Source organism: Lactuca sativa, chromosome 1 (genome assembly GCF_002870075.4).
Source record: "Lactuca sativa cultivar Salinas chromosome 1, Lsat_Salinas_v11, whole genome shotgun sequence".
Lineage (NCBI taxonomy): Eukaryota > Viridiplantae > Streptophyta > Magnoliopsida > Asterales > Asteraceae > Lactuca > Lactuca sativa.
Window position 1 is genome coordinate 41246068 of NC_056623.2, and position 72089 is coordinate 41318156.

General features: G+C 36.2%; 5 protein-coding genes and 1 long non-coding RNA gene across 10 annotated transcripts; 3 read left to right on the top strand and 3 right to left on the bottom strand.

Annotated features, from left to right (window-relative positions):
* The first annotated feature begins 9063 nt into the window (after positions 1 to 9063).
* Positions 9064 to 9924, top strand: LOC111909577 (late embryogenesis abundant protein Dc3). Its single transcript, XM_023905366.3, has one exon. The coding sequence runs from the start codon at positions 9155 to 9157 to the stop codon at positions 9662 to 9664; it is 510 nt and encodes a 169-aa protein (XP_023761134.1). The 5' UTR covers positions 9064 to 9154; the 3' UTR covers positions 9665 to 9924.
* A 1686-nt stretch (positions 9925 to 11610) lies between these two features.
* On the top strand, positions 11611 to 14365 carry LOC128133162 (uncharacterized). The gene is made up of 2 exons (XR_008231340.1): positions 11611 to 11926; positions 14006 to 14365. It is a non-coding gene; the product is annotated as an uncharacterized LOC128133162 (long non-coding RNA).
* An 8141-nt stretch (positions 14366 to 22506) lies between these two features.
* On the bottom strand, positions 22507 to 26489 carry LOC111909561 (uncharacterized). 2 transcript variants are annotated; one of them, XM_023905360.3, is made up of 12 exons: positions 26217 to 26489; positions 25801 to 25905; positions 25577 to 25692; positions 25310 to 25461; positions 25146 to 25234; positions 24567 to 25059; positions 24401 to 24469; positions 24071 to 24297; positions 23895 to 23977; positions 23256 to 23367; positions 23061 to 23135; positions 22507 to 22978 (listed from the first exon to the last, which is right to left on the bottom strand). In XM_023905360.3, the coding sequence occupies exons 1-12, from the start codon at positions 26304 to 26306 to the stop codon at positions 22784 to 22786; spliced, it is 1806 nt and encodes a 601-aa protein (XP_023761128.1). In that variant the 5' UTR covers positions 26307 to 26489; the 3' UTR covers positions 22507 to 22783. The 2 variants fall into 2 exon arrangements, with proteins under 2 accessions (XP_023761128.1, XP_023761125.1); XM_023905357.3 differs by having other exon boundaries at positions 25310 to 25464; positions 26217 to 26488.
* Positions 26490 to 28372: 1883 nt separating this feature from the next.
* On the bottom strand, positions 28373 to 31784 carry LOC111909550 (periodic tryptophan protein 2). The gene is made up of 7 exons (XM_023905350.3): positions 30557 to 31784; positions 30227 to 30478; positions 30062 to 30154; positions 29617 to 29988; positions 29188 to 29532; positions 28842 to 29069; positions 28373 to 28731 (listed from the first exon to the last, which is right to left on the bottom strand). The coding sequence occupies exons 1-7, from the start codon at positions 31721 to 31723 to the stop codon at positions 28561 to 28563; spliced, it is 2628 nt and encodes an 875-aa protein (XP_023761118.1). The 5' UTR covers positions 31724 to 31784; the 3' UTR covers positions 28373 to 28560.
* A 3144-nt stretch (positions 31785 to 34928) lies between these two features.
* LOC111910576 (L10-interacting MYB domain-containing protein-like) lies at positions 34929 to 35642 on the top strand. The gene is made up of 2 exons (XM_023906408.2): positions 34929 to 35225; positions 35301 to 35642. Exons 1-2 carry the CDS (start codon positions 34929 to 34931, stop codon positions 35640 to 35642), a joined length of 639 nt encoding a protein of 212 aa, XP_023762176.2.
* Positions 35643 to 38790: 3148 nt separating this feature from the next.
* Positions 38791 to 43511, bottom strand: LOC111909527 (uncharacterized). Of its 4 annotated transcripts, none has more exons than XM_023905342.3 (10): positions 43166 to 43511; positions 42378 to 42494; positions 42144 to 42258; positions 40757 to 40793; positions 40611 to 40680; positions 40430 to 40534; positions 39868 to 40018; positions 39554 to 39636; positions 39335 to 39428; positions 38791 to 39152 (listed from the first exon to the last, which is right to left on the bottom strand). In XM_023905342.3, the coding sequence occupies exons 2-10, from the start codon at positions 42409 to 42411 to the stop codon at positions 39080 to 39082; spliced, it is 762 nt and encodes a 253-aa protein (XP_023761110.1). In that variant the 5' UTR covers positions 42412 to 42494; positions 43166 to 43511; the 3' UTR covers positions 38791 to 39079. The 4 variants fall into 4 exon arrangements, with proteins under 4 accessions (XP_023761110.1, XP_023761107.1, XP_042756202.1 ...); XM_023905339.3 differs by having other exon boundaries at positions 42378 to 42559; XM_042900268.2 differs by having other exon boundaries at positions 42378 to 42964.
* Between the last annotated feature and the right edge of the window lie 28578 nt (positions 43512 to 72089).

Consider the following 72089-nt stretch of genomic DNA (forward strand, 5'->3'; position numbering starts at 1 on the left):
GTCGAGTCCATCTTCATCCGAAGAACACTTATGCTGCGACTCGCCGAGTTGTATGAACAACTCGCCGAGTCTGTTCTTGATCTAAGGAGATTGCCTTGAACTCGCCGAGTCGGGGCATTGACTCGCCGAGTACCTCCATAGATGAGTTAAGCTTCCGACTCACTGAGTCACACCCCGTGACTCACTGCTCACTCGACACTACGAAAAGGGGACAAACTCGGAGACTCGCAAATAGACTCGCCGAGTCATATGAACGACTCGCCGAGTCGTTGCCATGCACCCACTAAAAACGAAGATTTGCTCGATTCCAGTCCATGCCATTCATAGATCTGGACTTCTAGGACACGAATCACACGTAAAGTTTCCAACTTTACGTGTGGATATTCACCAATATGGATTTTAGGGATCAAAATGTCTCAAAAGGGTAGATCTAGGGCTATCAAGCAACATGGGGCCCTAAAGCTAACAGATCTGAGCTCCTGGAGCTCAATCTTGCCTAGATCCAGAGGTCAAACATCTTATTACGACATATAATGCACATACAAGCTTGGGGATTTGACCAAGAAAGACCCAAATGAAGTATTAAGCATAGAATCATGGGGAAAACGGGTTATACCTCAAAGGAACTGCTGGAAGAACACAATAATGCCTGGATGGCTTCCCTTCTTCTGGATCTACTTCCTTCCTCCTTCCAAATCTTCAAAAAAAACACACACAATAGCCTCAAACTCTCAAGGAACAGCTTAGAACGAGGGATACAGGACTCTAAGGGTGAATGGGGGTTGGCTTGGGGCTGATAAGTCCTTTAAATAGGGTGCAAACCCCTGAAACTTAGGGTTTCATCCAACAGCTATGACTCGCCGAGTCCAGGATATGGACTCGCCGAGTCGCCAACTTAAACGTGTCCCGGGTCCCGCGTCTACTCGGCGAGTCGGACCTATGACTCGCCGAGTCCAATGCTAAAAGAAAGGAAATACTCAAATAACATTTACGTACCAGGAACCGGGTGCTACAAATCTCCCCTACTTATTTTAGACTTCGTCCTCGAAGTCTGTTGCTCGATCCTGAAACAGCTCGGGATAATGCTCCATCATCTCGTCCACCGGCTCCCAAGTCCATTCCAAACCCTTGCGGTGCTGCCATTGCACCTTCACTAGCTCCACCTTCTTGTTCCTCAAATCCTTCGACTTCCTGTCGAGGATTGCGACTGGGCGCTCAATGTAATTCAGGCTGTCATCAACCTGAATATCCTCCAAAGGTACTACTACAGAATAGTCCACTAGGCACTTTCGCAACTGAGAAACATGGAAAGTGCTGTGGATCTGGCTGAGCTCGGCTGGCAGATCCAGCCTATACGCTACCTTGCCCACCCGGGCTACGACCCTGAACGGTCCGATGAATCGCGGGCCCAACTTGCCCCGCTTCCTGAATCGAATGACGCCTTTCTAGGGCGACACTTTCAGGAGAACCATATCCCCGACTTGGAACTCCAAATCGGATCGACGCTTGTCGGCATAACTTTTCTGCCGACTCTGAGCAGTCTGAAGCCTGCTCCGGACCTGCTGGATCCTCTCAGTCGTCTTGAGCACCACTTCGGTGCTCCCCATGATCCTCTGGCCAACTTCACCCCAGCATATCGGGGTCCTACACCTCCGTCCGTACAACATCTCGAAGGGAGGGCGGTCGATACTCGCGTGATAGCTGTTGTTGTAGGAGAACTCGGCCAGGGGAAGATAGGTATCCCAGCTACCACCGAAGTCTAGCACGCACGCCCGCAGCATATCCTCTAGAGTCTGGATGGTCCGCTCGCTCTGGCCATCTGTTTGTGGGTGAAAGGCGGTGCTAAAATGCAGACGAGTGCCCAACTCGTCATGGAATCTCTTCCAAAATCTGGAAGTAAAACGCACATCCCTGTCCGAGATCACCGATACTGGCACCCTATGCCGTGCCACAATCTCCCTGATATAGATTTCGGCCAATTTCTCGGCCGATATGCTCTCCTGAATCGGAATAAAGTGAGCACTCTTGGTCAATCTATCCACGATGACCCAAATCGAATCCACTCCACGGGCGGTCCTGGGAAGCTTCGTGATAAAATCCATCGTGATATCTTCCCATTTCCACAGTGGAATATCCAACGGCTGCATCTTGCCATGCGGTCTCTGATGTTCGGCCTTGACCTTCCTGCAGGTCAAACATCGCTCGACATACCATGCCACATCCCGCTTCATGCAGGGCCACCAATAGTCTAGACGAAGATCCCTATACATCTTCGTTGCCCCGGGATGAATAGAGAATCGGGACTTGTGCGCCTCCTCCATCAAAATCTGGCGCACGCCTCCGTGATACGGCACCCACACCCTACGGTGTAGTGTCAAAAGTCCTCGACTATCATAATCAAAGGAGGAAACCTGACCCACCACGCGCTCGCTCTTCCGATGCTCCTCCTTGATAGCCTCCTGCTGAGCCTCCCGAATCTGCTCCAACAGGGGAGTCACCACGGTCATCCTCAAACAAACGTCCCTGATAGGCGCCGCCTTGCGGCTAAGCGCATCGGCCACCACATTGGCCTTCCCCGGGTGGTAAAGGATCTCACAATCATAATCCTTCACCACGTCCAACCATCGACGCTGCCTCATGTTCAGATTCGGCTGATCCATGAGGTACCTCAAACTCTTGTGGTCCGTGTAGATGGTACATCGAACCCCGTAGAGGTAATGCCGCCAAATCTTGAGGGCCAAGACCACCGCCCCCAACTCCAAATCGTGCGTCGGGTAGTTCGCCTCGTGAGGCTTGAGCTACCTCGAAGCGTAGGCAATGACATGCCCCCTTTGCATCAGTACCGCGCCCAACCCAGAAATGGATGCATCACAATAAACCACAAAATCCTCTACGCCCTCTGGCAGGGCTAAGATCGGCGCCTCACACAATCTCTGTCTCAATGTCTCAAATGCAGCCTGCTGCTCGGGTCCCCACCGAAAAACCACGGCTTTCTTCGTCAGCTGCGTCAGGGGTACGACTATCTTGGAGAAATCCTGGATAAATCTCCGATAGTAGCCTGCCAATCCCAGGAAACTCCGAATCTCAGATGGAGACTTCGGAACCTCCCATCTCATCACAGCCTCGACCTTGGCCGGATTGACCAGAATCCCATTCTGGTTGACGAGGTGTCCAAGAAATTGCACCTCGCGCAACCAAAACTCACACTTGGAGAACTTGGCATACAAGCTCTCCCTCCTCAGGGTCTCTAACACCTCTCGCAGATGCTCCTCATGTTCCTCCCGGGTCTTGGAATAAACCAAGATGTCATCGATAAAGACTATCACAGAACGATCCAGCATCGGTCTGCACACGCGGTTCATGAGGTCCATGAACGCGGCAGGAGCATTGGTGAGCCCAAACGGCATCACCACGAACTCATAATGGCCATAGCGCGTCCGAAACGCGGTCTTCTACATATCCTCCTCCCTGACCCTCATCTGATAATAACCCGAACGCAAATCAATCTTGGAGAAACAAGATGCTCCCTGAAGCTGGTCAAAGAGGTCATCAATCCTCGGAAGCGGGTAATGGTTCTTCACCGTTACCTTGTTCAGCTCCCGATAATCTATACACATCCAATGCGACCCGTCCTTTTTCTTCACAAACAGAATCGGGGCTCCCCAGGGTGAACTGCTCGGACGAATAAATCCCTTGTCCAGCAGCTCCTGCAGCTGCGTAGCCAACTCCTGCATCTCGGGAGGAGCCAACCGATACGGCGCCTTGGCTATCGGAGCCGCGCCAGGAACAAGGTCAATCCTGAACTCCACCTGTCGCTCCGGAGGTATCCCAGGAAGCTCCTCTGGGAAAACATCTGCAAAGTCTCGGACCACCGGAACCTCGCTCACTGTCGCCGTACCCGCCTCCCGGGTATCCATCACATACGCGACATATCCTGCACATCCCTGCTGAAGGTAGCGCCTAGCCCTCGCAGCTGAACATACAGTGGGTCCACACTGAGGCCTCTCTCCATGAATCACTAACTCTCCCCCGCTTGGGGTCCTGACCCGCACTAGCTGCTGCGTGCAATCTATCACCGCCCCATTAGGGCTCAGCCAATCCATGCCTATAATCACCTTGTTCCCACGCAACGGAATGGGAACCAAATCTACCAAGTAGCGCTCCTCAAACAAACGCAACACGCAATCTCGAAATACCATCGATGCTCGCACCGATCGTTCGTCAGCAATCTCCACCTCCAAAGGGCAATCTAACTCGCCCGATGACTCATGAAACTTCTTGCTAAGCGCAAGGGAAACGAATGATCGGGATGCACCCGAATCAAATAACACCTGGACTGGGAGGCCGTTCACATGGAACGATCCCGTCACCACATCGGGTGCGGCGCGTGCCTCCTCGGTAGTCAGCTGGAATGCTCGGCTCTTCACCACTGGAGCCTCTGCCTTGCCCTGCCGGCCATCCGCGATCCGCAGAGTCGCTGGAGCTGGCACCTTCACCGGCGCTGAAACTATCAACTGGGGGCAATTGGCCTTCTTGTGGCCCCTCTGGTTGCAGTGAAAACACAACAACTCTGATGTCTGAATAACTGCTGCCAGGGCAATGCAATCCCTGCTGATGTGCCCAGACTTGCCGCACTTGTAGCAGCCTGATGATCCCATCCTACATGCCCCCTCGTGCGCCTTGCCGCATTTCCTGCAGCGTCCCCGTCCCTGTTGGCCTTTCGTCCCCGCATCAAATCCCTTGGGCTTCTTCCCCGAAGCCCCTCCTGCCTGACCCTCCTCTAGTTTCCGTTTCCGGATGTGCTCCAAATCTATCTCCCTTTCCCTTGCCCTGGCAATCATGGAGTCCAGGGTAGGGCAAGCCGAAAAGCTAACATGCTCCCGGATGTCAGCTCGTAGCATATCATGATAACGAGTCCTCCTCATGTCCTCGTCACCAGCATACTGGGGCACCAACAAAGCCCTCTCCCCGAACTTGGCGGTGATCTCCGTCACAGTCTCCGTCGTCTGCCTCATGTCTAGAAACTCCCTGGCCAGCTGCTGAAGCTCGACAGCCGGCGCAAACTCTGCCCTGAACCTGGTCACAAAGTCCGACCAGGTCATCACCTCGATAGCTGAGGCTCCCAACGAGTCACCCACTGACTCCCACCAATCCCGGGCTCGGTCCCGTAAACATCCTGCTGCATACCTCACCTTCGACCCCTCGGGGCAGAAGCTAGTCAACTGGGCAGACTCGATGTCTGCAATCCATCGCCTGGCAGCAATGGGGTCTTTCACCCCATGGAAATCTGGCGCACCACTTCCCCTGAAGTCCTTGAAGGACAGCGTGCGAGATCCTGACTGGCTAGATGCCATGTCACTCCTGAATGCCCGAAGGCGATCCTCCATCAACTCCATGATCCCTTCCTTGATCGACCCAAAGATAATGGGAGTCGACTCAAGGATACCCCTAGTGATCTCTGACGCGATGAACTCGCGTAGTCCCTCATCAATCGGCTCGGAACCTGATCCCGAACCTGACCCCTCTCCTGAACCGCCATCAACCGGCCTCGATCGAAGTACCACCATTCTGCAATACATCACAACAATCATTAGTGATACTGATACTTCCTGAGGGATCACAACTACTTACAAGTTCTCTGGTCTTATCTTGGCCTTCCTTGGTTCGGGTACGGATCCTCTGCTTTCAGTAGTACGGGCGCATACTACCTTCCACATCTATCCGTACCTTCTTCAAGGAATGCCTCGACTCCACCAGATCCCTTTCACTACTGCTGATCACTGCTATACTCATCCTAGGCTTGCCCTAGGGAAATCTCTAATTCCACTCTAACCAGTCCTCAGCTGCTGCAGGCCTCCTTGTAATGCCAATTAGCCATTACCCGAATACCGTCACATGTGACGAGGCTCAGATAATCCTTCGAGTACCCGACTTGTCCCTACCACGGTTGGACTCAAACAAGAGCTGTGCAGTAGGATCAAATCCGGCACTCTAAGATTATTCAACCCTGATCACATGTGACGTGACGTATTCGCCTAATGGCTAACTCCTATTATTCAGAGTCCCACGTAGCATGAAGCAAGCAGCATTCAGATAAGGGTAACAATCTCAATGAACTCCATCTACTTTCAGGAACTGAGCTAGCATAAAGTGCTAAGCCCATACTACCAGGCATAACCTAATCAGGCTATCCTACTTACTGTCTACTCAATAACTAGCATGCAAGTTCTCATACAACTGAAACACACTGAGCAGGCACATAAGGCATCACTCCTAGATCCTTAGTCCTATTCTAGCATGATGTTCTACAAAAGCTGATAAACATAACATAAACTTGTATGGGTACTTTGGGGATACTTACTTGAGCTCGGCCGGTCGCGCACATCACACACTTCGTTCTTTCTCAAAACTCTTTTCTCAATTTTAGAAAACATTTTTCCTTTAGAAAATCTTTTAATCCCTCGATTTGAGTTCAGACACTCCCGAGGGTGTGTCCGAATCCCTCAAATCAGGGCTCTGATACCAACTTGTAACGACCCAATTTTCACGACCAAAAATTTTGTTTTAAAAACATTACTTTAGAAAATATTAATAACTGAAAACATTGTTTGATCAAATCATAACACAAAGTGAACCATGTCTAAAAGCCAATTCATACATTCAGTCAAAATATCAGAGTACAAATCCCAGCGAAGCTCGTAAATGCAGAAACTGGAGAGTGTGTGTGTGTGACATGCTGCTACCGCGCCGGCTCCTTTCCCCTAGCTAAGGAGGTACCTGAAACCAAAACTAAAAACTGTAAGCACAAAGCTTAGTGAGTTCCCCCATCGTACCACATACCAAATAATCTCATAACATACATATAACGTCAGGCATATCTGGGTGCCCGACCTTCCCCTTCGGCCCTCTCGACCGGACATTGCCTAGCATATCTGGGTGCTGGCCTCCCCTTCGGTCCTTTCGACCGGATACTGCCTAGCATATCTGGGTGCTGGCCTCCCCTTCGGTCCTACCGACCGGATACTGCCTAGCATATCTGGGTGCTGGCCTCCCCTTCGGTCCTACCGACCGGATACTTCGGGGACTATCTCCCCTCTAATGTCACTAACACATAGCATCATAACATACTAGCACATAACATAACGCAGGCAATAACTAGATGAATATCACAGAGACAAACATCTACGAATAACTCCTACTGGTGGGCCGGCATTGTGGTCGTAGACCCACCGCTACTGGAAGGTAACTCACCTCGAAGTAGCTGCTGATCTGATCGGGAGCTGACTGCCTACTGTTGCTGCTGCTGCTCCGGAAATCCTCCGGCTGCAATTCTCACAACATACTCAATCAAACACTGCTCACTGACCCTTGGGTAAAATGACCATTTTACCCCTGGCCATGCCCTAAGCCAAAGTCAGAGTCAACTTTCAGTTGACCCGACTCGCCGAGTTGGCTTTCCAACTCGCCGAGTCCCTACCCAAACGACTGCCCTGAATCCCGATCCTACCCGTCGAGTTAGGCGACGACTCGACGGGTTCACCTTCTTAACCAATATTCAAGTCCTTCATCCTACTCGCCGAGTTGTATGAACAACTCGTCGAGTTCATCTTCATCCGATGAACACTTATGCTAAGACTCGCCGAGTTGTATGAACAACTCGTCGAGTCCATCTTCATCTGAAGAACACTTATGCTGCGACTCGCCGAGTTGTATGAACAACTCGCCGAGTCTGTTCTTGATCTAAGGAGATTGCCTTGAACCTTGATCAATCTAACTAACTAGTGGAGAATCCACTAATATCCTTATACATGTCGTCGGAGTAGCAGATCCAGTTGACTTGCGGCTCAGAGCGTCTGCAACCACGTTCGCTTTACCCGGGTGGTAAAGGATCTCACAGTCGTAATCCTTGACAACATCCAGCCACCTGCGTTGTCTCATGTTTAGGTTCGGCTGATCCATGATGTGTCTCAGGCCCTTATGGTCCGTGTATATGGTACAACGGACCCCATAGAGATAGTGTTTCCAAATCTTGAGAGTGAATACCACCGCAGCCAACTCTAGATCATGTGTAGGGTATCTCGTCTCGTGCGGCTTCAACTGTCGCGACGCGTAGGCTATCGCACGTCCTCTCTGCATGAGTACCGCTCCTAGTCCCGTGATGGATGCATCACAAAATGTTACAAAATCCTTAACCTCCTCCAGGAGAGTCAAGACTGGAGTCTTGCAAAGTCGTTGTCTGAGGGTCTCGAATACCATCTGGTGCTCAGGGCCCCACCGGAAATTGCAAAAAGATGAGACATCGATGAGGCCTAACCGTTAAAAAATAAAAATGATTCCCATAAAAAAAAGTTTCTACCGGATAGATTTTTTAAGTTTCAAGATTTTTCGGTTCTAAATCATGTTACAATTTATTTAAAAAAAATACACCTTATATCTTATAAAGTATATGTCAATTATCTAAAAATTTATTTTGAATTATGTATGTTTAACAGGGACGGTTTTACTTGGTGTCCCGGTGTGGCACCGACAACACCTAATTTTCCCGTACGCAATGGAAAACATTACGATTTTTTTGGTTTTTTGCCTATTTTTCATGCACCGGCAACACCTCTTCAACCGCGGCAACACCTACTGTGTATTTCTGCGTCCGTCCATGATGTTTAATCAAACTTGCCAAAATAAACTCATCCTAATAAAACGATTTTTTTGTAGTTTTAAAAGTTACTGCGTAATACAATAAACGTACTCATTTTCTTTACATCTCTAAGTTATATATAAATTTTCTTAAACATAAACATTATTAGGCATATAATATCACTTTATTCACATATATAGTTAGAGTAAGAAAAAAAAAACGTACTGAAGATACGCATGCAAAAGAATATTTAACTTTTTTATTAATTGCGAGAAAAGATGAGACATGAGGAGGCTAATCGTTAAAAAATAAAAATGATTTAAGAGGGCACGTAACCATGACACGCGTCGAATGCTAAATACACGTGTCACGCACTCAACTCACATGCATCTCTATATAAACCGACTGTTCTCCTGCTTACTAAATCATCTTTGAATTACACAAATTCTCACAATCTCACAGAAAAAAAAAACACACACACTCAAAAGTTTTCCGATCAACCGAAAACTCACTTCAAGAATGGCGTCTCACGATCAGCAGTACAGAGCCGGCGAAGTCAAAGGCCGAACCGAGGAGAAGACCGGTCAGATGATGGGGACAATGAGGGACAAGGCGCAGCAAGGGAAAGACAAGACGTCCGACACGGCGGGAGCCGCCTGGAACCGGACCAAAGAGTCCACAGACCAGACCGGAAGCTACGTGTCAGATAAGGCCGGAGCTGCGAGGGACAAAGCGTCGGAAATGGGTCAAGCCACCAAGGACAAGGCGTCGCAGATTGGTCAAGCCACCAAGGACAAAGCCTCGGATACAGCACAGTGGACTAAAGAAACTGCTGAGAGTGGAAAAGAGAAGACCGGAGGGGTGATGCAGAGGACTGGAGAGCAGGTGAAGAATATGGCTCAAGGTGCTGCGGATGCTGTGAAGAGTACTCTTGGATTCGGGGAGAATGAAGGTGGTGATAAGCACACCACTGGCACTACCGGTGGCCTTGATACTACCACCACCACCACCCGGAGGACCAACTACTAGACGTTGAATGGTGGTGGTGTGATATTATATTGCGTTTTTAGTTGTTTCGAGGGATGGTTTTTATTGTTCCCTTTCGTTTGTTTGTTTTTTTTTTTTTTAATGTTAGGTTGGTGGGTGTATGTATAGAGAATACTGGTGTGATCATATACGTATGTCTTACCACCTTGGTGTCCTCATAGTTCTCGATACTTCACATCGCAAATAAAGTGGGGATTTTCTATAAATGGCTTTTGATTTTCTATAAAATTTTCCTCTTTTTATCTTGGCATTGCACCCAAAAAACTGTAGAGTATTTCAGAACATGTGTTCAAAGTAATTTTGCGTCTCTTATGATATGGTCATACAAAAATTAATAGGGCTAAAATGGTCTTGCTAAATGGTGAGGGAGGTTGAAGGCGGATGGCAATGTTCTTCACTTCTTCGGTTCAAATGCGAGGGCCATTCATGTGGATGGGAAGCCTATTGCCAAAAACGATTATGAAGGTTTGGCTTAAGATCTTGAATATTAATTTCGATTTTGAAAAAGCTTGGGATCCCTCTTGATGCGGTTGGCTTGGTTGGGGGACAATTTTATTTTGGCTATACTAAAAAGTTTCTTTTTTACTATTTAGTCCTTGCATTTTCTTTTCTGTCACTTTTTTCCTTTAGTTTGCAAAAGGATATTTTATACTCTCTATTTTTCAAAATTACACTTTTACCCCCTTCAACCTTGAAAAACGTCCTAAGTTATCATTTCCACCCCTTTCATTTATTAATTTTCATTTTTATAAACTCCCGTCTTGTTTTTTTTATAGTTACTACCCCTCAACTTTAAAAAATATAGTTTTCATCCCCTGGCCTATACGTAATCTAATTTTCCTATCCACGTGTTACGTCTCAGACTTCTGTGTTTTGGCAATTTAAGTCCTCCTGTCTCTATACATGGCTGTGGTACCTGACTTTTGTTGTTTAACGACTAACTTCTTCTGAACTTTTTGCTATTGAAATGGTTATTATACTTAATCTATTATTGTCGCCGCATCGCTACTAAAATCCTAATTAATGTTTTAAAAGCCACTTGTTTAGTCTAACAGTCATCCCAATTTACCCAATTTAACTGGACCCAATTTAATTGGCAGGCCGGTCCAGACGGTGGGCAACTCAGGCGACTGTCCAGGGCCCACGATTCTTGGGGGCCCAAAATTTATGGGCTATATAGTGTATATATATATAAAAAAATTATTACCAAAATGATTTTTAGGGTCTGAAGTTGGTTCAAACTCAAACTAGCTCAAAAGATAAACAATTTGGCTTGCTTCTTATTGTTAATTGAATGTGTTTATAGTCAATAATAAATAGTTTTTTTTTGAATCTTTATTATATTTATCTTTTAGGGATCCTTTTTTCTTTTTTCCCGGGCCCCATATACATTTGGCCCGGCCCTGTTAATTGGATGTGACTTTTGTTGTTTAACGACTTAAGTTCTTCTTAACTTATTGCTACTGAAATGGTTATTATACTTAAATCCATTATTGGCCGCAACGCGCAAGGAGTAAAATCTTAGTTAATGTTTTTAAAAAACCACTTGTTTAGTTTAACAGACGATATGGTTTTTGGTTTTTAGAATTTATAAGTTCTTTATATATATATATATATATATATATATATATATATATATATATATATATATATATATATATATATATATATATATATATATATATATATATATATATATATATATATATATATATATATATATATATATATATATATATATATATATATAGAGAGAGAGAGAGAGAGAGAGAGAGAGAGAGTTAGGTTCATATAAAAATGATAACTATTGTGTGAACGTGTGGCTCAATCTAGACCAATCATTTGATAAAGGGTATAATAGTAACTCTGGTTTTATTTAATTATGGTAAACTAATTGATTACGTAACAATCCAGCTATTATCTTCATATCTTGTACCACTCGTTCCTCACCCCCAATTAACTTTCACCAAGCGTCAACAACCCTTTTTCCATAAAGACATAAAACAGAAACGATGTCTGATCTACTTTTCCATTACCGGTGACTTCATAATCGGGCGTCCGTTCGTCATGGTCGGTTGCCGGCTCAATTTTTGGCCGCTCCGCCATTGTCCATCGACGACAATCTCCGACCGCTCTATTATGATCAAAGATCGACACACTCTGATCTCTGCACCATTCTTATGGCAGCAGACACAAACATATGTACTAATCAGTTCAATTGGTTGTGTTATTATTGATTTATTGGTATGATAATTTTGATTTATGATTTCTTGGTATCTTATTTTATGATTTTTTTTTGCTGGTGTTTCTACGTGTTTATGTGACGATCACCTCATTTTTCAGTGTTTCTTCATCCCTTGATAGTAGGGGTGAGCATTTGGATCGGCCCGGACCGAACCGGACCGGACCGGTTATGGAGAATTTTGTGGACCATGGACCGGACCGGATGAGTCGTGTCCGTGTCCGTGTCCGTGTCCGGGTCCAAGTTTTCCGGTTTTTGGACCCGTTTGGACCGGTACAACTTTAATTGCATAGAGTATAATAAGTAATCTACATTGATGTATAATATTATAACTTGCAAAATTAATATGTTTCCGTTTCATGCCTAACTAATCTATACATTGATGTATAATATTATAACTTGCAATTTGCAAAAATTAATTTTACAAATAAAAGCAACTAACATATAAATCAAGTTCACCAACAAAAGTTAAATAATTTTAAGACAAACATACAAAAGTATTACCGTAACAACAAAAATCATAGTTTAAACTTTAAAATCAATCAAACTAACAAATTTCATAAACTCATAATCTAATCTTTCATTGGCCTCTTCCCCATATCATTGTCATCCATATGTAACATATTTAAAGCTTGTGCAATCTCTACATAAACACAAATGAAAATGTTGTTAGTATTTAATAAAAAGTAATAATTGTATAAAAAAAGAATAAAGATTGTAATTTTTTTACCCAAAGTTATATCATCATCGTTCAAGATGTCACCAACGTTGTCAACTATCGGATTTGTAAACTTTATCACCCAATCTTGGGTGCATAAAAAAGCTTCAACTATCAATGTCGATAAACTAGTTTGATACTCACTTACAACTGTACCACAAGTGCTAAACGCGGACTCGGAATTATAGTATAAAATAATACTAAAAAGCTGAAATATTTCAGCTTTGATAGTTCTACTTTGAAGGATTGTAACTCAATGAATATAATACCAAAATAAACAAAATTATAGTCTAAATTCATCTACAAATTGTAAACTAAATGTTGGAAAAAACCGTAGGTCAATCCGACTTAAAACGAATGAGTTATGGGTGTTTAAAAAACGTCACAGATTATAAAATCTTGCTAAAAAGCTGAATTTTTTCAACTTTGATAGCTCTACTTTAAAGGATTGTAGCTCAGTGAATATAATACCAAAATAAACAAAATTATAGTCTAAACTCATCTACAAACTGTAAACTAAATGTTGGAAAAAATCGGAGGTCAATCCGACTTAAAACGAATGAGTCATGGGTGTTTAAAAAACGTCACAGCTTACAAAATGTTGCTGAAAAGCTGAATTTTTTCAGCTTTGATAGCTCTACTTTGAAGGATTGTAACACGGTGAATATAATACCAACATAAACAAAATTATAGTCTAAATTCATGTACAAACTGTAAACTAAATGTTGGAAAAAACCGCAGGTCAATCCGACTTAAAACGAATGAGTTATCTGCGTTTAAAAAACGTCACAAAAATCTTAATCATGTCCAACCGGTTCTAAACCCGGTAAAAACCGGACCGTACCGGGAAAAAAACCGGACCGGACCGACGAGAAATCTTAGAACCGAGAACCGGCCCGGGGGTCCAAAAAAACGGTCTGATCCGGTCCGGTTCACCGGTCCGGTCCGGTCCACCGGTCCAAATGCTCACCCCTACGTGATAGTGTTCTTTCTTTTCTCAAGGTCACAATATTCCCATTCTGCACCTTTTTTTTTTGCATAAATGATATTTAACAAGCATTTGTATATAAACAAACCCACGTTAGTAATTTCATATTTGTATGTTTTCAATACGTATTGGAATTGTTAATTTGCAAAAGAAAATATTGGTTTTGGAGTCGAATAGAATATATGAAAAGTGAATAAGAAATTGGGCATTATTTCGAGAAGTGCAATATCATATTAATATTTTTAATAACCAGCGTATTCTTAAATAATTATCTTTTGATTCTTAAAGAATGAGTTCTAATTCTTAAAGAATTAAGAATGGCTGAAAATGATGGTTTGGGATGATGAAATCTTGATGGTAGACAATTTTTTGCAGGTAGATAGATAACATGCAAGGATGACTAATCATTCTCAATCGGAGAAACAACCATCAACACCCATACACAACCGATCATCAGCCATCACCACTGTCAAAACACAACTCATGTTCATTAATATTTTGTGTATATTTTTTTAGAATGATTGTTTTTGTTTTATAGTTTGTATTCTTTCAGATGCACTTTATTCCTAAAAAATATCTCATATTTCTTTTCAAGAATGTATTTTATTTCAACAATATTACTAGCATTAATTAAGTTTTTAATTCTTATTGAATATACTTGTATCAAAATTTGAGAAGATATTAACATTAGTTTTATTCTTTAATAATATATGTGCTTTGTGAAATTATATATCACTATCAATTTTAACTCACTCATTCTTCTCATTCTTTCGCATTCATTTTTTAAAGAATGGTTGGAATTAAAGACACGGTTCATATTTATTCTTTAAGAATACATATTTTTGCATTTATATTTTGTAATAATAGTTTTATTTTTTTGATGCAAATTATTATTCTTGAAAATAAGCATTAGTATTCTTTAAGAATGTTGATTCTAAAATTATCTCCTCAATGAAATAAAAATCTAAGAGAATGAACTAGAAACCAAATTTGAACCTGTTGAATAAAAATCGTATTCCCAAAAAATTTAATTTAATTTGAATATTTTGAATAAAATCCTAGACTTCTTTCATTTTTATTAATTATATTTGAATTAGTTGCCTAGAATATAAATAATATTAAATTTCCTCTCTCTTAATAAAATGTCAAATTTGTCCTTATCATTAATTAAGTCAAATTATATTGTAAATGCTATACCATGATAATAATATGTTGCCTAAGATCATAATCATTAATTCTTTTTAATCTAATGATCACAATTTTGTCATACATTCACACAATATTTGTGATTTATATTTAATCCTAACTCATATATATATATATATATATATATATATATATATATATATATATATATATATATATATATATATATATATATATTTCCCTCTAATAAGTTATTCTCCCAATAACCCAACTTTAGCCCATGTCTTGAACTCAAAAGTACAATAATTACCCCATTGGGAATTTATTAAATATAAAGGACAAATAATAATGATAATGTGCTGTAACTTCACTTGAAAAAGAATTTGATGTTGGTATGCGGATTTATTTTAGTTGTTTACATGAATGGGTAACACCAATGTAACTAGAATAGTTACAATACTAGTTTGTTTTGTTCAGATATTAGGGCTATAAACGAATCAGACTTACAGCAAACTGTTCGTGAATTGTTCGACGTGAAGTTCAATTATTTAATAAATGAGCAAACATGAAAGCAAGTTCAGAAGAACAAGTTTGTTACCTAGATGTGTACAAAAAAAGATAGTTACCCAAATGTGAACATACCGAAAAGTTAATTACCTTAATAAGTCATATTCCCATATAATATTTAACGGAACGTATCTTCATCTTTCCAAAATAAAATTGTCCCCCAAGCCAACCGCATCAAGAGGGATACCAAGCTTTTTCAAAATCGAAATTAATATTCAATATATATATATATATATATATATATATATATATATATATATATATATATATATAGGGTTGGGTTATTTTGTTCTAACTATCTATTGTGTGCATGTAAGATTGATTCTGGACCAATCATTTTAGTTATTTTAAGAAAGTAATTAATGCATATAAATGTTGAAGATATAATGAGTATTAATTAAATCTTCAGCATTTAATATTCATTAATTACTTTCTTAAAATAAATAAAATGATTGGTCCAGAATCAATCCTACATGCACACAATAGATAGTAAAAACATTTGAACCTAACTCTCTCTCTCTCTCTCTCTCTCTCTCTATATATATATATATATATATATATATATATATATATATATATATATATATATATCCTATCTTAATAAAAGAATCCTCTACTTGCTAGGTGTCTTCTTCTTATACCCCTTATTTGCCACGTGTCGATTTCTTATACACCTGGATCTTCTTTTCCCGCTCAAACTTCACCCATTTTCTTCATCTCAGTAAAATGTTTACAATCAAAATCAAAATTCAAACCCATCCCGAAATTATGGTCGTAAGTTGCGCACTATATCCCTCTATATCTGCAAATTGATGAGATAAACGGATTGATTTATATTTTTGATTGAAACCTATTTTCAAATCACTTCTTTTTCTATTAATCGCTTAAAGATGTGAATTCGATCAAATCTGAATTTTTACTCCACCACCGCCAGCCACCTTCACACCTCCATCTCTTTTTTCCCTATAACCGAGTTTACTTCATGATACGAACAAGAATAACACACCCTTGCCCCCCTCCCCCCACGCTTCTCTTCACCCGCTTCTAACTTTTAGTGTCCTGGATGGTGAGTTTTTCTTCAATCGAAAATGTATACCCAGACTCCTCAAAACTGGATGAACGGTGGGTTTTTCTTTGTTGGTTTTTGTGAGTTAAAATTACCTATTTGTCTATTAAATGGAATATTGGTATTACTGGAAGGTTGATAAAGAACAATGTTCATTTGAAATGTTACAGGCATTATCATTCTAATTTGTATATTGTTGCAACTATACAAGAAACTTCATGATGTCACTGATCCTTAAAATCTTCATCGTCTCACTGGAAACATCCTCGCTTATTAAGTTTCTGGTATGCATTGGCTTATTTCTTCATATTTATTGGTCTTTTGAATATATTGGACCTTTCACGTACACAAGAAGTGTTTGATGAAATGCACGAACGAAATCTTATCTGCATATTCTTCTAATAAGTTCAAAACAATTGCTATGTTATTGATGCTTTTTTTGTTTATGTGGATTTGTTGTCATTTATCTATCTACCTGATGGTTTATGGCTTAAGTGGACTGTAAATCAGTATCTGCAGCTTGAAATAAAAACTAAAACTATGTGTTGTTGTGTATGTGAACCATTTTTGTACGCGATCTTATGTACATTTTCCATCTTCCTGTTTCTGTGTATGTGTTTCATTTTCTCCATTCTCGCCCATGTTTCTAGCCTACAGATACAAACCCACCGCCACCATCTCTCAAACTGAATGTGTGTGTTTAACGATGTGTGTGTGTGTGTGTTTAACTATATATGTGTGTTGATTTCATAGATCTGGGTATAGATCTAACCTATGCTGAGTCCTTTCATTTCAAAGAGACTGTGAAGCTAGGGTAAATACTTCAATTTGTAAGAAAATACACTCTCTTCTTTCTTTATCATGAAGGAGAATAGTTTTAGGTAACATACCCTTTTATCTTCACCATTTACTAAAGTTATTAGAGATTGATGCGATCATATTTATATATTCTGCTAAAAATTTGGTAATTCTCAAATATGGTTATTTCCACATTAATATTTTTGGAAGAGAGATTCTCTTAAAAAGAATACTTATACATGATTACATAAGTAAAATGACATTGCAATTTGGTTAACTTCCGTTCGTAAAAGGTGAGAATATGTTCTTCTTTTATGTCTTTCATCTTTTCAGAACCTGGTTATCAAAACAATGTTTCTTTAATGGTTAAAATTTAAAAGAGTACAATGGTTTAACCACTAAAGAGAATAGGTAAGCCGGAAAATTTGTGAAGAGTATGCATGTTTTCTTTATATATTATTCCCATTAAACTATGTTCTAATTATTTTTGAACAACAGGTGTGCATCTATATATGTAATGACTGTATCCATGAAAAAAGAGAAATGTACAAAGGAATTCATGATGCTGGTAGATTTAGTAAGGATTAGGTATAGTTTCTCATAGTTTCTAGATTTCAACTATGATTGTTCTTTTAGTGATTTAGTATAAGATTGAGATTTCCAAGCTGTTTGTTCATTAGTAAATTATTATTGGCATTTATTTATTAAACCTGAGAAATGAAATGTTGTGTACAAACAAATCTTTGTAGAGTTATGAATTTGAAAATTTTAATTTCAATCTTATCTTATCTGAAAATATCATTTTGTATTTCGTTAATATTCATCGCTAACTTATCTTTAGCCTGATTCAATGGGTTACTTGAAATTAAATGCCAGCGCAAAATAAATAGCATAAAAATTATTTGTGTTTGTGTGTGTAAGTATGTTGGTATTTTAAGTACTCTATAAATTTAAATTAACAAGTATACAGTTACAGACAAAAACCCAAGTTTCTAAAAAACTAACTCTTTCCGAATCTATTATTAATTATTATTACGTCTATTAATTTTTAAAGTTGTTTTATTATGTAGACCCCGTGTAGTACACGGGTTATAACCTAGTGTGTGTGTGTGTGTGTATATATATATATATATATATATATATAGGCTTAGGTTATTTTGTTTTTACTAAGTATTGTGTGCCATAATGCACAGATCTGGACCAACGGATGAAATTAATCAATGGACATAATTTGAGAGTGTATGATATTACAATGGGGTAACATGTACCATATAATCACACAATTTTTAGCAAAAGGGTATTTTGGACAATTAACTACATTTATAAAAGGAAATTTTCAGATTATTAGGGATGATTAGTTCTCCTAATTTAAAAAAATCTGAATTTTTTAATTAATTCAATTTTAATTTTTACCGATTTTATTCTATCAGAATATTTTTTGTTAGAATGATACTCTTTCAGAATTTTATTCTAATAGAATATTATTGAAGAAAAACAAGATTCTTTAATAAGATGTTGAAAAATAACAAACATTCTAATATATTCTTATACATCCGAACTTAAATACAAATTCATACATATTCTTACAGACTAAAAGTCTTATACATTTTAATATAGTTATAAATATTCTAAAAGAATATCAACAAAAAATGAATAACATTCTTAAAAAATAACAACATTCTGCTAGAATACTCTCGTTTTCCATGTTTTCTTCTTGAATTCTTGAATACTGAAAGAATATTGTTGTTTTTGTATGTTGAATCCCGAAATTCTGAAAGAATATTGTTGTTTTTCTTCATTCTCTCACATATCTTTTTTTCATAAGTTACCTCATCATTTCTGCATCATCCTAACATACATTAAATTCCAACAGAATATTTAAATCATGAATATTTGAAAGAAACACATGTTCCTGCTTACATAACCACAAAAAATACACACCAACTTTTAGTTTTTGTTTTCTTCTTATTATCTACAAAACTCAGAAGTTTTTAGTTTTTTTTTATATAATTTTACTCAATTCAAATGGTTTAGAAAAACAAAACAGCTAAAGCCATTATATGCATAACAAGATTCTAACATAAATTGACTTTTATATTCAAAATCACTACAATAAAACATAGCAGAACAAGTATAAAAACAATTCCAAACCAATTACTGAAATAGACTTTTATAATCAAAGTATCTATTCAAAAGTCAAAGAGAAGAATTGATATTTCTCACTATCTGATTCTTTAAGAATGGGATAAACAATTAATGTATAAAAATTCCACTGATTTAAAAAATGATCGTGTGTCTCCACGGATTTAGATTAGGGAATAATTTCTTGGATAGGAGGTTGATTATCAATAAGAGAAATCAAGATCAAGCTGCAGATAAAAAGAAAAACAAACCTAATGAACGACTCCCCCTCGAGGATCGTCCAACTTCTTAACCACATTGCTTCACTCTTCCTGCATTTGTAATTCATACAATTATCAATCATTAGTCTTAGTTGTCATTCTGTCTTCTCTTAGGCATAAACACAAACACATAGAGTGCACTTCAGTATGTGTTATTTATATCCATTATTTTAATAAAACCAAAACACAAATACAAATTAGAGTAGTATATGTCATTGTATATGCATTAACTAAGAACCAAAGACATAAAATATAGATTAAAAAGAATCACATAAACATTAAATCAAACCTGTGGTCTTGTTGTTCAATAGTTGTCTTATGGTTCTGTATTGTCGGCTAAGTTATGCTCTGGTGATGGCCCAAACTTAAACCAATTTAGGGCTTTTATGTCCTGTTTGTCATTTGGTTGATTGAGTAAGGGATACGAATCATTCACAAAGGAGGTCATGAAGGAACGGAACAGATGAACGAAGAGGGGGAAAAGGAAGGCTTACAGGCGGCACCATTTTCGTCAATTGATTGCGAGATGGAGGTCGTCTCCCGGGGTCGACAGGGCCGAAAGGGAGAAGAAGCAAAGTTTTGCTCGTCTCTTCCGGCTACAAGGTGTGAGGTATGGGCTTTGCAAGCAGCATTAGTAGCGAAGACGAGCCTTTTGACCTCTGTGGTTGATGGGAACCTCAGAGGAAGAAAACGAGGGGAAAGCGGGTCCGATGGGAGTCCGGTCGGCAGCCATTCGTCGCAGGTGAGGACCTCGGTGGTGTTTGCTCGAAAATCACTCAATAGAAAAAATGCCGTTCACCTGATGATTGATAGTGGAGATGATGGCCGCCATGGCGGGTTTCTTCTCCTGGTATAATGAATGAGTCGATGGTGAAGATTGAAGAAGCAATTTAAGGACGAATGGTGAGTGTTTTTCTAGGGTTAACAAACTAGTTTCCCTGGACATTAAACATTTTAAATATTTACCAAAATTAAATGTAGCCAAGATTACTATTATACCCTTTTCTGATTTATTATTGAATTTATTTTTGCTTAGTTCTGATTTGGTTGTTAGAGGCACACAATACTTGTTGAAAACATTTGAACCTAGCTTTCTCTCTCTCTCTCTCTCTCTCTCTCTCTCTATATATATATATATATATATATATATATATATATATATAATTACATACATATTACATCAATTCAAATACATAAAGAAAAATATAATATATAATATAAATAATATAACTTAAATGAATACAAATGCATTAAAAAGTTTCATAACTTTTATCATTTTTGTAACAAAATCACGTCATTTAATCATTTAAGCTATCGATAAAAACTTATCAAAGATTCAATACAAATAAGTTATTGCCATTTTGAGGCCATATAAATTAAAAATCAGAGTTAAATATTACCAGATTGTCGCATATTCAACAGTTCACTCTCTGAAATAACAAAAAAAATTGTAAATGATAATCAAACAAAAGATATACACAACGATATTTAAATTTATATGAAAAAGACAATCATCATAGTTTATCAAAGTTTGTTTTTATTTTATTCAATTTAACCGGTTGAATCTAGTTTTAACGGTTTATTGTTAACTGTTTCTTTTTCTTTCTTTTTTTGTAAAAACGGTCTTGGATCCATAAATATAACATAAAAGTGCTAGTTAAACTTAAACCGTTTTCTTTCCCGATTTGCAGTCCAAACAGTTCAACCAGGCGGTTCGAAGCGGTTGTTAATTAAACATTGGTTAATATTTATGTGGAGGATTCCAATAAAAATGGTTTTGTCTCAAACAGGATTAGGTTAATGGTTGAAGCAGATTTTCAACTTATGTGGGAATGGTGCAGAAACTCAAGGAGGAGCATAGAAACCAGCCAGTTGGAGGAGTTACATGTTTTGCTGGTTAGTTTTCGTTTTATAGGGATTGTTGATCTGCTAGAGGTGGCTGGGAGATAGTTCTGAAGTGTGCAAAGTCAAGTCCCTTAGGACAATCATTTCGGATTTGGATTGGTAGGCAGGTGACACGAGCTTCAAGTAGGTTAAATCAAATTTAATTGTTTCGTGTGGATCGAATTCTGACTACTGTCAATCTTATTAATAGAGGGGTTTCGAGCAGTCCGTCATTTTGTAGCTTCTGTAACAAGATTGAGGATTATGTGGAGGACCTTTTCTTTGGTTGTGAGTACACGAAGGTGATTTGGAGCTGGATTTTATTGTGGTTCGGCCTATTTTCATTGTTTCAAGAACTATAGAGTGGCTCCTTTGAAAATGATGGATGATATTTAATATACATGTTTCAATTGGATTAAGCATAGATCAAACTTGGCTTTGTTAGATTGGTCGTGTTGGATTTGTTCTCCTTTATTAAACAACCTTTGTAATTCCCTCTAGCATTTTGTTAGAGTTTTGTTCGTTTTATATATTTTGCCGTTCGAAACATTAATGGTGATTCAAAATTGTAACTTTTTATGGTTCGTTGTGAAATAATAAAAAGGTGTCCGTATCATAGGCTTAAATGCCAAACACAATTGTCGGATTATCAATACAAAGCTCATTACATAAAAACTAGTTCAGATTAAGCATTAATTTTTTCTATTAAAGTCATCTTTTTTTTCAAACAAACAATGTTTTTATTTGCTGAATAACAAACAAGAGCACCTACAAGACAAGGCAATATTTTTCTTCAAAAATTAATAATAATAAAAAATTATAAATATTCTAAATATGACTTTATAAAAAAATCAAGCTTTTTCAGGATTATGTCCATATAAGTTATTTTTGGGCTGATCTTTGAAATGTTCATGTCTTCTAGTTCGTTGTTGCTTAATTACCCTTTAACTATAAAATATTGTTTAATCCTTAATAAGTAACAAGCAAGAATTCGAAGGGCCATACTGTAAATATCATACAAGTACCTAAAAGGTAGAATTTTCAAACCTTTTACTCGAATCAAAATCATTATGTGATCCTACAAAATTGATTATACAAATTCAAGCCGCAAAACAAAAAAATTAAAAAAGTCTTTTCTCGAAAAATACAATCTTCGTATGATGAGCTTCACTCTATGACCAATTTTTTTAAAGATGACTTCAGCTCGTAAATCATAAAGGAATAGTTCAATTCTGACTCTGTTTGTGTATTTATGGGAGGAACCATTAAACTGATCTGAATTTCTATAACTTAGTAGTCAAGCATGCCATCATCACTCCCTTCAAGATCACTAACATTACTCACTGTTTCAAGTTCTTCATGGTCGTCTTCTTCTTCATCATCAGTTTCCATGGCTTCTTCACCATTTTCTTCTTCTTCATCACTCGTGTCTTCAAATATAATAGGTTCCATTGGTCGTTCTTCTTCATCCACTCCATCAACCGTCTGTATAAAAACAACATAAAAATTCAACAAAATGCATGACACTCATCATTCATCCAAAAAAATAAAAAAAATTACAACTTACCTTTGTGTAAAGCAAGTCTAGGGAACTTGAGAGTTGGACCACAGGATCGAAAGTTGAAATTCGAGATTCTATAAGCTATAAATAACAACCAACTTCAAATCAGGTTATTATCATTTCAAAAAGGGCTAATAAATAAATGTCAAAATTACTAAATTGAGATAAAATAGGCAGGAAAATAAGTGAAGTTGTTAATACCTGATATAATGAGTTGAGGGCAATGAGAGATGATTCTTGAGACATGATGCTGCTTGCATGTTGAAGAAGTAGGCTTTTAAGCCATGGCAGGGCACAAGCTACTACTGTACCCCTGTTGTTCTCACACAATCAATTATTTGTTAAATTCAGACCCATTTAATAAAATTGCTTATTTCAAAAAAAAATGACCAACATATATATGACTTGACATTTAGCAAATAACTTATTGCAAAATGATGATGTAATTTCGTAATTTATTTGCAGCTTTTAAATCAATAAAAAGTAAATTTGCAATTGACCCATTGCAAAATAGTTTGTGCTATGGGTCGGAAAAGGTAGTATCATATGGTGATCATTTTTGTGATTATCCAATATTTTATCTCCAAGGGGTAAAATGGGTAAAAGAATTAGTTTTAAAAAAAAAAAAAAAAAAGCCAAACAAGTCAAAAGTTGTCAAAGTGTATTCAAATGCATACAGCTTCCTACATGGTTTTTATTGATAAAATTAGATATAGCTATGTTGATCATATCTAATAAATTTTAATTTAATAAGTATTAACAATTTCAAAAAGGAAATGAACAGAATAGTGTAATCATGTCTAATTTTCAACATTCTTAAAAGGGAACAGTGGATTGCACCTGGATTGGATCATAGATATGAGAGATTCTAGAAGCTTGAAAACATCTGAAGGATTCAAGAAAGCAACCGAGTTTGAAATAATCTGAAAACATAAACAAAAACAATCATGTAAAAAAAATCTTGTAAAATTCAACTAACATCTGAAAATTTTCCTATCAAATATTAAAATATTAACCTTTTCATCTTGTCTAAATAAGCAGTCAAGAAGAAGGGACCGATCATCTGCATGAAGTGCTTGTTTAAGAAGCACATGGACAGAATCTGCACTAGGAAGCTTTGTTTCTTGTTTCTCTTTGGGTGCCACGTCATCATTCTTTATATTCAAGCTAGCCAATTTCTCTCCCATGGTTGGTTCATTAATGTCATTATCAATTTGAACCCCATCCATAGGATCACCATGACCTATATCATCAACATTCAAACAAAATTTCATCTTTCCATAAACCCAAAAAAACACAATAAAAATAATACAAAACAAAATCAGAGAATCTATCTTTTTGCTTACATTTATCCGGTTTTACAGAGCCTTCTACATCAGATGCAGCCCGTTTCTTTCCCCTTACATCTTTTTGGTCTGTGAAGAAGTAAGATTGTTTTAGCCATTTTTGGTTATTTGTGTAATTAACCCATAAAAAAGGGTCTAGAGAATATCAGAATAGTATTTTATGTACCTTTTCCATCAATCAAACCATTTTCTTGAATATCATCTATGACAATATCCTCCCCTGGACTAGTAACATCAAGTAAAGTGAACCGAGGAGAGTTTATTGAGCCATAAACAACAAGAACTGTAACTCGATCATCACCATTAATGGAATTCAACCTTGCAGCCAATATGGAAGCCTTGTTTTTCTTCTTTTTTCCACTAGCATTTGGGTCAGTTTCAGATTTGCTACCTTCAACTTTGATTTTGGTTGGAACTACATCTTCTGTAGATGAAATCTTCAAGTTCCAGATATAAGCAATACCCGACTCTGAAACAGAAAGTACCAATAAATCATCTTCATTGCAGCCATTCTTGCATTCGATAGCTAAAGGAGGATGTCTCATTGATAGAACAGGTCCACTTGATCCATTTTTCCACACATGCAGATTCTTGTCACCAAATACAGATGTAATTATGGTGTTTGTATCATCCAACATAAACATATGATTCACGGGACCCTAAAGAAAAGTCAAAAAAAAAAAATATATTCATCAGAACTGCAGTAATCACTTTAAAAATGTACATACAAAAGGTGGTAACATACGGCATCGGTGGAAAATTTAACTAGTTCTTCTCCATCTTCTAAGTTGAGAACTTTGATCTTGGTATTTGATGCAGCTAATATTTTATCATCTATCATTACAGGAAAACATATGTTAGAATAAAAAGGTTAAGATAATTTAAGGACCATGTGTTGGGAAGACTCACCAGAAAAATATACAGATGAAGAGATAAGTTTCTTTGAGATTTTCATTTCTTTTAACAGTTCACCAGTTTCAGAGTTCATTTCGCATGTTGTGCCATCTGTACTTATAGCACAAAGTTTACGCCCTTTGTTTGCAAAAGAAAGAGCAGCAATTCTACTGCACATGGAAAAGTTCTGAACTTCAGGTATTACTCCAAATTTGGTTATTTTAACCATCAATAATCAGAAAATTTATGATCATGATCATCTTATTATTTTTCCTAGCATACCTATGATGATGTCCAGAAGATTTCCATTTTAACTCTGCAGAAGTGGCATTAATGGTGAAGACTTCACCATCATCTGTTCCCAGTGCCACCAAACAAGTACTGTTTTCTTTTCTGCGCTGAGAATTAAGAGGGGGAAGAAGAAATAAGGGATTATGGAGCCGGATATGAAACTATTAAGGCAAAAAAGGAGTGTGAGAATTGAGATTTCCAATGCACTGTGTTACCTTCTTTCCCACAAAGCTACATGCAATACAAGAAAACTGAGCAACAGAATCTCCATCTGACTGCTTCCATTCTGCTAATTGACTCCCATCACTCGTGTTCCAAACCTTCAAGCATGAAATGGTGTTTATTAGCTTGGTACAAAGCTTTGTAACAAATCTAGCTTTTGGGGATAGGTTAACAGCAAATTTAGAACAATGAAGCAAGCACCAATGGTTTTGTCATTTGATAATAATCTTATACATAAATAGAACATCCTGTTGTTCAAGTACAAGCAAATTTCCTTCAAAAAACATAACCATATCCCGAATTGGATATCAAGCAAGTTTAGTTCAGCTCCAATAGGTTTATGCATATATAGCATACAAAAATGTTTAAGACCTGCACATAGAGAGAGAAAAACAGAGAGGGAACTTACTTTAACGAGTCCATCCGGGAGTATAGCAGCGAAAACTTCACCTTTAGAAGTGAAAGAAGACATCGAAACTTCTACTCTCTCTTTCGCCATTACCAGTAACAGAGAAGAACCCTAGAACTCCTGTTGCAAGAAAAGAGAAGGAAGGGTTTTGGCTTAGGGGTTTAATTAATGGGCCGGAGTCGGAATACACATTTCCACATTCCCACAATATGAACTTATGAACCTTATTTGGGCCGAACACGAAAGTCTCTAACCGTGGGACGATTAATAAACGAACCAATTAGAAAAAAAAAAAAAAAAAAAAAAAAAAAAAAAAAAAAAACAAACGATTCACACCTGTTGGCGAGTTGCACGCAGAAAAAATGAGACAAAAGGGAGTGAAAGACGTCGCAGCTCGAATTGTGTTCTCTAAGTTTAAAATATTATATTTACATATCTAATAATAACTAGTAGGTGTGTCCAGGGTGAACCCGATACGGTCTTTTTCTTATTAGGCAATTTTGGTCATTCTCGTCATAATTAAAAGTCTCTCATCTTGAAGATGAAGTAATTTTCTGATGGAATATCATCTGTAAAAAAAACAAACAAATTTAGATTTTTATCTAGTAGCATCAAAATTAGTTAAATAGTAGTTGGTGAAAACTAAAAAACATATCTTCAAATTAACATTTGTTAATATAAATAGAAGGTGATCCATGCTTCGCGATGGTCCAATTCTTTTTTTTCATGTTTATATATTTCGGTGTTTTTTTGGTTCTTTGTTTGTTGTTTATATTTTGTGTGTGTATATTTTTTTGAGGAAATTAGGGTCTTATAGTAGAATATCGAAAGTGGAGGATCAAAAGTCAACTCCATAAACAAATGTTGCAAAAACTTGAGGTGTTACATTTAGTAAATGTCAGGAACCAAAAGTGGCAAGCGGTTGAAACATTTGTGGCTAGCAGTAGAGATTATCAAGGTGGGGGACCAAAAGAACCCACTCCACAAACTAATATGGTAAAAAAAAAATTAAGAAGGCACGAAAAATGGTAAAATATTGAAAATTGTGTCTCAAAACTTTGAAAAAATCAAGAGACCAAAAGTGGCAGATTATTCAAAATTTTGTGACAAAAGTTTGAAGAATAGAAAACTATATTATTCATAAATGTGTTATGCATTAATATAATATATTAATTTAGAAAAATAAAATATTTTAATCAGATATAATAAGTTACACACTACCAAAAAAATAAATAAATAAATAAATAAATAAACTATAAAAATAAAAAAAAAACTAAAAATAAAATAATAATTTAAAAACCAAAATTAATTAAAATAATAATTTAGTAAATACAATGAAAGTGTATAAGGATAAAAATAATATTTTAAACTTATATTTATAATAAAGTTAAAATAGTTAATTAATAAAAGTAAATATTTTAAATTAATATAAAAGGTTAAAAAGTAAGGATTTAGACAAATCTAATATTTTAAAAGTTTATAAAAAACAAATATGATATTTAAAAATAATCTATAAAAAATAAAAGTTATTTTTGATACTTGTCACACTTTCAATTTAGACAAATATAATATTTCAATTTACTAAATGTCATTTTATGGTTATTTTGAATTAATTTTTTTTTCACATGTCACTTTATTAGTTTTTCTATTTTATTAAATTTCACATAATATTTTAATATAATAATTGAAATAAATATAGTAATAAATAGATATTAATTTCATTAATAAACTTATTTTTTAATTTGAAAATTCTCAAAATTAAAACTCATGAGTTTTTTTTATTTAAATTATTTGTTTAAATTTAAATGATAAAAAACATTTTCATTATAATAAATCATTATTTTTTTATTTTCTTATAAATTAAAATTTCTCAAATATTTTGACTTTTATATTTAACTTTTTTTTTTTTTAAATTATGTCATGTAATACATGAGTCTCACAACTAGATAAACTAAATAAACTGAATAAATATAAATTTTGATGTTTAAAACAAACACCAAATACATGCAAATACTTCGGCTTTGTAATTGAGTAACCGACTCTTCTTGCAGTGATATTTCTCAATTAAGGTGGTCAAATTGTAGAGTTTGACCGTAATAAAACAATCTTTCTCAGAATGCAAAATTTTAACATTGAGCTTTTTCATTTGACATCCATTAGCTTTTGAGATTGTCATTCCTTGTATATCAAAATCAACACTAATAGCAAACAATATTTTATAAGTGTCTATAAAACAGAACCAAAAAAAAAAAAAAAGCAAAATTCCACCTTAATAAAATTACAACAGCATCCGTACCCAAAGGCTTTTATAACAAAATCGCCATTTTAGCAACCCTTAATAAGCTCATGGCTTAGAGCTTGTAGAACATAAATATCGAAGCAAATACTCATTAGAGGCACACGTGTCTCCTAAATCTTGATGTAACCTCGTAATCGCCTTCTGCAACGACTTTAGAGCAGGCAGCAAATTCCTCGAGTTTTGCTGAATCGAGTGTCCGTGACATTTAGAAAGCTCCTACAAAAAAACAAACAACAAAAATCACATCACACAGGACAATACATATAACAGGTTGTACTGCATTTGACAAGTATCGAACTAAAACTGATGTCAACAGGACATTATACCTGACACCATCGAAGAATAAACTCCAGATGAGGGCAATTTTCTAGAAGCTCCGCAAAAGCCATGATTAATCTATTTAAATATTTAAACGGCACCGATGCAACCACCACTCTTATATCCGCAGGAGCAATACTAATAATACACTTTTTAATCAATTCATCTTCATTTAATCTTAAACTCAGAATCAAAGCTCTACTCGGTTGATCTTCATTAAGTGCCGCTTCAACTGCCTGTCAAATAAGGAATAAAGTGTACTGAATGGATAATGATATCTGTTTGGATAAAATATTGCTTCTTTTTCGTTCTGAATGCACTGTCTGAATCTGAACAAAAGACTGTTTTTGTTACCTCTGGTGTGACGTCTATGTCAAGATCTGTGGGGTCAAATATGAAATTATCATCCATGGAGTAAACTAAAACCCCTTCGGTTGTTGCAGCTGCCCAACTACGACCCGTGGGCGCGATCCGTAGGCATTTTGTTCGGACAATAGGCCGCCCGCGATTAGGCATAGATCCGGGCAGGTCATAACCCGACTTGACCCGTGTTTGTTTCTCAACACCATCATCAACATCGCTATTATCATCATCGATTAAATTCAAAGGACCAGCATCCGTCATGTTCTTTGAATTCAAAACATCAAGAACTCCATCCAAAGACAGATTTAGAGTTATTTGGAATCTCCGCAGCAATACCTGTAAACAATTATAACATTTTGCACTTTTACTACTAATAATAAAAATTTGACTATTGTAATTTTTTCAAAAAGAGAAACTAACCTGGTCAGCGACATCATACATACAGATGTATTTGCTGCTTCCACCAGCTAAAATGTAATTTCCATCAGCCGAATAAGATAAAGTTGTGAAGCATTTTCCTGAAGTGGAATTGGCTGCTGACCTACGATCAGACATTAGGCGTCCTCCAGCAATGTCTTTACGCCCCTCAATGGTGTACATTAACAATCCATCAATGGGATCCCAGAAATGAATTTGTCCATCTAATGTGCTGCAAGCTAATTGCTTGCCATCTGGACGATAAACAACTGTAAGAACATCGTGAGTGTGAGTGAATGTTTCTACTGAACCTTTTCCATCAAAAACATCCCATAAACGCACAGATCTGTCCCATGATGATGATGCAAGAATCGCCTGTAGGATATGAAAAAGATAAATAATAAAGTCTATAGAGTAAACCATAGATATATGAGATATAAATACTTACACTTGTTGGAGAAAACATTAATCCATGAACTGGACCTTCATGTCCACTTAGAACATCCAACAGTCGCCCGGTTTTCATTGACCAAACAAAGATCTAAGAGGAACAGAATAATGTTGTGTCAGATTTTCTCAAATACTTTTTAAACATCAATTTTAATTTTATTACCTCAAATGAATCGAGGGTTCCTGCACAGATCACTTCACCACTTTGGTCTGATGCTAAAGAAACAAACTGTCTAGAAGAAGGGGTAGTGAATGTCCTAAAATTACGATAACGGAACAGATCCCAAGCGCGAACAGTTCCATCAAGGGATGCACTCAGTAAACAATGGTTGCTAGCCATGAAATGAAGTGCAGTAACTGCATTTGTATGCTCAGAAAAAGTCACAAAACAGAAGCCTGATGACACAGTCCAGACCTGTAACAAGCAAACAAAGATCTGTAAACATACATGTTGTTGTAATGTAGAAGAGATTGTATCGTGAAAGTAACTTACCTTGATTTTATTATCATCTGCACCAGTAGCTAAGAGCTGTGAATCGGGGGAATATGCAAGAGTGTTGACATCAAAGTAATGTCCTTGTTGCTTCAATATATAGCTTTCAGACTTCCATTCCCAAACAAGTAATTGTCCAAGTCTTGCACAGCCAAATGTTAGCCAGTTTCCAAGATCATTAAAAGTAGCAGTTGTGATCTTCTCTCTGGATATAGATAACAAGTGTATACAAACAAAATCAGGCATCTGATATAGGCCAAAAACACCATTTGAGAATCCAACCACCACGATCTCCAAACCTCTGTGATAATCGCAGGATGTTAGCTTTGCTGGGGTTTGCATAAAGAAATTCTTCTTTGACAATTCCCACTTGGCTGTATGCAACAAAGTGGAAGTTTCTTCATCAATAATGGCGTCGGAATTCTTTCTTTTCTTCACGTTACTAGTTTGCTCCACTTCCATGGTTTGTTCAGGAGTGCCAGGTGAAGGTATTTCATCTTTCTCCGTATAACTCCAGCTAAAAATTGCGCCATCGCGTGATACAGTGTAAACCCTAGAAACTTGTTTCGTTTTTTTCTCAATACCAAAAAATGCACCTACGATAATATCTCTATGACCTAAAAACAGAAAAGGTTTGTTTGAACCACTTAATTTCTTCAGACAAAAAAGCCTAACCGTCAAATCCTTCGAACCAGCCAACACATAGTCTGAATCAGGACTCCAATCAAGTGCAGTAACTTTATCATTACAATTAGCGAAAGTTTTTACCAACTCGAACGGGAAAAACTCCTTCTTGAACCCTGGGGACCTCCATATTTGAACTAACTTCCCGGAGGCGACAGCGATGAACGAGCCATCCGGGCTAAACTTCGCGGATGCCACGGGATTCTTAAAGGCGATGCGATGAAGTACAGCACGGCGACGTAGGTTGATGAAGAGGCAGCGGGAGTTGTCATCAACGGCGAGAAGGAATACGCCGTCAGGAGAGGCGGCAATTCTGGATATGTTTGAGGAGGCTTGACAAGGAAGAGTTATAGTTTCTGATTTCACGAGGTCTGTTACAGAGATACGATTGCCAACTGGTGATATAAGAAGTGTGTTGTTGACGACAATGGCATTCCCGCCCCTGTATGGAGCTCCGAGGAGGTTCTGAAACCTGTAGTTCATAGTAAAGCTTCGGGAGCTTGAAGACTACGAAATGTTTCCCGGCGCTTCACCAAAGTAATGGTGCTCTGTTCTTAAACCCTAGTCGTCAAATATTGGTGACGTCAACAAACTAAATAACGAATTATGCATGTAATCCCTAAACTAAACCCTAACTTGCACGATATGCCCCTTAAAATATTTTCACATTTTTTTATCCCAGCCGTAATGACAATCATTTTCATAAATGTGTAAGAAAAAAAGAGTTGGTTTGTTTTGTAGTTGTCTAAGTTGGTATTGACCGTGTGTAGATGTTTTTGTTTGACTCGGTCCGATCGGGGGTGTTTGATATGCATATAACATATCCCACACTTCTGATTCGGTCTAAAAAAATAATTAACTCGCTCCACCAAAATAACATATCTAACTGTCTAAACGAGAAAAAAGATACGTTTTACCCCATATTACTCGTAACATCTAAGGCTCAAATATGGCTTAATTTTTCAAATTGGGCTCAATTCCTTTCATACGCCTTTACCTAAGAAGGCCCAACAAGTCACAACAGCCCAACTATAAAAATTCAGATGGCCCAACACAACCAAGCCCAAAACACAAAAAGGCCCAAGTCTGTCGAGCATGCAGGGTGTACTCAGCATGTACGCTCCGCGTATAACATGGGAGGCTTGTACGCCCAGCGTACTCACCGACCATGACCTTCTTTCCAAATTTATCACTTAGTCCATTAAGACTTGGATCCAAGCTCAGATCTAACTTCTCCAAGGTGGTTAATCACATAAAGTTGTCAACTTTATGTGCATGCATGGCTAAATGGGACTTTAGGGCTCAAAAGAGCTTAATAGTCTATTTAATACATGCATGGAACCAAAACCACCATAAAGTTTGCACATTTATGCCCAAGAAACTCATGATATATTTAGATCTACAATTTCAAGCTTCAAAAACGACTTTAACTCCCACTCCTCAACCAAAAGGGGTCAAAATGACCAAAAATGCACCAAGAAGAAGATCCATGAAATGAAAAGGCAATGTTTGAACTTTATACCTCCCAAGCTACCAAAAAGGATATGCAAATGTTGGATCTCAAAGCTTTCCTTCAAAGAACAAGTCTTCAAGTTTCTCCTTCTTCTTCTAGATCCACAAAAACCCTCCACAAATCTCACAAGAGCTTCAAGATCACCAAACGTGGGTTGGGGGTCGAATTAGGGTTTTTAGAGCATGGAGGATGTCTTAAAAATGATCAAAAGGGACTATCATAAAGCTTATATAGGGCACAACACAAAATTTAGGGTTTTCTATCTAACCCTCGTACACCCAGCGTACAAGGCCTCGCACCCCGCACCATCCTTTGTAGTACGCCCTGCGTACATCACTTTACGCCAAGTGTACTGACCTCCGTAGTAGTACACCCCACGTACTCCCTTGGTACGCCCTGCATACTAGGGTTCCCTCTAAAACCCTAAATACTCTGAAGGCCATAACTTCCACTATCTAAGTCCGTTTCCAACGAACTTTATATCCATGGAAAGGTGACGAGAAGCCTTACGCTTCTAACAACTCACCATTGCCTTAAAACTTACTGAACAAGAACCCAAAATTTATAAAGGCCCAAACTAACAAATTACGATTATACCATTGGGCTCTGAAACACCTTCGAACACTCGGGTCACTTAAACTATAGCGCCCACACCAAAAAAGGGCCAAATCCTTTCTTCCCCAAGGCCCTAAGCCTTATGATAATTGATGATCGGGCCACAACCCCAAATAAAGAAGCGATTCGAAACTGGATGTTATAGTTGATTTGGTAGATAAGAGTATGGGTTAGATTATTCAAAACCATGCGGGTTACGGAGCAAGTTTGGATCGGATTTGAAATTTGTTAAAAGGGTTTGGATCAAGGTCGATTCACTCCAAACCTGCCTCATTGTCAAGTCTACCGTTTATTTTAAAGACAACGTATATCCATGTAACGAGTTTCAACAGATTTTGTAGGGACTAACAAGGGTAAGGATAAGATGCACTAGGCCACACTTAGGGGCCGTTTGTTATCATCTTACTGGGACCGAGTCAGCGATTTGGGCTGACTCGGTCAGACGAAATACGTTTGGGGAAATAGCTTTCTCAATCAGACATATCTGACTCATAAGGATCTCGCTCAGACCATAAGACATAGCTGACTCGAAAAATTACCTCCATGCCCTCTCGTTTCTTTCTCCTTATCGTGACCTAATACAGAGACAGCAAGGAATTGGGCCGCCATCGAGTCTCTCCGATCGAGCTTCGACGGGATCGAGTCTCTCCGATCGAGCTCCGAAGGGATCGAGTCTCTCCATCGTCGTTGTCCCTCCCCAGTCCGACTACCGGCCGGCCAACGACCTTCCCTCCGATCGAGCTCCGACAGGATCGACGTCAAAACAGGTTCTATGTTTTCCTGTGAAAATTATTTTTCCTTCTCCTTTGTATATGATTTGTGAAATAAGAAATCACAAATTGGTTTTCAAATCAAAATTTATTCTTGGTCTAATGTTATGAAATCAGAAATTCATCTTGTAATGTTATGAAATTTGAAATTATGTGTTTAAATGCTATGAAATTAGAATCATTCTTTGCTCTAATTTATGAAATCTGAAAATTGGTTATGTAAGCTGTGAAATCATGCATGTATTGGCAATATTGTGATTGCTTTTTTTGTTATTAGGCTGTGAAATCTTAAAGATATGATGACAATGTTGGTTTGGAACAAAATCTAAATTTTTTTCTTGTGTATAGGCTGTGAAATCATGTGTCTATTGGCAATGCTGTGATTTTTTTTTGTTTATAAGCTATGAAGTCTTGTAAACATGCTGTGATTTTTTTTTTTGTGTGTATAGGCTGTGAAATCTTTTAAACATCATGTGTATAGGCTGTGAAATATTTTAAACATCATGTGTGAAATGGCAATGCAGTGATTTTTTTTTTGTTTATAAGTTGTGAAATCATGCTGTGAAATCTTTTTTTGTTTATAAGCTGTGATTTTTTTTTGTTTATGATGGCAATGTTGGTTTGGAACAAAATCTGAAATCTTTTCTTATGTATAAGTTGTGAAATCATGTGTATATTGGCAATGATGTGAATCTTTTTTTGTGTATAGGCTTTGTTGACAATGTTGTGATTTTTTTTGTTTATAAGCTATGATGTTGATTCATTGGTAGAATTATTTTAATGTTTTAGGATGTTGGTTTGGAACGAAAGTGAGGACAAAACTTTTCTTGATGCATGTATCCATGAAATAAACACTAATGGTCGTGAGGGTTCTGAGCTTAAGGCTAGTTCATGGAAGACAGTACGCGAAAAATTGATAAATGAACACGGTAAAGAGGTTGATCAAAAGCAAATGAGAAACCACTTTGACTACTACAAATCAAAGTATGTTGCTTGGGTGAAACTGAAAAACAAAACCGGCAATATATATGATCCTATAAAAAATAAATTTAATCTGACCGATGAACAATGGAAGGAAGAGGGGAAGGTAATATTTTTATAACAAATACTATTATGATTATTTTTATAAAAAAAAACTAATAATTATAAAAATTGTAAACAGTTGGACAAGTACGTGTTGTCATTGAAAAGTAGACCCCTGCTGTTTCCAGATATTTGCACCCAACTATTTGAAGGGTCGACCTCAACCGGCTTTCAAAGTTGGGGGCCATCTTCTATACTCCCTCGTCCTGTAGAAGAATTTAGTGCCCATGATTTTGATGAAGATGTTCCAATGGAAACCTCAACACAACATGTAGGTGCAAGTGAAGAATCTTCGGGGCGTTCAAAAAAAACAGAAGTTGGTGGAAACAAAAGAGTTGGTGGGAAAAAAAGAGATGCAAGGGCATTAGAAGTTGAAGAGGAGATTGTCAAGCTTGCAAGGTCGTTAGTGGAAAAAAAATGAAAGAATTGAAAAAAGTGAAATGGATAAGGATGTTGATGCGTGTATGGAGAAATTAAACAAAATGGAATGGGGAGAAGAAGATGAAAGACACAAGACCGCTCTTTTGCTATTTGGTGAAAGTGCTGATGTTCGAAAAGTTTGGTTACGACTTTCGCATACTAGTTGTGAGTCGTGGGTGATGAGTGCGGGTAGGAAGTATGGTTACCTTTGATCGGTGCGGGTAGAAAAGTTTGGTTACTAGTTTTTTGGTTACTTTGGATCCTATGTTTGATGACTTTTTTGGATGATGTTTTATAGTTTTTTTGTTTACTTTGGATCCTATGTTTGATGACTTTCTCATCTTATGTTATATGACTTTTGTTAGTTTGGATGATATGTTATTGGATATTGAATATGACTTTTGTTATTTACTAGTTTTATGTTATATGATGTTTGTTATATGACTTTGGTGCATGATTTTTTTTTTTACTTTAACATGTTACCTAATTGTTTGTAACAGGTCAAGTATGGTTTCTGATGGTGAAGTTGTAGCTTTTCTTCTACTTGTGTTTTATTGGTTGAGGTCAAACCGGCGCAGACTAATCAGAATTCATAGAATTAGAGAAAACGATTCAAGCGGGTAGGCGTATACACAAGATTTGATGTACGGAGACCCTACACAATGTTTCGATATGATGCGTCTTACACAAGAGGCATTTGCACTATTATGCAACCATTTTACCGAAAAAAATTGGTTGCAAGCTAGTAGGACAATAAGGATTGAAGAGAAGATGGTTATCTTCTTACATGTTATAGGACATAATGAACGTTTTCGCGCAGTTAAGGGAAGATTTCATCACTCCACACAAACGATTCATCAATGTTTTCATGAGGTCCTAACAGCAATGATGTGTTTTGCAAAAGAAATTATAGTACCAACAACTCCTAATCCAACAAGACATAACTCGGAACGGCATAGACGGTTAAAAAATATTTTTTCCGGAGCAATAGGTGCATTAGATGGAACTCTTGTACATGCGGTTGTATCCGTTGATCAATAAACTCGTTATAGAGGAAGAGGAAAAGGAGAATGTTTTCAAAATGTAATAGGAATTTGTGATTTTGATATGATATTCACATTTGTTTGGGCTGGATGGGAGGGTATAGCACATGATTCAAGAGTTTTGAAAGAAGTTGCATTTAATTCGACTTCTGGATTTCCATTTCCTCCACCAGGTTTGTAATCTTTATATAATTTTTATTATCTATCTTCTTTATATAATATGTGTCATTATATAATATGTCACATTCGTTTGCAGATAAATATTACCTTTGTGATGCCGCATATACAAACACTCGTGGGTTTATGGCTCCATACCGCAATACTAGGTATTGGTTAGCCGATTTTCAAAGAGGCAGACCTTTAACTAGAGAAGAAAGGTTCAATCATGCTCATGCACAACTTAGAAATGTTATTGAGCGTGCTTATGGTGTATTGAAGGCGAGATTCCCAATCTTAAAACAAATGGCTCCTTATCCTTTTACAGTGCAAAGAGACATAGTCATTGTTTGTGTTGCGGTCCATAATTTTATAAGGAAATACAATATAGAAGATGAATTGTTTAGAAATTTTGAGGAGGACACTATGGTTACTCCTGACGTCCAAGGTGGGGGAATTGATAGAGAAAACATACAAGGCATAGAATGAGGTCCAGAAGCCGTTGAATATATGCGTGTTTTGCGTGATCAGATTGCAAATCGACTACTTTCACCTGCTTTACATTAAATTATTATGTTATTTTAAATTTCATTATGTTTTTATTTGGATATTAAATGATTTATGTTTAATTTACATTTTGTATGACATTTTTTATTTGTGTGTAATTTACATTTTGTATGACAATATGTATGTTTTTATAATTATTCGGCAACTTAATACATCACTATATATAACAGAAGGGTAAAATGGTCATTTTTCATCACTCAACACATTCAGTCAGATGTACAATCAAACAACAGGATTTCTTACTCAGTCAGGATTTCTTACCCAGACAGACCTTTCCCAGTCAGCACTTTCTCAGTCAGCAACTATCAAACGGGGCCTTAAACTTTTGGAAGGATAATGCTTATCGAAAGATAGTATTTTGTTGAAATAAAGTAATGTTTGTGTTTTAGTCTAGTTTAACATAATGTATTATGCTTTCACTAAAGCATACTTTGGTATTTTAATAAAAGTTTTTAGATCCAAGGGACAATGTTCACCTATTTAGTAGAATTTATATCTTTCAAGAATGAGGGTGTTACATATTATATCATATTTTAAATCCATATCGACATTAATGTTAATTATAATTATTCTAAATTGCAAGATTGTAAAAAACATTTGACGTTACCTAGTTGATAGAACTTTGTTAAGGGATTAATCAACTATGTGGGGATTTATAAAAAGATTAATCGGAGACCCTAAATTGCTAATTCTTTGATTATAAAAAATAAATAAATATAACTAATATCATAATAAAGTTGGTAAATACCACTAATATCATAACAAAATATGTTAATATGATTAATACAAACTAATCATTACTCAAATAGTTTTTATTGAGATATAATGTCTTTAAAGAGATAAATTTTATTGTTTGCTACTGTTTCGCTTATTTTGTAGGCTTAATCTTTAGACGTCTTTTAGTCGGTAGCGCCTAGAAAATAATCCTAATCGGAGATTAATCGAGACCTAGTCGGGACTTTTACAATACTACCAAATTGTCAGTGACACTAAAATCACCATCATAACTCACACCAAATGTCAAAAATCATTGATTTAGCAACTTAATACACCTAAACCACCAAAAACAACAAATTTTCAAATAATCTGAGTTAGAATATAGTTACAAACTAAAATCAAAGATTGTGTTGATGCCAAAATGCAATTCTCATATCAAACTCTCTCTCAAACTTCATAAATATTTGCTATATAATGAACAAAGTGAGATTAACTTCCTTTTACATCTCCCACTACATGGCCATTTCCTAGTGATTCAAGGTTTATGATCTTTCTAATAGTTGGTGATATTCATCCCAAAAAACTTAATTATTACAGAATATAATGTTTCTTTTTTCCCTTTACGGAAAGGATTGTTTGTTTACCACAAAAAAAACAAAAAACAAATACAAGTAATTAAATAATTATTGCAACACCAATAACCCCTCCAAAACTCAAGATTCACAACAAATTCCCATCTACAGTCCCTAACACAAATATCACAAGAACAAACTCTTTTCAAATCTTTATTTTACACCAAGAAACTAAAATACAATACCAACATATTCTCCATTAAAGCCTAATAATTTTATCCCATCTCAAAATGTGTATGTTTCCCCTCTCTTCTTCGGTTACCAGTGACCAATTGTTCATCAAACTAGCTGCAAGAAAACACTACTAATGCCATGGCATTCACTTAAGCTACAAGCCTTGCATTTAGCCATTGGCACACCTCTTCCATTTCTTTAGGGACAGTGTAATGTCCAAGCCTACAAATCAAACCAAATCATGTCAATAAACTGGTAAGATGTTGTTTTATATTAATGGGCTTAGTTTAGACAAGATTTAATTCGGTAAAGCTTTATATATGAGTGCTTATGTTAAGAAAGACTTAATAGAGAAAGTCATTCTTTTCAATGTTGCAAGGCAAATGGAGTTATTTTTTTAATACCCTTCATATGTTTTGAATGCAACATATCTGAATCCAGCTGAACTCAAGATCTGAGAAGACCTCTCTCCGAATTTGTATGGGACAACTTCATCACCTGTAAACAGTATGATCTAGTTAGTTAAAATGGCGTCTTTTTTATAGTTCTTTCTCATAAACTGATCCTTAAATGATAGATTATGTAATTATGCATAGAGTACAAATCTTGTTTATTAAACTTACCACGTCCATGACAAAGCAAAATGGGCAATGAGGCAGCACGTCTAGCACCATCCTGTGATCCTTCTATCATGCTTCTCAAACTCCTGTAAAACATCAATTATAATGTTAAGTATCCAGATAAGGAATAACAAATATGTTTGACTATTAGTCAAACATTCAAGATAACCCTCAATCTTGACAAAAGGGAAAATCTTGTGGAACAAATCAATATCATCAGTATTTTGTAATGACACCTTACGGGGTATCTGATAATAATAAATTTGGAAGTTTTATAAAATGTGAAACGTTTGAAGGATAATTTGGTAAAATCATACCTTCCACCAGGAAGCCAGCCACTCAATCCTACAATAGCCTTTAAGTTAACTGGATAAGGGCTGCCATTTCCGTATTTACCCTGGGCGAAACAAGTTGCAGAGTAAAGTGCACATGCAGCACCCATACTAAATCCCCCAATACCAAGTTTAACTGTTAAAAAGATATAGTAAAATTGTGTTTACAATAAAGTTAAGCTAGAAATTGACCTATCAAACAATATGCTACAAGGAGATACTAAGATCAATAACAGAAGGTAAAATTACATAAAACCGTAAAAGTTTCAGCCATTTTGACTTGGTCAAATGGTTAATCTGGAAAATTATCACCGGTGAAACCTGATATAACATGTCAAAAATGGTTGGTTGATTTGGAATAATATCTGAAACTTTTATAGTTTGATTGGAAAAGGAAAACATCATGGTGTTTTTGTAATTTGCCCATAATAGAACTATATTTGCATAAAGATTGAATAAAATACAACAAAAATGAAATGAAACGAAAAGGGTATTCACAATATATGTAATCAATATCAGGGAAACAAAAAAGTTAGAAACTTTATACCATCAGTGGGCTCCGTTGATAACAAGTTTGCTATGTGTGATACTGAAGCATCTAAACCTTCAACATCATTTGGGCCATCTTCTGAGAGCTCTCCCTCATCAAACCCTGTTTGGAACAAAAATTATCATTAAAATGATATTTTTAAATTAGATTATTTATGGTTTAAATCTTGATATCTTACATGCAGTGCAAGGAAATCCACCAAGAACAGTCACAGGGCGAGTAGGAGCAGTTGGGCATATCCACTTAATCTGCAAATATTAATATTTTAAGTGATATTTATAAGTTTTTAAAGGAAAGTGGTATTAATTGAGAGCATATGCTTACGTTTGGAAGAGGAAGATTATCCAAGAGTTGAGACCAACTGCAATGAGAAACATGAAACTAGATGAGAAAGTATGCTTCTTAAGTGGGATTTTGTTCTTTTTGGCTTAATGGGCTTAATGCAAACATAACTTAGGTGTTGTTTCTTTTTGACTTAATATAAAGTATAAACATATGAGCTTAATGGGTTAAGTGGGAAGCGGGTGTCTTTATCCATTAAGACCTCATTTTTACGCTACTGCCCTTTAAGCAAACTCTTTTTTTTTGTTCTAGTGTTATTATTTAACTTCACTTCCAAACAAAAGGGTAAAATGGTAATTTTTTCATATTCAAACTTATTCTAGACAAACATCATTAATCTATTTTTACCCATACTTAATGAGGACAAAAAGAAACAACCCCACATCTTATGAGGATTGAGGAGTAACATACGGGAGTTTTTTTTTTTTTTTTTTTTTTTTACTTAATGCAGAAAAACGACTTAATAGATTTTCCCTCATTTATGTTATCCTCTCATTTCTCCAAGTATGCAATCACTTTCTTAAATACTTTTTAAACATTATTTATCCATACAAAACTTAATGAGGTTAAAAAAAGAAACAAGGTCTTAATCATAGTATGCTAACAATGGTCCTTTTTAAATGTATGTAAACTTAACAGGTATTCATGCACTCTTAGGAAAGTTATTTGACATTGCTAAAATGTCTTAAAGATCAAACTTTTGAGCTAGTGGCCCTTGTCCCTATTTAAGCATATATCATAATTCATAAATCTTTATAATAAACTACTTTTTGTTATTCTAATAAAATAAAATTCCCCTTTTACCTTTTTGTGAAATGGATTGAGTCAAGATAGCACAATCAAGTATCAAAAACAAAAACAAAAGAGATTTATATTTAAATCATTTCACATCACAAAATAGTAATACTTTACGTCTCTCGGTTATAGAACTTGATTTAAAGCATACACAAATACACGGCGCTGCGGTTGTCCCCCATCATGTCAATCAGAATAAGAATCAATCGATGTTTTCATATCCTAATTCTCATTCTTGATATTTTTTATTGTAAAAAAAGGATATTCTTTTCCATCTATGGACAAGAGATTTCATATTAAAAGTGACATCAATGACTTGAAACTCAAAGGAAAACAACAAACAAGAACCCATGCATAGATGTTTAAGCATGAGTATTGAAATTTAGATTTTCCAAAGCTTATTAATATCTAGAAAAGTCTTGTAAAGAGTTTTTACCATTGAAGTGAAAAAGTTTTCCAAAGCTTTTAGCATAATAAGTTAGTTATCTTCACATGGTATTAAAAAGATTAAATATGAATACAAAAAGGTTAATAATATATATGAATAGCAAGAAATGATGATTATTATTTCTACCTTGAGCCATTATCACCAAGACCATGCAACCAAACAACCGTTGCTTGGTGCTTCCCTTTTGGCCTCACCACATAAGTCCTACCAAACTCAACGCTTCTCCTAGGTGTTCTACTACCTGAAAAAGTTGTACATTTTGGCACCAATTTACAAGATTAGAAACAACCATATAATTTTTTTAAAGGAAAAAAAAAGGATTTTAAAGATTTAAAAGAGTTGAGTGTTGAAGTAACTAACCGGAACCAATGGAAGCATTTGTATAACTACTCATTTGTAAAGGAAATGCAAGAAGCAGTAGAAGGTGTTATGTGTTGAGGAGACACCCTTGATGGTGTGGGCTTAATTTATAGGGAGCTTGGGTGGTTACAAAGAGAATAAAACATGTCAAGATTCAAATGTGCACCAGCTGCACATTGTGCCTAAAACCCAATAAGAAGCAAGAGCATCCATGACATGAAGAGAGAGAAAGAGAATCAAATGAAGAAATTAAAACACATAGATAGAGCACAAAATCAAGAAACCCCACTTCATATCGAAATTTAAGGGCTCTAATTACCACATTCTGATAGAGAGAATCTATGCTTGGTGGTGCAGTGGACATAAAAAATTATAAAGCAGACTCCATATAAACCCTTGAAAAAAGAATATTACTGAAAAATGACAAGCGACATCCTATTTGGCTCTCTTTTCTCTTCTTCAATCATTTATTTATGCGATTCATGATGGTTTATGGGTACCCATTATCTTGAATGTGAATTCGAACTTTCTGACTTGTCATCATTGACATTTGTGACAATCTTTTAATAACGAGAACCATCAACAACCTGCAAATTTTGGTACGAATGTTCGTCCCTTTTTGATAATTTATGGGCATTAACTGACTAACTAAATAAGTAAGTAACTACCATCATTGTCGTTTGTTACGATCTTTAAATAACATGAGCTATCAAGAACTTGCGAAAATTGGGTGTTTATTTTAAGTTTTAACTAGAAATATCTGAAGATAATCTGAATGGAGCACCAACCTGAAATCGTGGGTGGAGAAGAGACATAATGATCACAGAAAGTATGTGGACTTTTGCGTGGCGAAATCTGAAATCTTTTTGCTGAATCTCTTTCTAAATCTGTAAATCGCTTTTGTTGCTTGCCACTATATCTATTATATAACCAAGGTAGCTCAGGTGTAGGTAAAGTCTTGAGGTTCATAATTGGGTTTTTGTTTGTTTTTTGTTAAAAATTAGGATTCCCGACCCCGAGCAATGGAGCTCAATGGCACCTGCTGTCATTTGCATTCAAATTTCAAATTCCGATTGATTTGACGGGGCCACAATCTAAACCATGCCTGTTTTCGGGTACATCCCCGTGCTCATAATTGGAACCTAGTAGCGTCACCACCAAACCCTTAAACCGGCATACAACATTGTGTTATCTCACATATTACATAAACAAACCGTGGTATAACACCAAATAGAAAAATGAACAACAAGACCTAACACTATCTTTTTGTGAATAAATATGTTTTATTTATTTTATTTATTTTTGTTTTGACTGTTGACAACGGCTAAAAAAAATGGCAATGTTCGCATTTTTACTCATTGTAGGTTGTAACGGCAACAAGAAGCAACTAGATGACAGGGTGGTGTACAACAAGATGCAACGTCGTTGTGGGCGTCCACCTCAGCCACAACGAGCAAATTTTGTACCCACACCGTATGCTCTTATGCGTACAAAAATCGAAGCTCTCACTAGAATGGGAAATGACATTCTACCCCTATGAAATTTTAGAAGTTGGTCAAATCGGTTTCTAAATTTTTTTTTGTTGGTGAACGAGAAATAAAGTTGATGTTCATTTTTTTTTAATAAATATTATTGTAGCCCTATGAAGTTTCATTTTTTGGTTTAAATGGTCTTTTGTCATTATTATTATTATTATTATTATACATTTAAGGGGTACGAAGTGTAGTTTTACCAGCTAAAATGGTCCATTGACCTGTTTTAAGAGGTTTTGAAGTCAAGTCATCTAATGTGTTAGCTTTGAGTGAACTTGTCATACACGTCACCGAGTTGAGTTGAATCATTTGCTTGGTCTCTAAGGGTTACTATGGACCCACTGCTTATAAAAGGGATGGTTTAATAAATCAAAACTTAAAACTTTATACCCTTTTTCGGCCAAACATTTACCGACAAAGAGACAACAATCATTTTCACGAGATTCACGAGATGTCTACCCCACCACCCTCACCATAATCGATTTCGATAAATTCTCGAGATATGATCAACTTCAACGACTTACATATAATATTCTACGATTGTAGGGAGAAAATAGGTGGAGGCGGATCACATTAAGGAGGAACTGGGGCATGATTTTGTGATATAAAGGGTCGATATGCTCTATGTGCAAAGCCGATTAGACCATAACGAGAAGAACGTTCATGCTTTGACTGTTTTGGTGGTAGGACTCATGGTGGTGATGTTTGGTCTTCTCGTGGACAAACTGCACTCTCTAATCTAGTAGTAAATCTGGTAGTGTTTGTTATCGATGTCGTTGTGTTAGGTATATGTGTGTTTATGTTAGGGTCAAGGTTGTAAAAACGTTCGACGTTAGCTAATCGGTGGACTAGGGTCAAGAGATTAATCGGCTAGGCAGAGATTTATCGGATGATTAATCGGGGACCATTAATTGCTAATTTGTTGATTTTTAAAAAATTAAATATGACTAATATCATATCAAAGTTCGTAAATACCACTAATATGATAACAAAATAGGTTAATATGATTAATACAACACTAATCATGCCTCAAATAGTTTCCATTGAAATAAAACTTCTTCAAAATGTTAAAATTTCATCATTTTATAATTTTTCACTCATTATGTATGTAGGGATTAATCGCTAGACGCCCTCTAATCGGTCGAGTAGCGCCTAGGGATTAATCGGATATTAATCGGGACCTAGTCGGGATTTTTACAACAGTGGTTAGGGTTAATGTCGTTTGTTGTGTTTTACTATTAGAGTTTATGTGGTTTGTTGTCTACTACATGTTATCGTCTTTTGTTCTAAGTGTTGTGAAGTGGATGTTGAAGATCTGTGTAAGCACATACATTTTTGTATAAATGACTATGTAACTGTGTTTAATGTAATGGAAATGATAACCTTTGTTATGTAGGATCTGTTTAATGTTAAACGATGTAATTGCTAAGCTAAATATTAGTTTAAAATTTAAATAAACATTTTTAATAACACTAACCCTACTATAGTCCATTAGTGACGAGGTTGAGGGTATTTTCGTCCTTTCACCTTTTAGCCTCGATTATATACAACTGAGACAGATCCGTGACCATTTTTACCTTGTTTTTCTTGCTTGTCATTCTCTCGTTGGAATTTACGGTATGAAGATGAAGGGATCGATGATTACAACTTTGTTAGGCATACAAAGTTGAGACTACAAACACAAGTGGTGAGACAATCATGATTGCAACTTTGCTTAGCTTGAATAAGAAGCTTCAGTCAAATGTTAGGAAGATGAAATTTTGGTTATTTCTTAGTTGGACTATTTCTTTGTGATAATAGTGTACAAGTGGTAATGGGTTGTTAATGGTATTTTCTTATGATGTGTAATAAGTAATCAATGTGGTTGTAATAATCTTCCAAATGAATGAAAATGCCATTTTAAGTAGAAAAAGAATGTATGGTTAAACTTGTAAGATTGCAATCCACTACATACCCATATTATCACCGATTTGCATGCACATATTGTAATGTCCGTGTTTCTAGGTTAAACATTATTATAACGATGTAATAGTTAGGGTCAACAATTGTAACCTATTTTGAAATAATAAAGAGGAATTACTTGAGTATTATGTGATTATGTGATTTTGTGTGCATTATACTTATTTATAATGACGTAATAAAATAATAATAAAAATAAACGTCAAAAATAAAATAATAGATAGACTCAATATCTATGAAAAAAATTGAATTAGTCGTAACAAGGATTTCAGGGATATAAAAAACGCTGAAAACCGACTTATAATGAAGAAGGTATGACCCGCCGAAGTTTCGCGACAAAACCAGCACGACACCGCGTAACGTAAAATTTGAATTTTTGATAAAATAATTTTTAGCCTTAGCAATCTAAACTAAATTTGTAGTATACATTAAACTGAGAACGTACATAAAAAGAACGTCCAAATCTGACTTCGTATGAGGAAGTTATGATTTTTTTAAGATTTAGCATAGCAGTGCACAACCCAGAATTCGAATTTTAGATCAATCGATTTTTAGCCGACACAACTTAAATGAGAATTGAATATATCATTAATAGGAACTCAACGATATAAAGACAGACGAAACGGGCGTTGGATGACAAAGTTATGAAATTTTAACAGACTTTAATAGTCTAAGTCTGTTAAAATATAACTTTAAAAATAAAGTAAATTAGTCGACGGAGTCTAAACTAAAGTTACAAATCTTGTCGATAACTACGCGTGGATATAAAGAACGTAAAAAACGGAGCTCATATAGGAAAGTTACGGATTTTAGAAGATAATTAGTTTTTTGGAGTAATCTGCGAGTGACACGTGGCACAATCCTGACCATTGCTTCCTCCCCATGCCTTGGCACACAAACACGACGTGATTGGCCATTTTTAAGCCTATAAGTAGAGCCGTGATTCACCCCAAAAACTCACACCTTCACCCTTCTTTCTCTCTCAATACTCCCAAACCCTCCTTCCCCTTCCCTGGTACTTCTTAAGTGCTATAGGTGAGTCCTGGAGAGCTCTCGGCTCGGAAGTTCTGCCCCCACTGAGCACGGTTCCTAACCAAACCTCATAGTAAGTAAGTTATGTCTACCATATTTTAAGTATAGCTTATGTTTAAGTTGATTATCGTTATTTATAAACTTTTAAACATTATATATATATATATATATATATATATATATATATATATATATATATAATACAATATACTAAGTGTTATTATAATATCTTTTAACTACTCGCGGTACGGTAAATCTGGTTTGAAGGGCCGCATAGGGTTGTTGGATTTCAAAAGTGCTATAGTGCCAAAATGGTCATGCCCTCCGGTGTTTCATGTCTGGCCCCTGTTTATACATAGTGGTTGAAAATTATTGTTCAACGCTTATAAAATAATAACGCACGTAGATAATCGCGATAATTATTAGACTAAAATCTAGTGGTAATAATACTAGATTTCGTCGAAGGAAAATAAATTATTAGAAGCAAAGTGTTGTCCGAGTTGGGAATCATCACTTTAACAAGTGAGTGCATAGTTACTTTCATCTTACACATAGATATGAAGTATTTAATATAAATTGCGTGTTATGTGTACATATTATCTGTTTTCTTGATATCTATATTGGATGAACGATTTATACATGTTTTAAATGATTTAAACTGTATATGTATTTTATATCTACGAAAATGTTGGGTAAAACATGGTAGATGAAACAGTTGATGTGTGAAAAAAAATGATGAGATGCCTCGATGTTTACGATGATCAGTCATCTAGCGGAGTATAGATGACGACCATGGACTATTCTAGAAAGTACAGTGGAATGCTAGCAGGATCGCAACCTGTAGGTGTTTATTTGAACTACATGTTCACCAGGTGTACTCCATCTCCCTCATGGTTGCCTTATTTGACATGTATTGCTGAGGAATCCCCTAAGCAATGTTGTCCACCCCGATGAAAATCCTTAGGCTAGGTTCCTTATAGTAGATGCTTTAGGGACGTAAGGCGAGGATAACGGGAATGGGTAACCGGGTTGAATGATTGATGACATTAATGAACTTAATTATTGTGGGTTGAAAACCATATGTGCTCATCAAGCTCCCAAGTCTAACCCACTCAGTTTATTGCATTACAGTTAGTGACAAGAGAGCACATGAGTGATGATCTGATGAGATATCAATGGATTATAGGCCACTAGAATAAATAGATATTGTAAGGCCTATCTTGTTTCTGTTTATGCTTTTGATCTGTATTGAAAATGACATCCCGGGTTTTTTAATATAATGAAAATACATTTCTTCGGAAATGCTTTGATAAATTCTTTATCATGTTTTTGGGAACAAATTCCGCAACATATTTCTTTAAAACTATACTTTGATTTTCAAATAAAGCATAAACAAATCGGTCTTTTATGGCCGTGAAATTGGGGACGTCGCATATACTTTGATTTTCAAATAAAGCATAAACAACCATGCACGTCCATTACATTACATAAAATCATAGTTTGCAAATATTCAACTTCAAATAACAGCACACATATAGGTCTAACAACCAAATGTAGTACATAACATGCAACAAACATCCATACGTAAATCCAACAACTTATATAGCAAATCCATACGTAATCCTTATTCAATCTCCAATGGATTAGCACCTGTATTGCCTTCTCCATTTTTCCTTTCAGCCTTTTTCGCCAATTTTTTTATAATCCTTTCAGAATGTTTCCTTTTCCTTGTATTCTCTTTTCCTTTTGCTTTTGTTCCACTACCTCATTCCCCTCCATTACTATCTTCACTAATTGCGTTCTTTCTCCTCTTTACCTTAATTTTTTTAGGCTTTTAACTTGAGGACATGTAAACTTGTTATGTCTAACTTGTTTACACACACTGCATAAAATTTTCTTATTAACCTCTGACACCGTCTGGCTTGTAGTCTTTTCACTTGGGTTCTTTCTTCTATTCACTTTTGGTATGCCTGACATTTTTCTCCTCAAAGGTGGTAGTGGTGGAGTAAAGTCAGTACATGGCCACATATTATTGCCATTCATCCCATGCATTGGAAACTTGTAAGTGTTTCTGTAAATTGCTCCATAGTACATTGGATCCACATAACTTCCAACATCCCTATTAAGATAGGAAATAGTTGTAACTGAATGCACATACCCATAGCCATTCAGTTGCCACACTCTACACAAACATGTCTTCTTGTCTAAATCCACCACATAAGACTCTGCCAAGTTTCTTGTGTCAAAATGGTTTAAAGCAGCTGGTAGAACCTTCCAAAATCTAAACACATTGGTATAAAGTTAATATATGTTAATAGTAATCAAATTAAACAACCTATAATATTTTTACCTTTGAGCTTTTTGTAACTGATTAAGTAAGGTTATAATTGTTGGACATGGTTTAAATTCATGCCATGAACTACCTTTGATGCTCAAATTAAATTTTCTTTCCATAACATACAATCTAATTTCTTCTAACATTGTGATGATTGGGTTTTTCCTTGCATCTCTTATGACATTGTCAAAGCTTTCAGATAATCCATTTTGCAACATCCCAAAAATCACGAAAAAAATCCTCAATTTTAAATCAAGAGGAATCATTATTTTCAGACAAAACCCAAATCAAAACCAAACGTTTACAAAACATTGTCAAAAGTGGAAATCATATATCAGAATGTCCCAAATCAGCATCATCAAAACCAGGAAATTGTGCACAATCATGCCTTTGTTTTCCCACGATGATCTGAAGTACTTGAAACATAAAACTGAAGCTATAAGCCAAAGCTTAGTGAGTTCACCCATAGTACCACCACCAAAACATATAACAACATGCATATTAGGTACACAACTAACATACTGGATTATCTCTGATTCCACAGCATGAGTCTGGCTTGCCTTCTGGCCCACAACTTATGTCTAGCTTACTCCCAAGCCCATAACATAAATCTGGACTACCCTTTGGGCCCACAACTTATGTCTGGCTTACTCCCAGGTTTGTTGGCTTCCGCACAAACCCAAACATACAATGTCGACATATACATAACATATAACATATATCCAGTAACAGATAATCATATAACTAGTCAACAGACTAACAGGAAGATCTACAAATCACTGTATCATAACAACATCATATATACCAGGACTTAGTTCTAACAGATCAATACAACATAGTAACATTCTCTAAATCAGGACACATAACCCAGTGGGCCGACATTGGTGCCTTCGACCCACAAGTACAGTGAGGAAAACTCACCTCTCAGTCTGCACATATAGTTGATTAGGACATTGCTCCGAATATCAGCTCTACCGGTCACCTATACATCAAATAGTGACCAATCTCAATTACCACTCAAAATACCCAAAATACCCTTAGGTCAAACTTGGACAAATCCTAGTCAAAGTCAAAAGTCAAAGAAGTCAACCGAGTCGACTCAACTGAGTACGCCCAACGTAATCAACATGTACGCCCGACGTACTAAGGTCTTGACAAAATATGGGGCATTGACCACGTACTCGCATTGTACCTTTTGGTACGCTGTAACGTTCAAAAATCATAATAAATTTAAACTTTTCAAAAACAACCCATTTACTTAAGTAGTGTTTACATAACCATTGTTCCCAAACACATTATTTAAAATCAGAGTCTCCCAAGATCCAACAACATAAAACCAAGGATATGTACGGTCACGCCTTCGCCTTGCCACGATCCTCAGAAGTACCTAAAACAAAACTAAAATTGTAAGACAACGCTTAGTGAGTCCCCCCAAAGTACCACCACATAAACATAACAAAAAACAACATGCATACAGAGCCTTTAGCATGACTAGACCGCCTCATTAGACCTTCAACTTATATGGATCGCTCTCTGGGCCTTTGTCCTGACTGGACCGCCTCACAGGCCATCATTCTATCTGGACCGCCCTGGATGTCTTGGTCTTTAGTATCAGATGGTCCGCCTCAACCCAATAAACCATAACTATCACATCTCGATTTAAACATTATCATAATAATCAGCAACACAGGTAGTCCTACAAATCTACTACTCTAATCACATAACAAGTAAACACGTATCTCAACATAACGACATACAGAAAAATAGGATATCTAATCCAATGGGCCAGACTTGGTGCCTTCGACCTATAAGTACATCGAGGAAAACTCACCTCTTAGTTCGAATACAATCTGAATGAATCTCTACTCCGAAAATTGACTCTACCCGACTCCTAATAATCAAAATATTTCCCAATCTAAATTAATATCAATTTCCCAAAATACACTTGGTCAAAATCGGTCAAAATCTATGAAAACAGTCGAGTAAACCCAATCGAGTCAACTCAGCTCTCGTACGCGGGGCGTACTCACTGTCCGAGGAGTCGGGATTGAATTGCATACGCACATTGTACCAAATGGTAAGCCCAGTGTACGCAGATGGACTTCTTCATAACAACTTAAGAGTTTAATACATAAGTTATAACAACCATATTGTAGATCCAAGTCCCAAATATCATCCTTGACCATAAAGTTTCCAACTTTATGGTCTTACAACCAATAAGTGCTAAATGTTAAAAAAATCCATCCTTTTAACCCATTAATACAATCAAACGCATGCATGGAAAAGGATTAAGAGCCAGGACCTTATTTTTATGATTTTAAACCCCTTAAAACATCTGAAAGGATAACTAGAAAGGACTAGAGCATTCCATACTCCAAAAAGGTCAAGACTTAGGACAAAATGCTCATGAATCAAGGACTTAACAAGATCTAATGAAATACAAGCCAAGTTTGCAACTTTATACCTCTTGGAGGTTGCTAGAGATGTGAAGATCCCAGATCCAAGGCTCGTTCAAGCTTCCAAGGTGGTTCTACTTCCTTTTTTCTCCTTAAAGAACACCAAACACACACACAAGGGTCAAGAATGCTCAAACAAGTGGCTAGGGTTTGCTAAAATCGAATGGAGGCGTTGGAGGTTGATGGGAGATGAGGTTGGAGGCCATAAAGATGGTTAAATAGGGTCTAAACCCTAAAAATTAGGGTTTGAGGATCTCGCACATACGCCCTACGTGCTAGACCCACGCATGTACGCTTAGGGTACACAACGTACGCCCAACTTACTAAGCCTCAGCCTGGAATTACAAAAATGCCACTATGGGCCATTTTGCAAACTATCTCATACATAAGGGCTAAATACTATAAGTCTTTATACTTAAGTGTTAAATTTGAAAATACCTTAACACTGGGATGTTACAGTTCTTCCCCACTTAAACTAGACTTCGTCCTCGAAGTCTGTTGCTGCAAACAACTCCGGGTAATACTCGTGCATCTTCGACTCGGGTTCTCATGTCCATTCATAACACTTTTGATGCTGCCACTGAACCTCAACCAACGATACCACCTTGTTGCGCAAGGCTTTCGTCTTCCAATCTAAAATCGCCACCAGTCTCTCAATGTAATTCAAGCGATCATAAACCTGGACATCATCTAAATGAATAACTTTTGAATCGTCAGCCACACACTTCCACAACTGCAAAACATGAAAGGTGTTGTGAATCTGACTAAGCTCCTCAGGCAAATCCAACATATAAGCTACCTTGCCGACCCTGCCAATCACTCGAAATGGCCCGATATACCAGGGCCCTAATTTGACCCTCTTCCTGAAACGTATTACACCCTTCCAGGGTGATACCTTCAGCAAAACCATGTCACCGACCTGAAACTCCAACTCAGATTGATGCTTATCGGCATAACTCTTATGCTGACTCTAAGCTATCTGTAACCTCTGTCTAATCTGTTGAATAAGTTATGATGTCTGAAGGACTACCTCAGTCCTTCCCAATACCCTATGACCAATCTCTCCCTAACAGGCTGGGGTGAGACACTTCCTCCCATAAAGAAGCTTGAAAGGCGGCGCATCGATACTAGAGTGATAGTTATTGTTGTAAGAAAACTCAGTTGAGGGAAGGTAGGAGTCCCAACTCCCACCAAAATCTGTAACACAAGCCCTCAACATGTCCTCAAGTGTCTGAATGGTCCGCTCACTCTGACCGTCAATATGCAAATGATATGCAGTGTACCCATTTCCTTGTGGAACTTTTGCTAAAAATGAGATATGAACCCAACATCTCGATTAGATACGATGAAGACTAGAATACCATGCCGAGCAACAATCTCGCGCACACATAAATCGACCAATTTCTCGGCCAAAAAACTCTTTCAGAAAGTGGGCGCTCTTAGTCAAACAGACCACAATAACCCATATCGCATCGAATCCCTTAGCCGTCCAGGGTAGCTTGGTGATGAAATCCATAGTGATATGTTCCTATTTCCACATGGGAACCTCTAATGGCTGCAGCTTGCCATGCAGTCTCTGGTGCTCGACCTTGACCATCCGACAGGTCAAGCACCTCTCAACATACCAGACTATCTCTCTCTTCATGCATGACAACCAATAATTAAGCCTCAAATCCCGATACATCTTGGTGGTGTAGGAACCCATTTTATCGATTGGATTGGTGCATAATAATATTATCAAGAAGATAATCATATGAACATGATGAACATAATATGTGAGTAAACTGATAATGAATAGATAGAGAGATACAAAATGTTACATGAACAACACTCATGGCTAGGGAGAATCCCCAGCTAAACACACACACACACACACACACACTCTCTCTCTCTCTTTCTCTCTAAAGTATACATGGTGCACTCATAATAAAATGACCACTCATCTCCACTTTATATACTAGTGGGGGGAATACGTTTTCCATACAAGTGAATATTCTAACCTAATAAACACTCATCATTGTAGAGCATTTTCATGCTCCAACAGTCACCCCCTAAATGCTCGGAAATGGTGAGGGTAAAGCAATGATAAAAGGCATAACATCCGATGGGCATGCCTGGTGCTGTAAAACATTTAATAGTAATTCCAGCTAATTTATATGTGGTTAGTCACAACAAAACAAAGATACTCAATTTCTACAAAATCGTGAGCTAAAATGAAACTATGTTGAAACACTCACTTCATCCGAGTACAAATAAGCCACATGAATCCTCCATAATAAATGAAATAATTTTGTTATTTGTCATCCTCTTATGCATTATGTCACATGTCATTTTGTGGTAAATTTAAATTAAATTATATCCACGTGTCATTTTGTAGTTTTTTTTTCATTTTATTAAATTTAATGTATTACTTAAGTATAATAAATGTAATAATAACTATATATCCAATTTATTAATATAACTTTCTTTATAATTTCTAAATTGAATCCAATTATTTTATTTGTTTATTTATTTAAATTATTAGTTTAAATTTAAAAGATAAATAAACACTTCAATTCTAATAATTAATATTTTACTTTTTTTTTCTTATAAATTTAAATTTTATAAATTATTAGATCTGCATGTTTGTTTACTTATTAAATAAACTCATATAATATATGAATTTCACAGCTATTAATACGACCCAACATATACCTTTTTAGTCCACCAAATAACATTAAATAAATAAAAATAAATTAACTTGTGGGAAAGAATGTCAATTTGACTTTTGAGAGTCAAAACTGATATACCCTTGCCTTTTTAATCGAAATTTGGTTTGACTTATTTTTTAAAATTTTATTAAATTCTTAATGCGCTTGATAAAGTATTAATAAATTTTGGCTTTGTGCGACTCTTTTAATGATATTGCTTTTTCTGTACTGTACATTATGTCATTTTAATAAACTATATATTTATATTTTAATAAAGGTATATCAGATATTATAAGTTTATAAAACTTATTAAAAAATAATTTATACTAATGACAAATCGAATAGTATCATTTTACATCAGATTTAATTATGAAAACACTTATAAAATTGATCACGTGATTCATGATGATAAGGAATACAAAATTACAAATAGATGAACTTACTTTACCGGATTAACGAAATTTATTACTCTTTTTCAAAATATCGCATTTTGGAATATCAGAAATTCTGTTAATGACATATGATGTTTCAGACTAATATAAGGATCATACATTTTAGACTTACTTTATATGACACATCATAGTCCTCAATACAAAATTTTGCAATCCATACATCTTGGGTATCGTACACCTATTTTAGATTATATTAAATGTTCTATATGTAGGATTTTCATGTTAAGGTTTTAACAAATTTATTGTAAATCTTAAAACCATCAACATACAACTCCTTTTGTTAGACTAAAGGGAGTAGGAGGCGCTAAGCCTCGCCACTGCCCTCGCTACCAATTTGTTACTCCACCCTCTTGGTTACGCTAAATGTCTCGCTAAGAAGAAGTCGCCAAGAAACAAGCAAGAGGAGAGAGAGAGAGAGAGAGAGATAAAGGGAAGAGCTGATTGGTTCTTTCCTTTTTTTTATTATTTTTTTTTTCGTGATTCACTTGGCTCTTGCATGTTTTTAGTTTTCACAATTTCAAAGGTTAGAAAAAGGGGAGATGAGTAATGCGGCCCATGTGTTCGACAAAATACAGGGAGGGACAAGACACAAAAATCTGAATTTAACAGAAATGAGCCTCCAAAAATCCCAGACTTACACATCATCTTAGTGCCTCTTACAAACCAATTTTTTGAAATTACCAAAAAGACCCTGCATTAAAATATTATACTTATTTTCATGTAATTGATTTATATTATATTAATTGTTGGTGGTTTAAAAAAAATTTGATTAATATTTGTGTATAAAAAATATTTGTGTATTAAAATAAAATAATTTAATTAAATTAGAAAAAAGAAAAAAAATAGAGTGCTAGAAGTGTTACCACTCACTATTAAATGCTAAATGGAAAAAGATGAGATGGCAGTCAAAAAACTGATGTGGCAAGATGCTAGGAGTGTTACCATTCCTTTTAGCCTTAGAAATAAGTTCTTTTAAGTGAATAAAAAAAACTCTTTTACAATTTGAAAAAAATGATTTTGAAAACAATGACCAACATCAATTGTGGTAGGCTTTATTTGGAATATAACATTAGTTTGGAGTTTTATCTTGATTAAAGTGATTTGATATATGATCTAATAATTTGTAGATTCGAACGTTTCTAAATTGTTTGTGGCTAATGGTGATAATAATAGATGCCCTCCTCAAAAGGGAATACTTAAGAATCTTGTTCCTAGTGGGTTTTATGGACAAAAACAACTAAATATCGGGGAAAACATAGAGTGATGAATCACGAGTATGTTTTTTTTTTAACTTTTTTTTAATGGAGGTTGAAAGAATGCATTAGGATATTGATAATTTAGCCATTATATCCAATCAGACCAATTCTATTGACAAGACTATTAGGCATGTTTTCCAAAATGCATATTATGGACCAGACATTGTTGTCGGTATTTGCTCATGAATTTTAGAAGCCAAGGTTGAAAAAAAAGGTTAATATCATTTTAACCCAACCAACTTTTCAGTTTTGTTTTATTTAGTTATTGAAGTTTTTTTTTTATCCATTCTAAGTCACTAAACTTTTAAATTACATGTTAAAAAAGGAATATTACTAAGATGAAGGGGTCATCTGGTCATATAGGTGAGTTGGCGTCCATTTGCCATTTTGGTCAACTAAATTAGTCCATGTGGCACTGACATGACATCCCCGTGGATATTTCAAGTCAAAATTATTTTTTAATTTAAAATATTCTCTCTTTATCTATCTATAAAAATACTCACAGTCACATGGAACCCACTTCTCTAAATGGTTGATCAATACCATTTGCGTTGAAACCCAAACATCATATAGTTTGGTTAGCCACAAGAAAAAAAACCAAGTGAAGATTCATTCGATTAATACAATAAATATCAGTATTGTCTTCTCAAAATGTGTGGCGTGATTTGAAATAATCAATTATTGGCTCTGAAACAAGCCCTATTTCAATGATACTAAGTCTCTCTCTCTCTCTCTCTCTGTCTCTCTCTCTCTCTCTCTCAAATCGGAAAGCATTAGAAATCATTCATGATTTTAGACTTCATCGATCTACATCAAATCCTTCAAACCCTTAAATCGCATAGATGAAGAGTGTTGTTTCCTTTAATAAAAAACATTCAAATCTAATAACATGTTATTACAAGCCAGATGGTCATTTCCTTAGATCATAGAGATAAAGAAAGGATACTTGTTTTCTCGTTGGAACCTTCCCACCCCGATGTAAAACCATGTGTATCCAATGCTATATTATCCCTAATTGTTTCCTTAAATCGTACATATAACCACTTTTATACAAGCAAATTAAATATAATTTTTAGATGGAGAGTGAAGTGTAATTGAGTCTCGATACCAAAGCAAGAGAAAGTAAAGCAACATCATCATACAAATCGTGAAAAGGAAGATTGTATTATCTATGTTTTAGATCACACACTCACTCAAACCATCATCAGAGGTTGAAGGAATTCTAGCAAGACGTTGCTTGAAGAGGATGCAAATATAGACAGGAGGAAGATAAACGAGAAAGAAATTGACACCTTCTGTGTATTACTAGTGTATTACCAGAGTTGTGGAGGTAGTGGTGTTGATGGTAGCTCTGGGGAGAATGTGGAGGTGTTGGTGAAAAGTCCCCATTATGTGTTTTCTCTATCCATGGGTCAACAGTATTCCCAAAAAAAATGAATAAAAAAACCATATATATTATAATTATCAATTTTAATTAAAGGAGATATATAAAACAAGCCACGTAAAATAATTGTAACCGGGAAATCGGAAACAAATATCGTGATTCCCTTTTTTAACATGTAACATGGAAGTTTAGTGACTTAAAATGTCAAAAAATACTTCAATGACCAAATAAAATAAAACTGAAAAGTTTATACTGTGGTTTAAGACTTAAGTTCATGAAATTATGACTAAATGTGAATTTCTTAACAATATTGGACATGAAAAATAGGCAAGCACGTGCTTCCAACTTCATCTTTAAGAAAACGATTGATTAAAATGATCATTTTCTCCATAGATTGATTAGAAACCGAATCTACAAAGCACCTTCATTTTCAAGAGATCACTATCAATGTGATCTAATGATGATCATTTGGTATAAAACCCTCAAGAATGGACTTCTTGACCCAAATTCGAATCTGATCACATTCTTCATTGGAGTGGTCGAGTGGTCTACCATTAAAAATTTGTCTATTTTCAAAAAATCATTGTCACTATTTAAAAATTATTGTTTTATTAAAAACAAATAAGCTACCAAATCCAACCCCACCTTATTCTTTGCGGACATTACCTTTTTTTTCAACTAATCCAAAACAACTTATTTTCACCTCACATTCCCTAGAAACAAACCCAACTAATAAGATACTCTCCAAAGTCTCAACAACGGTTTCTAGAGCTCTAAAAAGGGAATATAATAAGTTTTTATAAGTCTCAAGACTACTTAAAAACTAAAAAGTGCCGATCTCCTTATATCTGAAAGAGTTCCAACTTCCAACTTTTCAATTTGAAAGGTTTGTAAATAAACACTGAGAAACATCCTTCCATTCATCAACCCGAGACATGTTTGTAGCTATAGGGCAAGCTGAGATACAAGAAAGGTAATCGAATCGACAATCGATCATCCCTGCCAAATCCTATACTTCGTGAAATTTTGCTCCTAACACCGATTAACTTACTTTTTTGTAAGTTAACTTTTCACCCGGATGCTAAAGAAAAGCATCTAAGTATTCTAACCATGATTTGAACGTTGTCATATGCGACCACTCATCAAGAAAAATTACATAGTCGTGGTGATGAGTTTAGAACGTAAAACCATATGGTTTACTATATAAATGAAACCAATAAAAAAAATCAAAGATACGCTTTGAAAATCTTGATTTATGCATATTTGTTTTTGCCAAAAGCATTAAGATTGTTCATTTAAAATATTTAAGATAGTTCACAATTTATATTTTTATATAATCTTTTATAAAAAAAAAAAAATAGATGGATCTAATAACCCACCTTCGATGTATGTAGCCTCACCACTCCAACCACTCCATAGTTCGGCATAAAAGAAAATGTCAATATGTCTTATATATTCATCACTATGACTCAAGTCAAACGATTAAAATTGGTCCAAGTATTAATCCAACGTCCAATATCTTTTGTTTATTCACATATGTTAACACATATAATTATTTTTATTTTATATAAAGGGGATATAACTTTGTAGTAAAAAAAAAAAAGATGCCTTTTATCCGCTTGCTAATAATTTATGACGCAAGATACCATATTCTGTAGTCACTGGCTTTTGCAAATATGACTGTCATAAGAAAAAAAGAAATGGATATTGTTTTCTGAATTTGATAAAAAAATTTAATAAATGTTATTTTATACATTTTTTTTTTCATTTTTGTGATTATTGTGATCCAGAACTCTTTAAATTGTTAAAACTATTCTATTTTACAGTTCAATTTCCAGAAATTAGCAATTCTGGTTTTGCTTTTATTAAAATAATGTTTAGATATTTACTTAACTGTCAGACCTTATATCAAATCATATGACAAATCAACGAAAAATATAAATTCCTAGATATTATTATACAAATTGTTCTAGAATATTACAGCTTTACACTGGTATAGCAAAAAAGTACTACTTAAATGTAATCTTGGATAACCAAAATTTTTTTGGTAGATATGAAACTTAGTTTAATGTTACTTGTTATTAGAGTCACTAGATGACCCTGCAAATTCAATAGTCAATCCACACACTATGTTGACGTGGCAAATAAACAACGACATCGCACGATTTTGACATGGAATGTGTAGCATCACCAATTTCGAATATTAGTGCCAAAAGATATTAATCAATGGAAGTTTCCTCATATGTTTGTTTGTTAGGTTTTGCACTAATTAAGGCAACAAAGCGGATTAATGGAAGTTCCAAAAGTTAAGAAAATAAGGAAACTCAATTGTGTCTCATGTTAGGGTTGGCAATATCCGTAGATCAAGTTTGGTTTTGGGTTAAAAGTGAACACCAATGTTGTTTCCGTAGAAGACCCACAAATCTCAGTGGAGTAGCCACATGACCCACAGCTGGTGGTGGCATGCACACATCCGCATATCCAAAAAAGGCATGGCGTTCGCATGTTTCATTGGCTGTTGATGTGGACACTCACAAGCTAGTTTTTGTAGATATCCGTGTTCGCATGTTTCATTGGAGTAGCCACATACCATTAGTGGGATTTTGATGTAAGCAATGTTTTTCGGTCATGAATGTTGGTATAATTATCAATTATGTATCTATATGTTTTATTGTTATAGTCTGGCCTTCATGTATCTCGACCTATACTTATGTGTTAGTCTACCTCATCTTGTATTTACCAACTATATATATTGCATTATATGAGAGGAGACATTTATGGGAAAATTGTCTGATTATATTGTATTAGAGCTTAATAAATCTCCTTCTTAAAGTTCTATCCTCTCCTCTTTCTAACTCTAGTCGCAACATCCTTCTCTGTGTCGTCCATTCTTTTTTTTTTCTTTTTTTTCTTGCTTGCTATCATGATGAACAAACAAAAAAAACTATGAAATTAGGAACATAAAGTCTTATATTCCACTTATTATTGATCTTGACCACCTGGACTACACCATAGGTCATCCACATCCGTACAATACCAATTTTCAAACATGTCATGTCAGTTTTTGCAATTAGGTTTACATCACTACAATATCATTCATCTTTCAAAAGTGGTCCATACCGCCACATCATCAACCATTTTATATTTTATTTAGAGATATTATATATATATTAATAATAATAATGAATGATAAAATAACATGAATATAATTATCTATAAATTAAAAATAAAAATAGTTAACATTGTAAAACATGAAAATCCAAACATGACAAAATTTATCGTCGGCATCTTAAATTGGTTCTAAAGTCATTTGCAATTGAGAAATGAGGTATATATACTTGGTAAATAGGTTCAAAGTCATTTGCATTCAGAAATGATATATATATATATATATATATATATATATATATATATATATATATATATATATATATATATATATATATATATATATATATATATATATATATATATATATATATATATATATATATATATATATATATATATATACTAGGAGTTTACCCGCGCAAAGCAGCAGTGATAAATAATTTTTTTCGACAATTTGTTTCATTCTAAAACATGATATATCTCATTGAACACAAGGTATATTCATAATATCATTGTTCGATTTTGCGGAAACAAAGTTGTAACCGTTGTAATACAGAGTAAGATAAAATTTTAGTATGCATAAGTTGGCGTCGCCCTTCGGTTGAAACCATGTCGAGATTTGAACCTGAGTTACTCCTCTTTGGAGAGAGTGATCTACCACTTAGCTATCAAGGTTATGGTTGTGTTTATGGATTAGGCTTTAAGGCTTGCAAATTAGGGCTTAAAAGCCTAAGTTAAGGTATTGCGGTTTGCATCCATTAATACGTCTAATTTATTGTTAATATTATTAAAAACTTACTTTTTTTTATATATTCTATTGGTGTTTAGTTTTATTTTATTGTAGTTTAAACAACTTCATTTGAACCAAATATTTTTTTAGAATTTCATGATGTTATTTGAAACATTTCTTTAGAATTTCCAGACGTGATAAAAATAAGGGATAATGACTTAAAATGGTAATATATTTTTTGATTTGTACACATTTAGTCACTGAGTTTTTTTTCGTTCACATTTACCCCTTCAACTTGTTAAACTGTACACATTTAGTCCTTATGACCGACTACTCCAGGTCAGCCGGTAAAAATGACTTAAGAGGGTAATATATTTATCACTTTGTACACATTTAGTCCTTAATATTTTTATACACATTCAGTCCTTAATATTTTTTTTATTGCAAAATAAGTCATTTTTGTTTTTTTATTCATTCAGTACTTATGAATGAGTTCTTTATGTTTTTCTCACGACATCTTATGTGGGATAGTCATATGGTGGTGGGATAGTTTCAGGTGGTCTTGCTATATGTTGTAGGCCAAGATACTTGGTGCGGGCCGGCTATAAGTTGTAGGCACGAAGACTCGAGAAGAGCGGTTGGATTAAGGCATCATGCCAACAAACCCTGGGTATTCTAGTCCGATGACTGATTGGACCTGTTGCATGTTGGCATTCCAATCCGATGACTAATTGGGCCAAGGTATACCAATATAACGATTGTGGGTCCGTTATGCATGATAATACGTTTGTTGTGTTGGGTATTTTGGGGGAAACTCACTAAACTTTGTGTTTACCAAGTTGTTTATGTTTTCAGGTTCTATCGTTGGTCCTGGGAAGGCGAATGTATGACTGTACACACTCATCACCATTATTAAGGATCATTCATTTCTTATATTACTTTGATATTCGATAAATGTATTTTGGAATAAACGTTTTTTTTTTCTTAATAATGGATTTATAATTAGAGATTTTTGCCTTATTTAAAAATTAATTTTTTGGTTTGAAAATGAGACATTACACATAAACATCAACAGCCTCACACAATTCATCAATGATTGTCTCACGTAAGATGTCGTGAAAAAAGCCTAAAGAAAACATTCATAAATACTAAATGTGTACAAAAACAAAAATAACTTATTTTGAAACAAAAAAATATTAAGGACTAAATGTGTACAAAATGAGAAATATATTACCCTATTAAATCATTTTTCCTGGCTAACCTGGAGTAACTGGTCATAAGGACTGAATGTGTACAGTTCAACAAGTTGAAGGGGTAAATGTGGACAAAAAAAATCAGTGACCATATGTGTACAAATCGAAAAATATATTACCCTTTTAAGTCATTATCCCTAAAAATAAACATTTCAATATCATTTGAAATATATATATATATATATATATATATATATATATATATATATATATATATATATATATATATATATATATATATATATATATATATATATATATATATAAGTAATACGTATAAAACACAAGGCATAAAATAGGAACTTAAGCTAATTTTATTAAAATGATAGATATGATAATTCAACGTACACGGTTTTTCAATATATCTACCTTAATAAATAAAGATCTTTTTGTCACATGTCGTATTCTTATTCATTTTGTCACATGTAATTTTATGGTTATTTTAAATTAATTTTTATTCCACATGTCATTTTATGGTTTTTGTATTTTATTAAATTCCACATATTATATAATCAAGTAATAAATGCATATCAATTTCATTAATGAACTTTCTTTCTAATTTCAAAATTACTAAATTAAAGTTTCATTAATTTCCTTTATTTATTTATCTAAATTCTTTATTTAAATTTAAAAGAGAGAAAACAATTTAATTTTTATAATTCAATATTTTTCTCACTTTGCTTATAAATTCAAACTTCTCAATATTTTGAATTTTATATTTAATTTTTTTTAAATAAACCCGTGTAGTACATGAGTTTCACACCTAGTTTTACAACATACAACAATATTACAACCAACTAAAACTACACATTTAAATTTTAAGCAGCTAAATACAACCAACTAAACATAAAGTCGATTACAAATTTAATTTGTTAAAAAACACAAATAAAGATAGTTCATTGATTTCGTTCCAGAAGCATTAGATGAAAATGTTATGTATGATATATGGACTTATGGGATATGATGTCAAATATGAAAATTTTAATTATAACTTTCCAACATCATTTGTTCATTCCAGCAGCAACACTTCATTTTGTAGTTTCCAAGAAAGAACACGCATGCTATTTTAATGAGCTTGAAAGAACTAAGAAAAAAAATGCTTAAACATTCAAAATTAGTCTTTGTGACCTTACATCACTTCCCTAAAAAGATAGAATGCAACATATCCCTATTTCTTTCTAGACTTTATGACAACAATGACAGTATTCCCATAGTCCCATGCTTAAGTTTTGTTGCTTCTCTATAACGCCCGGGTTTCGGGGCTAACCATTTTTAGACGATCTAATAGTCTAGGTCAACTATTGTAACTCTTTTTGAAGTAATAAAGATGAAATATTTGAGTATTATGTGAATTATGTGTATTTATGTGCTTATTATTTAATTATAAATGTATAATTAATAAAGAATAAAAATAAGCGTCAAAATTAAAGTGTGAGATAAGTCCGATGTCTTTTCATAAAGTTGTAGTGGTCGAAACAAGGATTCCGGGGATATAAAGAACGCCAAAATCCGAGTTATAACGAAGAAGTTATGGCCCGCCGAAGTTTTACAGCAAAACCGGCACGACACTGGGAGACGTAAATAGTGAATTTACGATGGAGGAGTTTTTAGCCTTAGTCATCTAATGAAAGTCGTAGAATATGTTAAACCGAGAAAATCCATAAAAAGAACGCCCAAATCTGACTTTGTATGAAGAAGTTATGATTTTTCTAATATTCGGCTTAGCAGTGCACGACCCGAAACTCGAATTTTAGTTCGAGCGGTTTTTGGCTTACGCGACCTAAATGAGAGTTGAGGATCTAAGTAATAGGAACTCAACGGTAAAAAGATAGACGAGAACGGAGTCCGTATGAAGGAGTTACGAATTCTTCGCGGTCATTTAACAGTCTAAATGCGTCCTACTGTTAAAATTGAGATCGGTCGAGAATTAGCCGACGGAGTCTATATGAAAGTTGTAGATCTTGATTTTACCTACGCTTGGAAAAAAAGAACGTCGAAAATGGAGCTCGTATGTGAGAGTTATGATTTTTCTAAGTTTGAAGGCTGATACGCGATAAGGGGTGACGTGGCACCACCAGAAGGCTGCCACATGCCCCAACTCGGCGAGTAGGTCCTCCTACTCCGCGAGTCCGTCAGGATTTCACCCTGTAAATAGAAGTGTCGGGTTCTCTCATTTCTCACACCTTTCCCCACTTATTTCTCTCTCTACACACTCTTTCTAGCCTATCCTAACCCCCCTAAGGTCTAGGTAAACCCCCTGGCACCCAAAGGAATCCCCGAGGCTCCCGAAGCCTCGAGAAAAGAGCCTTTCGGCTAAGAAACACTGCTCCGGCAGAGCCCGATTTCCAAGGAAACCCGCTGTAAGTGAGCTGTACCTAACCTATCTTTAGTATAGCTTATGTTTTAATATACTAACATTATTAGGACCTTAAAATAATTATTTGGGCTATTATTATGAGTTATATAGAGTGTTGTTTAACGCTTATATAATAATAATAATAGCTAGACTGTTAATTAGTCACGATTAACGTTAGACTAAACCCTAGTGGTATTGATATTAGGTTTTATCGTGGGATAATTGTTTTGAGATAACGAAGCGCTGCTCGAAGGTAGAATCACCACCTTTTTCAGGTGAGTGCATAGTTACTTTCAGCTTACACATAGATATGAAGTATTTTGTATAAATTACGTGCTATGTGTGCATATTACCTGAATACTTGCTATCTATGCTGGATGAACATTTTTATACATGTTTTCATTGATTTAAACTATATATGTATTTTATATCTATGAAAAATGTTGGGGTAAAACATGGGTAGATGTAATAATTGATGTGTGATAAAATGAAATAATGAGAGGCCTCGTTATAGATGTTATTGATGATCCAGTCATCTAGCAGAATATAGATGACGACCACAGACTATTCTAGACAGTCTAGTGGAAGACTAGCAGACTCGCAACCTGTAGGTGTTTATTTGAACTGCGTGTTTATTTGAACTTTGTGCTCACCAAATGTACTCCATCCCCCACATGGTTGCCTTAAGGACATTTATTGCTTAGGGATCCCCTTAGCGGTAGTGTCCATCCCAACGATAGTCTTTAGACTAGGTCCCTTGCGTTAGATGTTTTAGGGACGTAAAGTGAGGATAACGGGAACGGGTAATCGGGTTTGTTTGGTTCGATAAACTTAATAAACTTATTTATTGTGGGTTGAAAACCCTATGTGCTCACTAGGCTCCCAAGCCTGACCCACTCAGTTTCTTGTGTTACAGGTAGTGGCGCATGAGCATAGATGTTATGTCTTGGGATGAGAGATTAATGGATTTTAGGCCTGTAAATACGGAATAATGTAGTAAGGACTATATTGCATTGTTTATGCTTATGATCTGTATCGAACATGACATCCCGAGACTTTTTAATGAAATACATTTCTATGGAAATGCTTTTGATAAATCTTTATCATATATTGTTTTGGGACAAATTCCGCAACACTTTTATTTAAAATATTACTCTGATTTTTAAACAAAGCATAAACAAAATCGTTCTTTTCTGGCCGTGAAAATGGGGATGTCACAGTTGGTATCAGAGCATTAGTTTAAGCGAACTAGGAATTTGTAGGATTTCTAGACTTAAACTTAGAATGCTAAGCGATGATTGTGAGGTGTGAGCACTAGCTTATTTTAGGAATTATGCTTAAAATGCTTTTACGTGCTAAATGCTTTGGGCCTGACATGCTATTATTTGTTCGGATCTATGGTCTGTTGCCGACCGGATCTGGAAACCTTATGTGTTTAGGATTCTAAACGCACGACTACGATATTTGAACTAGCATGTAAACGTTTCGGAGAGATAAGGATGATTTGAACATCAGTCCTAAATAAAGATCTAAATTCACCTTATTCGGTGTATAGATCAAGATGGAAAGGACCTGTAGCGGAAACGTAAATGCAAATGGGAACAGAGACCAACCCCCGGTGATTGAGCAAATACCAATTGTGGAAGCCGCTGCTGAGCCAATAACGATGGCCGGAGTGCAAGCGATGATCCAGGCGATGTTGGATCGTCAAATGGAGGAAACCAGACGTTTGCTCCAGCAAAATCGAGAGGAAGCGACTATTTAGATCGAACATCCCGAGTTGAACGAAGGGCAGACTGAGGAGGGAGACTACAGTGGGACTGTTGGTCAAGTCAACCCACCAATAGTTCAACAAAACAACCAAGATGACGGAGTCGAGAGAAATGGATGCAAGTACAAGGATTTTTTGACGTGCAAGCCATTGAATTTCACGGGAAAGGAAGATCTGATCGGGGTCATGGATTGGATCTCGGAGATGGAGTTAGCCTTCATGATGTGCGGTTGCAGAGGAAAACTACAGACCACGTTTGCAGTGTGTCAGTTTTGAGGAGGCGCTATACGTTGGTGGAATACCTTGGGGAAGACTTTAAGCCCCAATGAGCCCCTTCAACTGACATGGGCAGAATTTCTGGTGCAATTCAAACGAAAGTACTGCTCAGCTCAAAACCTGCTCGAGCTAGAGAACCAGTTTCTGACCCTGAAGAAGGGAAGCATGTCAATCGATGAATACACGAACAACTTCACAGAAAAGATGGAGTTTTCCTTGAATCTTGTTCCGGATGAGTTGAAGAAGATTGATAAGTACACAAAGAGACTTCCATGGGAGTACGCGGTGCCAATGCATCAGGCACCTACTCTGGAGGCAACTATCTGGGCTGCCAAGTCTGTGGAGGATATGATTCAGGGAAGAGCTGCCAGCAAAGTTGAGGTTGGCGAGAAGAGGAAATTTGAAGGGTCTGCTAAACCCAACAAAAAGAAGAGCAAGTTCGGTTCAAAGAAGCTCGAGGGAGGAGGAAATGAATTGAAATGGTGCGAGAAGTGTAAGAAGAAGCACTCGGGAAAATCTAGCGAAGAAGTAACCTGCTACAAGTGTGGGAAAACGGGGCACTATGCCAATGAGTGCACCATCAACAAGAGGGTGTGCTACGAGTGCCATGAAGAAGGGCATATTACTAAGGATTGCCCAAAGAAGAAAGATGCGGGAAGGCCCAACATACCACCGAAGCCGAAGGCGAGAGCCTTCCAGATGACACTTGAGGCTGCAAAGGAGGCAGCAGACGTCGCTTCAGGTACCTTTCTTGTAAATGGTTTTCCTGCCAATATACTATTTGATTCCGGAGCCAACTACTCCTTTGTGTCGCATAAATTTGGTGGGAAATTAGCATTGTCTGTAGAAAAACTTGATAATGCCCTGATTATAGAAGTTGCCAGTGGCAAATTCGTACCTAGTAGTAATCGTATTAAGAACGTAGTCATCGACCTAAACGGAAACAAATTCCATGAAGAGCTATTACCCATAGAGTTAAACGGTTTCGACATCGTTTTGGGTATGGATTGGCTTAGCGCCAACGATGCTGAATTCAATGTCGAAAGAAGATAGTAAGGGTAAACCCACCCGGAAAAGAATCCTTTATGGTGTACGGGGACAAACACAGAGTGAATTATAGAATCATCTCCCTGATGAAAGCCATAAAATGTTTGTCCAAGAGATGTGTATCATACTTGGCATTCGTAATCGATGCTAAGAAAGAAAAGAAAAAGGTGCAGAATATACCGGTTGTATGTGATTATCCGGAAGTCTTTCCCGAAGATCTTCCCGGATTACCACCTGATAGGCAAGTGGAGTTTCGGATAGACTTGTTACCAGGTACAACACCGATAGCAAAATCACCTTACCGATTAGCATTGACGAAGATGAAAGAGCTTATGACGCAACTTCAGGAGCTGTTGGACAACGGTTTACGGTTTCATTAGACCTAGTTCATCACCCTGGGGAGCTCCGGTGTTATTCGTAAAGAAGAAGGACGGAAGCATGAGAATGTGTATAGACTACCGAGAGCTGAACAAGGCAACGGTGAAGAACAAGTATCCATTGCCGAGGATTGACGACCTATTCGATCAGCTGCAAGGTTCGAGCTACTTCTCAAAGATCGATCTTATGTCGGGATATCATCAACTGAAAGTGAGAGATCAGGATATCGAGAAGACTACATTCAGAACGAGATATGGACACTACGAGTTCTTGGTTATGTCGTTTGGACTAACCAATGCTCCAACAGCATTCATGGATTTGATGAATAGGGTTTGTAAACCATTCCTCGATAAATCTGTGATAGTGTTCATCGACGACATTCTGATCTACTCGAAAAGCCAAGAGGAGCATGGCAAGCATCTACGGGAAGTGTTGGAAGTGTTAAAGAAGGAAAAGCTTTACGCTAAGTTCTCCAAGTGTGATTTTTGGATCCGAGAAGTCCAATTCTTGGGTCATGTGGTTAACCAAGAAGGGATAATGGTTGACCCAGCAAAAATCGAAGCTGTAATGAAGTGGGAACGTCCAAAGAGTCCCACGGAGATCCGAAGCTTGCTAGGATTAGCCGGATATTACCGACGATTTATCCAAGGCTTTTCTTCGATAGCTGCTCCATTAACAACATTGACCCACAAAGGAGCTACGTATACCTGGAGTGAGAAGCATGATGAGGCGTTCGAGAAGCTAAAGAAAAAGTTATGTGAAGCACCGATACTTTCTCTACCAGATGGAGTTGAAGACTTCGCGGTTTACAGTGACGCATCTGGAGTCGGGTTGGGTTGTGTTCTGACCCAAAGAGAAAAGGTGATAGCTTACGCATCTCGACAATTGAAAGAGCACGAAAAGAACTACCCCACTCACGATTTGGAGTTGGCAGCAGTAGTTTTCGCTCTAATGATATGGAGGCATTACCTCTACGGCACGAAGTGTAAACTCTTCACTGATCATAAGAGTCTCCAGTATCTCTTTAATCAGAAACAATTGAACATGAGGCAACAACGCTGGCTAGAGTTACTCAAGGACTACGACTGTGAGATACTTTACCACCCCGGAAAAGCAAATGTTGTCGTTGATGCTCTCAGTCGGAAAGTTAACCTTGAAAGGAAAAGGCCAAGAGCGTTGAGAATCGAAGTCGTCTCGACAATTGTGGAAAGCATCAGGAAAGCTCAAGAAGAAGCCTTAGAAAAGAATGACCGAAAAGAGGAACGTTTAGGCAAAACGTTAGTGTTCGGTACAAACAGTCAAGGACTGAAGGTATTCCAAGATCGGATTTGGGTACCTAAGATGGGAGGAATAAGAGATCTTCTGATGGAAGAAGCACACAAGACCATGTACTCGATTCATCCCGGTAGCACTAAAATGTATAGGGACCTAAAACCCTATTACTGGTGGCCAACGATGAAGCTCGATGTTGCGAAGTACGTGGCCGAGTGTGTGACATGTGCGAGAGTTAAGGCACAACATCAGAAACTGTATGGGAGTTTAGAACCTTTACCTGTACCCATGGGTAAATGGGAAGACATCACCATGGATTTTGTGACTAAACTGCCCAGGACGAAGAACGGACACGACATGATTTGGGTAGTCGTGGATCGTTTCACTAAGAGTGCACACTTCATAGTAGCCAATGAGAAGTGGTCTATGGATAAGCTCACAAATGCTTACGTGAAGGAAATTGTAAGACTTCACGGTGTTCCTCTTACGATTGTATCAGATCGTGATAGTCGTTTCACGTCGAGGTTTTGGAGGAGTCTACAAGAGGAATTGGGTACGAAATTATGTTTGAGTACGGCTTTCCATCCGTAGACTGATGGCCAGAGCAAAAGAACGATTCAAACACTGGAAGATATGCTGAGAGCATGTACCCTCGAGTTCCAAGGTAGCTGGGACGAGAACTTACCTCTGGTAGAATTTTCCTACAACAATAGTTTCCACTCGAGCATCAAGATGGCACCTTATCAAGCCTTGTATGGAAAGAAGTGTCGTACGCCGTCTTGTTGGCTTGAAGCCGGAGAGAAGCAGTTTATGGGCCCCGAGATAGTCTATGAGACTGCTGAGAAGTTGAAGGTGATTAGGGAAAGAATGTTAGCAGCTCAGGATCGTCAGAAGAGATATGCTGACAAGAAAAGACGACCAATGACTTTTGAATTTGGGGATTCCGTTTTGCTTAAAGTCTCACCGTGGAAGGGACTTATAAGATTCAGGAAACGAGGCAAGTTGAGTCCAAGGTTCATTGGACCATTCAAAGTTCTTCAGAAGATTAGGAACCAAGCTTACAAGATCGAATTACCCGAAGAACTCGATGGTATACATAACACCTTCCATGTGTGTTATCTAAGGAAATTCACAGGAGAAGTTCCCGACATAATTCCAATCTCGGAGTTAAGAATGGATGAGAATAAGAGGCTAATTGAGGAGCCCGAGGCAATTGTTGACCATAAGACTAAGAAGCTACGACACAAGATGGTCGACTTAGTGCTAGTCCGATGGAAACATTCGAATCGGCCAAATCTCACTTGGGAAACAGAGAGTGACATGATGAGTCGCTATCCACATCTGTTTGCTGATGCATGATTCCGGGAAGGAATCATCCTAAGGGGGAGAGAATTGTAACGCCCGGGCTTTGGGGCTAAGCATTTTTAGACAATGTAATATTCTAGATCAACTATTGTAACTCTTTTTGAAGTAATAAAGATGAAATATTTGAGTATTATGTGAATTATGTGTATTTATGTGCTTATTATTTAATTATAAATGTAAAATTAATAAAGAATAAAAATAAGCATCAAAATTAAAGTGAGATATAATTCCGATGTCTTTACATAAAGCTGTAGTGGTCGAAACAAGGATTCCGGGGATATAAAGAACGCCAAAATCCGAGTTATAACGAAGAAGTTATAGCCCGCCGAAGTTTTTACGGCAAAACCGGCACGACACCGGGAGACGTAAATAGTGAATTTACGATGGAAGAGTTTTAGCCTTAGTGATCTAAACGAAAGTCGTAGAATATGTTAAACCGAGAAAATCCATAAAAAGAACGCCCAAATCTGACTTCGTATGAAGAAGTTATGATTTTTCTAAGATTCGGCTTAGCAGTGCACGACCCGAAACTCGAATTTTAGTTCGAGCGGTTTTTGGCTTACGCGACCTAAATGAGAGTTGAGGATCTAAGTAATAGGAACTCAACGGTAAAAAGATAGACGAGAACGGAGTCCGTATGAAGGAGTTACGAATTCTTCGCGGTCATTTAACAGTCTAAATGCGTCCTACTGTTAAAATTGAGATCGGTCGAGAATTAGCCGACGGAGTCTAAATAAAAGTTGTAGATCTTGATTTTATCTACGCATGGAAAAAAAGAACGTTGAAAACGGAGCTCGTATGTGAGAGTTATGATTTTTCTAAGTTTGAAGGCTGATACGCGATAGGGGGTGACGTGGCACCACCAGACTTGGACACGTGGCACCACCAGAAGGCTGCCACATGCCCCAACTCGGTGAGTAGGTCCTCCTACTCGGCGAGTCCATCAGGATTTCACCCTATAAGTACAAGTGCCGGGTTCTCTCATTTCTCACACCTTTCCCCACTTCTTTCTCTCTCTACACTCTCTCTCTCTCTAGCCTATCCTAACCCCCCTAAG

Bases quoted from the DNA above. Each gene is read 5' to 3' on its own strand.
- LOC111909550 (XM_023905350.3), bottom strand. From the start codon at position 31,723: ATGAACTACAGGTTTCAGAACCTCCTCGGAGCTCCATACAGGGGCGGG. The intron at 29,989-30,061 runs GTAAGTATTTAT...CATATCCTACAG, and splicing joins TAATGTTTTCTCCAACAAGT to GCGATTCTTGCATCATCATC. The intron at 28,732-28,841 runs GTATAATGTCCT...GTTTTTTTGTAG, and splicing joins TTATTCTTCGATGGTGTCAG to GAGCTTTCTAAATGTCACGG.
- LOC111910576 (XM_023906408.2), top strand. From the start codon at position 34,929: ATGTTGGTTTGGAACGAAAGTGAGGACAAAACTTTTCTTGATGCATGT. The intron at 35,226-35,300 runs GTAATATTTTTA...AATTGTAAACAG, and splicing joins AATGGAAGGAAGAGGGGAAG to TTGGACAAGTACGTGTTGTC.
- LOC111909577 (XM_023905366.3), top strand. From the start codon at position 9,155: ATGGCGTCTCACGATCAGCAGTACAGAGCCGGCGAAGTCAAAGGCCGA.
- LOC111909527 (XM_023905342.3), bottom strand. From the start codon at position 42,411: ATGAGTAGTTATACAAATGCTTCCATTGGTTCCG. The intron at 42,259-42,377 runs GTTAGTTACTTC...CAACTTTTTCAG, and splicing joins AAATGCTTCCATTGGTTCCG to GTAGTAGAACACCTAGGAGA. The intron at 40,681-40,756 runs GTAAGCATATGC...TAATATTTGCAG, and splicing joins ATAATCTTCCTCTTCCAAAC to ATTAAGTGGATATGCCCAAC.
- LOC111909561 (XM_023905357.3), bottom strand. From the start codon at position 26,306: ATGGCGAAAGAGAGAGTAGAAGTTTCGATGTCTTCTTTCACTTCTAAA. The intron at 24,298-24,400 runs GTAAGCAAAAAG...TTGATGATATAG, and splicing joins CTCTGTAAAACCGGATAAAT to GTCATGGTGATCCTATGGAT. The intron at 22,979-23,060 runs GTAAGTTGTAAT...GTTTTTATACAG, and splicing joins TAGACTTGCTTTACACAAAG to ACGGTTGATGGAGTGGATGA.